A 72,089-nucleotide genomic window follows, 5' to 3' on the forward strand; every position below is an offset into this window, starting at 1 on the left:
CATTAAGCTATTAGGTTGAGTCCTCATTAAGCTACTAGGTTGAGTCCTCCTCATTAAGCTACTAGGTTGAGTCCTCCTCATTAAGCTACTAGGTTGAGTCCTCATTCAGCTACTAGGTTGAGTCCTCATTAAGTTACTAGGTTGAGTCCTCATTCAGCTACTAGGTTGAGTCCTCATTAAGCTACTAGGTTGAGTCCTCCTCATTAAGCTACTAGGTTGAGTCCTCATTAAGCTACTAGGTTGAGTCCTCATTAAGCTAATAGGTTGAATCCTCATTCAGCTACTAGGTTGAGTCCTCATTGAGCTACTAGGTTGAATCCTCATTCAGCTACTAGGTTGAGTCCTCATTAAGCTACTAGGTTGAGTCCTCATTCAGCTACTAGGTTGAGTCCTCATTAAGCTACTAGGTTGAGTCCTCATTCAGCTACTAGGTTGAGTCCTCATTCAGCTACTAGGTTGAGTCCTCATTAACCTACTAGGTTGAATCCTCATTCAGCTACTAGGTTGAGTCCTCATTGAGCTACTAGGTTGAATCCTCATTCAGCTACTAGGTTGAGTCCTCATTAAGCTACTAGGTTGAGTCCTCATTCAGCTACTAGGTTGAGTCCTCATTCAGCTACTAGGTTGAGTCCTCATTAAGTTACTAGGTTGAGTCCTCATTCAGCTACTAGGTTGAGTCCTCATTAAGCTACTAGGTTGAGTCCTCCTCATTAAGCTACTAGGTTGAGTCCTCATTAAGCTACTAGGTTGAGTCCTCATTAAGCTAATAGGTTGAATCCTCATTCAGCTACTAGGTTGAGTCCTCATTGAGCTACTAGGTTGAATCCTCATTCAGCTACTAGGTTGAGTCCTCATTAAGCTACTAGGTTGAGTCCTCATTCAGCTACTAGGTTGAGTCCTCATTCAGCTACTAGGTTGAGTCATCATTAAGCTACTAGGTTGAGTCCTCATTCAGCTACTAGGTTGAGTCCTCATTAAGCTACTAGGTTGAATCATCATTAAGCTACTAGGTTGAGTCCTCATTAAGCTACTAGGTTGAGTCCTCATTAAGCTACTAGGTTGAGTCCTCATTAAGCTATTAGGTTGAGTCCTCATTAAGCTACTACATTGAGTCCTCCTCATTAAGCTACAAGGTTGAGTCCTGATTAAGCTACTAGGTTGAGTCCTCCTCATTAAGCTACTAGGTTGAGTCCTCATTAAGCTACTAGGTTGAGTCCACATTAAGCTATTAGGTTGAGTCCTCATTAAGCTACTAGGTTGAGTCCTCCTCATTAAGCTACTAGGTTGAGTCCTCATTAAGCTACTAGGTTGAGTCCTCCTCATTAAGCTACTAGGTTGAGTCCTCATTAAGCTACTAGGTTGAGTCCTCATTAAGCTACTAGGTTGAGTCCTCATTCAGCTACTAGGTTGAGACAGTACTCATTAAGCTACTAGGTTGAGTCCTCCTCATTAAGCTACTAGGTTGAGTCCTCATTAAGCTACTAGGTTGAGTCCTCATTAAGCTACTAGGTTGAGTCCTCATTCAGCTACTAGGTTGAGACAGTACTCATTAACTACTAGGTTGAGTCCTCATTAAGCTACTAGGTTGAGTCCTCATTCAGCTACTACGTTGATTCCTCATTAAGCTACTACGTTGAGTCCTCCTCATTAAGCTACTAGGTTGAGTCCTGATTAAGCTACTAGGTTGAGTCCTCCTGATTAAGCTACTAGGTTGAGTCCTCATTAAGCTAATAGGTTGAGTCCACATTAAGCTATTAGGTTGAGTCCTCATTAAGCTACTAGGTTGAGTCCTCCTCATTAAGCTACTAGGTTGAGTCCTCCTCATTAAGCTACTAGGTTGAGTCCTCATTCAGCTACTAGGTTGAGTCCTCATTAAGTTACTAGGTTGAGTCCTCATTCAGCTACTAGGTTGAGTCCTCATTAAGCTACTAGGTTGAGTCCTCCTCATTAAGCTACTAGGTTGAGTCCTCATTAAGCTACTAGGTTGAGTCCTCATTAAGCTAATAGGTTGAATCCTCATTCAGCTACTAGGTTGAGTCCTCATTAACCTACTAGGTTGAATCCTCATTCAGCTACTAGGTTGAGTCCTCATTGAGCTACTAGGTTGAATCCTCATTCAGCTACTAGGTTGAGTCCTCATTAAGCTACTAGGTTGAGTCCTCATTCAGCTACTAGGTTGAGTCCTCATTCAGCTACTAGGTTGAGTCCTCATTAAGTTACTAGGTTGAGTCCTCATTCAGCTACTAGGTTGAGTCCTCATTAAGCTACTAGGTTGAGTCCTCCTCATTAAGCTACTAGGTTGAGTCCTCATTAAGCTACTAGGTTGAGTCCTCATTAAGCTACTAGGTTGAATCCTCATTCAGCTACTAGGTTGAGTCCTCATTGAGCTACTAGGTTGAATCCTCATTCAGCTACTAGGTTGAGTCCTCATTAAGCTACTAGGTTGAGTCCTCATTCAGCTACTAGGTTGAATCGTCATTCAGCTACTAGGTTGAGTCCTCATTAAGCTACTAGGTTGAGTCCTCATTCAGCTACTAGGTTGAGTCCTCATTCAGCTATTAGGTTGAGTCCTCATTAAGCTACTAGGTTGAGTCCTCATTCAGCTACTAGGTTGAGTCCTCATTAAGCTACTAGGTTGAATCATCATTCAGCTAATAGGTTGAGTCCTCATTAAGCTACTAGGTTGAGTCCTCATTAATCTACTAGGTTGAGTCCTCCTCATTCAGCTACTAGGTTGAGTCCTCATTAAGCTACTAGGTTGAGTCCTCATTCAGCTACTAGGTTGAGTCCTCATTAAGCTACTAGGTTGAGTCCTCCTCATTAAGCTACTAGGTTGAGTCCTCATTAAGCTACTAGGTTGAGTCCTCATTAAGCTACTAGGTTGAGTCCTCATCAAGCTACTAGGTTGAGTCCTCATTCAGCTACTAGGTTGAGACAGTACTCATTAAGCTACTAGGTTGAGTCCTCATTAAGCTACTAGGTTGAGTCCTCATTCAGCTACTAGGTTGAGTCCTCATTCAGCTACTAGGTTGAGTCCTCATTAACCTACTAGGTTGAATCCTCATTCAGCTACTAGGTTGAGTCCTCATTGAGCTACTAGGTTGAATCCTCATTCAGCTACTAGGTTGAGTCCTCATTAAGCTACTAGGTTGAGTCCTCATTCAGCTACTAGGTTGAGTCCTCATTCAGCTACTAGGTTGAGTCCTCATTAAGTTACTAGGTTGAGTCCTCATTCAGCTACTAGGTTGAGTCCTCATTAAGCTACTAGGTTGAGTCCTCCTCATTAAGCTACTAGGTTGAGTCCTCATTAAGCTACTAGGTTGAGTCCTCATTAAGCTAATAGGTTGAATCCTCATTCAGCTACTAGGTTGAGTCCTCATTGAGCTACTAGGTTGAATCCTCATTCAGCTACTAGGTTGAGTCCTCATTAAGCTACTAGGTTGAGTCCTCATTCAGCTACTAGGTTGAGTCCTCATTCAGCTACTAGGTTGAGTCATCATTAAGCTACTAGGTTGAGTCCTCATTCAGCTACTAGGTTGAGTCCTCATTAAGCTACTAGGTTGAATCATCATTAAGCTACTAGGTTGAGTCCTCATTAAGCTACTAGGTTGAGTCCTCATTAAGCTACTAGGTTGAGTCCTCATTAAGCTATTAGGTTGAGTCCTCATTAAGCTACTACATTGAGTCCTCCTCATTAAGCTACAAGGTTGAGTCCTGATTAAGCTACTAGGTTGAGTCCTCCTCATTAAGCTACTAGGTTGAGTCCTCATTAAGCTACTAGGTTGAGTCCACATTAAGCTATTAGGTTGAGTCCTCATTAAGCTACTAGGTTGAGTCCTCCTCATTAAGCTACTAGGTTGAGTCCTCATTAAGCTACTAGGTTGAGTCCTCCTCATTAAGCTACTAGGTTGAGTCCTCATTAAGCTACTAGGTTGAGTCCTCATTAAGCTACTAGGTTGAGTCCTCATTCAGCTACTAGGTTGAGACAGTACTCATTAAGCTACTAGGTTGAGTCCTCCTCATTAAGCTACTAGGTTGAGTCCTCATTAAGCTACTAGGTTGAGTCCTCATTAAGCTACTAGGTTGAGTCCTCATTCAGCTACTAGGTTGAGACAGTACTCATTAACTACTAGGTTGAGTCCTCATTAAGCTACTAGGTTGAGTCCTCATTCAGCTACTACGTTGATTCCTCATTAAGCTACTACGTTGAGTCCTCCTCATTAAGCTACTAGGTTGAGTCCTGATTAAGCTACTAGGTTGAGTCCTCCTGATTAAGCTACTAGGTTGAGTCCTCATTAAGCTAATAGGTTGAGTCCACATTAAGCTATTAGGTTGAGTCCTCATTAAGCTACTAGGTTGAGTCCTCCTCATTAAGCTACTAGGTTGAGTCCTCCTCATTAAGCTACTAGGTTGAGTCCTCATTCAGCTACTAGGTTGAGTCCTCATTAAGTTACTAGGTTGAGTCCTCATTCAGCTACTAGGTTGAGTCCTCATTAAGCTACTAGGTTGAGTCCTCCTCATTAAGCTACTAGGTTGAGTCCTCATTAAGCTACTAGGTTGAGTCCTCATTAAGCTAATAGGTTGAATCCTCATTCAGCTACTAGGTTGAGTCCTCATTGAGCTACTAGGTTGAATCCTCATTCAGCTACTAGGTTGAGTCCTCATTAAGCTACTAGGTTGAGTCCTCATTCAGCTACTAGGTTGAGTCCTCATTCAGCTACTAGGTTGAGTCATCATTAAGCTACTAGGTTGAGTCCTCATTCAGCTACTAGGTTGAGTCCTCATTAAGCTACTAGGTTGAATCATCATTAAGCTACTAGGTTGAGTCCTCATTAAGCTACTAGGTTGAGTCCTCATTAAGCTACTAGGTTGAGTCCTCATTAAGCTATTAGGTTGAGTCCTCATTAAGCTACTACATTGAGTCCTCCTCATTAAGCTACAAGGTTGAGTCCTGATTAAGCTACTAGGTTGAGTCCTCCTCATTAAGCTACTAGGTTGAGTCCTCATTAAGCTACTAGGTTGAGTCCACATTAAGCTATTAGGTTGAGTCCTCATTAAGCTACTAGGTTGAGTCCTCCTCATTAAGCTACTAGGTTGAGTCCTCATTAAGCTACTAGGTTGAGTCCTCCTCATTAAGCTACTAGGTTGAGTCCTCATTAAGCTACTAGGTTGAGTCCTCATTAAGCTACTAGGTTGAGTCCTCATTCAGCTACTAGGTTGAGACAGTACTCATTAAGCTACTAGGTTGAGTCCTCCTCATTAAGCTACTAGGTTGAGTCCTCATTAAGCTACTAGGTTGAGTCCTCATTAAGCTACTAGGTTGAGTCCTCATTCAGCTACTAGGTTGAGACAGTACTCATTAACTACTAGGTTGAGTCCTCATTAAGCTACTAGGTTGAGTCCTCATTCAGCTACTACGTTGATTCCACATTAAGCTACTACGTTGAGTCCTCCTCATTAAGCTACTAGGTTGAGTCCTGATTAAGCTACTAGGTTGAGTCCTCCTGATTAAGCTACTAGGTTGAGTCCTCATTAAGCTACTAGGTTGAGTCCACATTAAGCTATTAGGTTGAGTCCTCATTAAGCTACTAGGTTGAGTCCTCCTCATTAAGCTACTAGGTTGAGTCCTCCTCATTAAGCTACTAGGTTGAGTCCTGATTAAGCTACTAGGTTGAGTCCTCATTAAGCTACTAGGTTGAGTCCTCCTCATTAAGCTACTAGGTTGAGTCCTCATTAAGCTACTAGGTTGAGTCCTCATTAAGCTACTAGGTTGAGTCCTCATTAAGCTACTAGGTTGAGTCCTCATTCAGCTACTAGGTTGAGTCCTCATTCAGCTATTAGGTTGAGTCCTCATTAAGCTACTAGGTTGAGTCCTCATTCAGCTACTAGGTTGAGTCCTCATTAAGCTACTAGGTTGAATCATCATTCAGCTAATAGGTTGAGTCCTCATTAAGCTACTAGGTTGAGTCCTCATTCATCTACTAGGTTGAGTCCTCCTCATTCAGCTACTAGGTTGAGTCCTCATTAAGCTACTAGGTTGAGTCCTCATTCAGCTACTAGGTTGAGTCCTCATTAAGCTACTAGGTTGAGTCCTCCTCATTAAGCTACTAGGTTGAGTCCTCATTAAGCTACTAGGTTGAGTCCTCATTAAGCTACTAGGTTGAGTCCTCATTAAGCTACTTGGTTGAGTCCTCATTCAGCTACTAGGTTGAGTCCTCATTCAGCTACTAGGTTGAGTCCTCATTAACCTACTAGGTTGAATCCTCATTCAGCTACTAGGTTGAGTCCTCATTGAGCTACTAGGTTGAATCCTCATTCAGCTACTAGGTTGAGTCCTCATTAAGCTACTAGGTTGAGTCCTCATTCAGCTACTAGGTTGAGTCCTCATTCAGCTACTAGGTTGAGTCCTCATTAAGCTACTAGGTTGAGTCCTCATTCAGCTACTAGGTTGAGTCCTCATTAAGCTACTAGGTTGAGTCCTCCTCATTAAGCTACTAGGTTGAGTCCTCATTAAGCTACTAGGTTGAGTCCTCATTAAGCTACTAGGTTGAATCCTCATTCAGCTACAAGGTTGAGTCCTCATTGAGCTACTAGGTTGAATCCTCATTCAGCTACTAGGTTGAGTCCTCATTAAGCTACTAGGTTGAGTCCTCATTCAGCTACTAGGTTGAGTCCTCATTCAGCTACTAGGTTGAGTCCTCATTAAGCTACTAGGTTGAGTCCTCATTCAGCTACTAGGTTGAGTCCTCATTAAGCTACTAGGTTGAATCATCATTAAGCTACTAGGTTGAGTCCTCATTAAGCTACTAGGTTGAGTCCTCATTAAGCTACTAGGTTGAGTCCTCATTCAGCTACTAGGTTGAGTCCTCATTAAGCTACTAGGTTGAGTCCTCCTCATTAAGCTACTAGGTTGAGTCCTCATTAAGCTACTAGGTTGAGTCCTCATTAAGCTACTAGGTTGAATCCTCATTCAGCTACTAGGTTGAGTCCTCATTGAGCTACTAGGTTGAATCCTCATTCAGCTACTAGGTTGAGTCCTCATTAAGCTACTAGGTTGAGTCCTCATTCAGCTACTAGGTTGAGTCCTCATTCAGCTACTAGGTTGAGTCCTCATTAAGCTACTAGGTTGAGTCCTCATTCAGCTACTAGGTTGAGTCCTCATTAAGCTACTAGGTTGAATCATCATTAAGCTACTAGGTTGAGTCCTCATTCAGCTACTAGGTTGAGTCCTCATTCAGCTACTAGGTTGAGTCCTCATTAAGCTACTAGGTTGAGTCCTCATTCAGCTACTAGGTTGAGTCCTCATTAAGCTACTAGGTTGAATCATCATTAAGCTACTAGGTTGAGTCCTCATTCAGCTACTAGGTTGAGTCCTCATTAAGCTACTAGGTTGAATCATCATTAAGCTACTAGGTTGAATCATCATTAAGCTACTAGGTTGAGTCCTCATTAAGCTACAAGGTTGAGTCCTGATTAAGCTACTAGGTTGAGTCCTCCTCATTAAGCTACTAGGTTGAGTCCTCATTAAGCTACTAGGTTGAGTCCACATTAAGCTATTAGGTTGAGTCCTCATTAAGCTACTAGGTTGAGTCCTCCTCATTAAGCTACTAGGTTGAGTCCTCATTAAGCTACTAGGTTGAGTCCTCCTCATTAAGCTACTAGGTTGAGTCCTCATTAAGCTACTAGGTTGAGTCCTCATTAAGCTACTAGGTTGAGTCCTCATTCAGCTACTAGGTTGAGACAGTACTCATTAAGCTACTAGGTTGAGTCCTCCTCATTAAGCTACTAGGTTGAGTCCTCATTAAGCTACTAGGTTGAGTCCTCATTAAGCTACTAGGTTGAGTCCTCATTCAGCTACTAGGTTGAGACAGTACTCATTAACTACTAGGTTGAGTCCTCATTAAGCTACTAGGTTGAGTCCTCATTCAGCTACTACGTTGATTCCTCATTAAGCTACTACGTTGAGTCCTCCTCATTAAGCTACTAGGTTGAGTCCTGATTAAGCTACTAGGTTGAGTCCTCCTGATTAAGCTACTAGGTTGAGTCCTCATTAAGCTACTAGGTTGAGTCCACATTAAGCTATTAGGTTGAGTCCTCATTAAGCTACTAGGTTGAGTCCTCCTCATTAAGCTACTAGGTTGAGTCCTCATTAAGCTACTTGGTTGAGTCCTCATTAAGCTACTAGGTTGAGACAGTACTCATTAAGCTACTAGGTTGAGACAGTACTCATTAAGCTACTAGGTTGAGTCCTCATTCAGCTACTAGGTTGAGTCCTCATTCAGCTACTAGGTTGAGTCCTCATTAAGCTACTAGGTTGAATCCTCATTCAGCTACTAGGTTGAGTCCTCATTGAGCTACTAGGTTGAATCCTCATTCAGCTACTAGGTTGAGTCCTCATTAAGCTACTAGGTTGAGTCCTCATTCAGCTACTAGGTTGAGTCCTCATTAAGCTACTAGGTTGAGTCCTCATTCAGCTACTAGGTTGAGTCCTCATTAAGCTACTAGGTTGAATCATCATTCAGCTAATAGGTTGAGTCCTCATTAAGCTACTAGGTTGAGTCCTCATTAATCTACTAGGTTGAGTCCTCCTCATTCAGCTACTAGGTTGAGTCCTCATTAAGCTACTAGGTTGAGTCCTCATTCAGCTACTAGGTTGAGTCCTCATTAAGCTACTAGGTTGAGTCCTCCTCATTAAGCTACTAGGTTGAGTCCTCATTAAGCTACTAGGTTGAGTCCTCATTAAGCTACTAGGTTGAGTCCTCATTAAGCTACTAGGTTGAGTCCTCATTCAGCTACTAGGTTGAGACAGTACTCATTAAGCTACTAGGTTGAGTCCTCATTAAGCTACTAGGTTGAGTCCTCATTCAGCTACTAGGTTGAGTCCTCATTCAGCTACTAGGTTGAGTCCTCATTAACCTACTAGGTTGAATCCTCATTCAGCTACTAGGTTGAGTCCTCATTGAGCTACTAGGTTGAATCCTCATTCAGCTACTAGGTTGAGTCCTCATTAAGCTACTAGGTTGAGTCCTCATTCAGCTACTAGGTTGAGTCCTCATTCAGCTACTAGGTTGAGTCCTCATTAAGCTACTAGGTTGAGTCCTCATTCAGCTACTAGGTTGAGTCCTCATTAAGCTACTAGGTTGAGTCCTCCTCATTAAGCTACTAGGTTGAGTCCTCATTAAGCTACTAGGTTGAGTCCTCATTAAGCTACTAGGTTGAGTCCTCATTAAGCTACTAGGTTGAGTCCTCATTCAGCTACTAGGTTGAGACAGTACTCATTAAGCTACTAGGTTGAGTCCTCATTAAGCTACTAGGTTGAGTCCTCATTCAGCTACTAGGTTGAGTCCTCATTCAGCTACTAGGTTGAGTCCTCATTAACCTACTAGGTTGAATCCTCATTCAGCTACTAGGTTGAGTCCTCATTGAGCTACTAGGTTGAATCTTCATTCAGCTACTAGGTTGAGTCCTCATTAAGCTACTAGGTTGAGTCCTCATTCAGCTACTAGGTTGAGTCCTCATTCAGCTACTAGGTTGAGTCCTCATTAAGCTACTAGGTTGAGTCCTCATTCAGCTACTTGGTTGAGTCCTCATTAAGCTACTAGGTTGAATCATCATTAAGCTACTAGGTTGAGTCCTCATTAAGCTACTAGGTTGAGTCCTCATTAAGCTACTAGGTTGAGTCCTCATTAAGCTATTAGGTTGAGTCCTCATTAAGCTACTACGTTGAGTCCTCCTCATTAAGCTACAAGGTTGAGTCCTGATTAAGCTACTAGGTTGAGTCCTCCTCATTAAGCTACTAGGTTGAGTCCTCATTAAGCTACTAGGTTGAGTCCACATTAAGCTATTAGGTTGAGTCCTCATTAAGCTACTAGGTTGAGTCCTCCTCATTAAGCTACTAGGTTGAGTCCTCATTAAGCTACTAGGTTGAGTCCTCCTCATTAAGCTACTAGGTTGAGTCCTCATTAAGCTACTAGGTTGAGTCCTCATTAAGCTACTAGGTTGAGTCCTCATTAAGCTACTAGGTTGAGTCCTCATTCAGCTACTAGGTTGAGACAGTACTCATTAAGCTACTAGGTTGAGTCCTCATTAAGCTACTAGGTTGAGTCCTCATTCAGCTACTAGGTTGAGTCCTCATTCAGCTACTAGGTTGAGTCCTCATTAAGCTACTAGGTTGAATCCTCATTCAGCTACTAGGTTGAGTCCTCATTGAGCTACTAGGTTGAATCCTCATTCAGCTACTAGGTTGAGTCCCCATTAAGCTACTAGGTTGAGTCCTCATTCAGCTACTAGGTTGAGTCCTCATTCAGCTACTAGGTTGAGTCCTCATTAAGCTACTAGGTTGAATCATCATTCAGCTACTAGGTTGAGTCCTCATTAAGCTACTATGTTGAGTCCTCATTAAGCTACTAGGTTGAGTCCTCATTAAGCTACTACGTTGAGTCCTCCTCATTAAGCTACTAGGTTGAGTCCTCCTCATTAAGCTAATAGGTTGAGTCCTCATTAAGCTACTAGGTTGAGTCCTCCTCATTAAGCTACTAGGTTGAGTCCACATTAAGCTACTAGGTTGAGTCCTCATTAAGCTACTAGGTTGAGTACTCCTCATTAAGCTACTAGGTTGAGTCCTCATTCAGCTACTAGGTTGAGTCCTCATTCAGCTACTAGGTTGAGTCCTCATTAAGCTACTAGGTTGAGTCCTCATTCAGCTACTAGGTTGAGTCCTCATTAAGCTACTAGGTTGAATCATCATTAAGCTACTAGGTTGAGTCCTCATTAAGCTACTAGGTTGAGTCCTCATTAAGCTACTAGGTTGAGTCCTCATTAAGCTATTAGGTTGAGTCCTCATTAAGCTACTACGTTGAGTCCTCCTCATTAAGCTACAAGGTTGAGTCCTGATTAAGCTACTAGGTTGAGTCATCCTCATTAAGCTACTAGGTTGAGTCCTCATTAAGCTACTAGGTTGAGTCCACATTAAGCTATTAGGTTGAGTCCTCATTAAGCTACTAGGTTGAGTCCTCCTCATTAAGCTACTAGGTTGAGTCCTCATTAAGCTACTAGGTTGAGTCCTCCTCATTAAGCTACTAGGTTGAGTCCTCATTAAGCTACTAGGTTGAGTCCTCATTAAGCTACTAGGTTGAGTCCTCATTCAGCTACTAGGTTGAGACAGTACTCATTAAGCTACTAGGTTGAGTCCTCATTAAGCTACTAGGTTGAGTCCTCATTCAGCTACTAGGTTGAGTCCTCATTCAGCTACTAGGTTGAGTCCTCATTAAGCTACTAGGTTGAATCCTCATTCAGCTACTAGGTTGAGTCCTCATTGAGCTACTAGGTTGAATCCTCATTCAGCTACTAGGTTGAGTCCTCATTAAGCTACTAGGTTGAGTCCTCATTCAGCTACTAGGTTGAGTCCTCATTCAGCTACTAGGTTGAGTCCTCATTAAGCTACTAGGTTGAATCATCATTCAGCTACTAGGTTGAGTCCTCATTAAGCTACTATGTTGAGTCCTCATTAAGCTACTAGGTTGAGTCCTCATTAAGCTACTACGTTGAGTCCTCCTCATTAAGCTACTAGGTTGAGTCCTCCTCATTAAGCTAATAGGTTGAGTCCTCATTAAGCTACTAGGTTGAGTCCTCCTCATTAAGCTACTAGGTTGAGTCCACATTAAGCTACTAGGTTGAGTCCTCATTAAGCTACTAGGTTGAGTACTCCTCATTAAGCTACTAGGTTGAGTCCTCATTAAGCTACTAGGTTGAGTCCTCCTCATTAAGCTACTAGGTTGAGTCCTCATTAAGCTACTTGGTTGAGTCCTCATTAAGCTACTAGGTTGAGACAGTACTCATTAAGCTACTAGGTTGAGACAGTACTCATTAAGCTACTAGGTTGAGTCCTCATTCAGCTACTAGGTTGAGTCCTCATTCAGCTACTAGGTTGAGTCCTCATTAAGCTACTAGGTTGAATCCTCATTCAGCTACTAGGTTGAGTCCTCATTGAGCTACTAGGTTGAATCCTCATTCAGCTACTAGGTTGAGTCCTCATTAAGCTACTAGGTTGAGTCCTCATTCAGCTACTAGGTTGAGTCCTCATTCAGCTATTAGGTTGAGTCCTCATTAAGCTACTAGGTTGAGTCCTCATTCAGCTACTAGGTTGAGTCCTCATTAAGCTACTAGGTTGAATCATCATTCAGCTAATAGGTTGAGTCCTCATTAAGCTACTAGGTTGAGTCCTCATTAATCTACTAGGTTGAGTCCTCCTCATTCAGCTACTAGGTTGAGTCCTCATTAAGCTACTAGGTTGAGTCCTCATTCAGCTACTAGGTTGAGTCCTCATTAAGCTACTAGGTTGAGTCCTCCTCATTAAGCTACTAGGTTGAGTCCTCATTAAGCTACTAGGTTGAGTCCTCATTAAGCTACTAGGTTGAGTCCTCATTAAGCTACTAGGTTGAGTCCTCATTCAGCTACTAGGTTGAGACAGTACTCATTAAGCTACTAGGTTGAGTCCTCATTAAGCTACTAGGTTGAGTCCTCATTCAGCTACTAGGTTGAGTCCTCATTCAGCTACTAGGTTGAGTCCTCATTAACCTACTAGGTTGAATCCTCATTCAGCTACTAGGTTGAGTCCTCATTGAGCTACTAGGTTGAATCCTCATTCAGCTACTAGGTTGAGTCCTCATTAAGCTACTAGGTTGAGTCCTCATTCAGCTACTAGGTTGAGTCCTCATTCAGCTACTAGGTTGAGTCCTCATTAAGCTACTAGGTTGAGTCCTCATTCAGCTACTAGGTTGAGTCCTCATTAAGCTACTAGGTTGAGTCCTCCTCATTAAGCTACTAGGTTGAGTCCTCATTAAGCTACTAGGTTGAGTCCTCATTAAGCTACTAGGTTGAGTCCTCATTAAGCTACTAGGTTGAGTCCTCATTAAGCTATTAGGTTGAGTCCTCATTAAGCTACTACGTTGAGTCCTCCTCATTAAGCTACAAGGTTGAGTCCTGATTAAGCTACTAGGTTGAGTCCTCCTCATTAAGCTACTAGGTTGAGTCCTCATTAAGCTACTAGGTTGAGTCCACATTAAGCTATTAGGTTGAGTCCTCATTAAGCTACTAGGTTGAGTCCTCCTCATTAAGCTACTAGGTTGAGTCCTCATTAAGCTACTAGGTTGAGTCCTCCTCATTAAGCTACTAGGTTGAGTCTTCATTAAGCTACTAGGTTGAGTCCTCATTAAGCTACTAGGTTGAGTCCTCATTCAGCTACTAGGTTGAGACAGTACTCATTAAGCTACTAGGTTGAGTCCTCATTAAGCTACTAGGTTGAGTCCTCATTCAGCTACTAGGTTGAGTCCTCATTCAGCTACTAGGTTGAGTCCTCATTAAGCTACTAGGTTGAATCCTCATTCAGCTACTAGGTTGAGTCCTCATTGAGCTACTAGGTTGAATCCTCATTCAGCTACTAGGTTGAGTCCTCATTAAGCTACTAGGTTGAGTCCTCATTCAGCTACTAGGTTGAGTCCTCATTCAGCTACTAGGTTGAGTCCTCATTAAGCTACTAGGTTGAATCATCATTCAGCTACTAGGTTGAGTCCTCATTAAGCTACTATGTTGAGTCCTCATTAAGCTACTAGGTTGAGTCCTCATTAAGCTACTACGTTGAGTCCTCCTCATTAAGCTACTAGGTTGAGTCCTCCTCATTAAGCTAATAGGTTGAGTCCTCATTAAGCTACTAGGTTGAGTCCTCCTCATTAAGCTACTAGGTTGAGTCCACATTAAGCTACTAGGTTGAGTCCTCATTAAGCTACTAGGTTGAGTACTCCTCATTAAGCTACTAGGTTGAGTCCTCATTAAGCTACTAGGTTGAGTCCTCCTCATTAAGCTACTAGGTTGAGTCCTCATTAAGCTACTTGGTTGAGTCCTCATTAAGCTACTAGGTTGAGACAGTACTCATTAAGCTACTAGGTTGAGACAGTACTCATTAAGCTACTAGGTTGAGTCCTCATTCAGCTACTAGGTTGAGTCCTCATTCAGCTACTAGGTTGAGTCCTCATTAAGCTACTAGGTTGAATCCTCATTCAGCTACTAGGTTGAGTCATCATTGAGCTACTAGGTTGAATCCTCATTCAGCTACTAGGTTGAGTCCTCATTAAGCTACTAGGTTGAGTCCTCATTCAGCTACTAGGTTGAGTCCTCATTCAGCTATTAGGTTGAGTCCTCATTAAGCTACTAGGTTGAGTCCTCATTCAGCTACTAGGTTGAGTCCTCATTAAGCTACTAGGTTGAATCATCATTCAGCTAATAGGTTGAGTCCTCATTAAGCTACTAGGTTGAGTCCTCATTAATCTACTAGGTTGAGTCCTCCTCATTCAGCTACTAGGTTGAGTCCTCATTAAGCTACTAGGTTGAGTCCTCATTCAGCTACTAGGTTGAGTCCTCATTAAGCTACTAGGTTGAGTCCTCCTCATTAAGCTACTAGGTTGAGTCCTCATTAAGCTACTAGGTTGAGTCCTCATTAAGCTACTAGGTTGAGTCCTCATTAAGCTACTAGGTTGAGTCCTCATTCAGCTACTAGGTTGAGACAGTACTCATTAAGCTACTAGGTTGAGTCCTCATTAAGCTACTAGGTTGAGTCCTCATTCAGCTACTAGGTTGAGTCCTCATTCAGCTACTAGGTTGAGTCCTCATTAACCTACTAGGTTGAATCCTCATTCAGCTACTAGGTTGAGTCCTCATTGAGCTACTAGGTTGAATCCTCATTCAGCTACTAGGTTGAGTCCTCATTAAGCTACTAGGTTGAGTCCTCATTCAGCTACTAGGTTGAGTCCTCATTCAGCTACTAGGTTGAGTCCTCATTAAGCTACTAGGTTGAGTCCTCATTCAGCTACTAGGTTGAGTCCTCATTAAGCTACTAGGTTGAGTCCTCCTCATTAAGCTACTAGGTTGAGTCCTCATTAAGCTACTAGGTTGAGTCCTCATTAAGCTACTAGGTTGAGTCCTCATTAAGCTACTAGGTTGAGTCCTCATTCAGCTACTAGGTTGAGACAGTACTCATTAAGCTACTAGGTTGAGTCCTCATTAAGCTACTAGGTTGAGTCCTCATTCAGCTACTAGGTTGAGTCCTCATTCAGCTACTAGGTTGAGTCCTCATTAACCTACTAGGTTGAATCCTCATTCAGCTACTAGGTTGAGTCCTCATTGAGCTACTAGGTTGAATCTTCATTCAGCTACTAGGTTGAGTCCTCATTAAGCTACTAGGTTGAGTCCTCATTCAGCTACTAGGTTGAGTCCTCATTCAGCTACTAGGTTGAGTCCTCATTAAGCTACTAGGTTGAGTCCTCATTCAGCTACTAGGTTGAGTCCTCATTAAGCTACTAGGTTGAATCATCATTAAGCTACTAGGTTGAGTCCTCATTAAGCTACTAGGTTGAGTCCTCATTAAGCTACTAGGTTGAGTCCTCATTAAGCTATTAGGTTGAGTCCTCATTAAGCTACTACGTTGAGTCCTCCTCATTAAGCTACAAGGTTGAGTCCTGATTAAGCTACTAGGTTGAGTCCTCCTCATTAAGCTACTAGGTTGAGTCCTCATTAAGCTACTAGGTTGAGTCCACATTAAGCTATTAGGTTGAGTCCTCATTAAGCTACTAGGTTGAGTCCTCCTCATTAAGCTACTAGGTTGAGTCCTCATTAAGCTACTAGGTTGAGTCCTCCTCATTAAGCTACTAGGTTGAGTCCTCATTAAGCTACTAGGTTGAGTCCTCATTAAGCTACTAGGTTGAGTCCTCATTCAGCTACTAGGTTGAGACAGTACTCATTAAGCTACTAGGTTGAGTCCTCATTAAGCTACTAGGTTGAGTCCTCATTCAGCTACTAGGTTGAGTCCTCATTCAGCTACTAGGTTGAGTCCTCATTAAGCTACTAGGTTGAATCCTCATTCAGTTACTAGGTTGAGTCCTCATTGAGCTACTAGGTTGAATCCTCATTCAGCTACTAGGTTGAGTCCTCATTAAGCTACTAGGTTGAATCCTCATTCAGCTACTAGGTTGAGTCCTCATTCAGCTACTAGGTTGAGTCCTCATTAAGCTACTAGGTTGAATCATCATTCAGCTACTAGGTTGAGTCCTCATTAAGCTACTATGTTGAGTCCTCATTAAGCTACTAGGTTGAGTCCTCATTAAGCTACTAGGTTGAGTCCTCATTAAGCTACTAGGTTGAGTCCTCCTCATTCAGCTACTAGGTTGAGTCCTCATTAATCTACTAGGTTGAGTCCTCATTCAGCTACTAGGTTGAGTCCTCATTAAGCTACTAGGTTGAGTCCTCCTCATTAAGCTACTAGGTTGAGTCCTCATTAAGCTACTAGGTTGAGTCCTCATTAAGCTACTAGGTTGAGTCCACATTAAGCTACTAGGTTGAGTCCTCATTAAGCTACTAGGTTGAGTACTCCTCATTAAGCTACTAGGTTGAGTCCTCATTAAGCTACTAGGTTGAGTCCTCCTCATTCAGCTACTAGGTTGAGTCCTCATTAATCTACTAGGTTGAGTCCTCATTCAGCTACTAGGTTGAGTCCTCATTAAGCTACTAGGTTGAGTCCTCCTCATTAAGCTACTAGGTTGAGTCCTCATTAAGCTACTAGGTTGAGTCCTCATTAAGCTACTAGGTTGAGTCCTCCTCATTAAGCTACTAGGTTGAGTCCTCATTAAGCTACTAGGTTGAGTCCTCATTAAGCTACTAGGTTGAGTCCTCATTAAGCAACTACGTTGAGTCCTCCTCATTAAGCTACTAGGTTGATTCCTGATTAAGCTACTAGGTTAAGTCCTCCTCATTAAGCTACTAGGTTGAGTCCTCATTAAGCTACTAGGTTGAGTCCACATTAAGCTATTAGGTTGAGTCCTCATTAAGCTACTAGGTTGAGTCCTCCTCATTAAGCTACTAGGTTGAGTCCTCCTCATTAAGCTACTAGGTTGAGTCCTCATTAAGCTACTAGGTTGAGTCCTCATTAAGCTACTAGGTTGAGTCCTCATTCAGCTACTAGGTTGAGACAGTACTCATTAAGCTACTAGGTTGAGTCCTCATTGAGCTACTAGGTTGAGTCCTCATTCAGCTACTAGGTTGAGTCCTCATTCAGCTACTAGGTTGAGTCCTCATTAAGCTACTAGGTTGAATCCTCATTCAGCTACTAGGTTGAGTCCTCATTGAGCTACTAGGTTGAATCCTCATTCAGCTACTAGGTTGAGTCCTCATTAAGCTACTAGGTTGAGTCCTCATTCAGCTACTAGGTTGAGTCCTCATTCAGCTACTAGGTTGAGTCCTCATTAAGCTACTAGGTTGAGTCCTCATCCAGCTACTAGGTTGAGTCCTCATTAAGCTACTAGGTTGAATCATCATTCAGCTACTAGGTTGAGTCCTCATTAAGCTACTATGTTGAGTCCTCATTAAGCTACTAGGTTGAGTCCTCATTAAGCTACTACGTTGAGTCCTCCTCATTAAGCTACTAGGTTGAGTCCTCCTCATTAAGCTAATAGGTTGAGTCCTCATTAAGCTACTAGGTTGAGTCCTCCTCATTAAGCTACTAGGTTGAGTCCACATTAAGCTACTAGGTTGAGTCCTCATTAAGCTACTAGGTTGAGTACTCCTCATTAAGCTACTAGGTTGAGTCCTCATTAAGCTACTAGGTTGAGTCCTCCTCATTAAGCTACTAGGTTGAGTCCTCATTAAGCTACTTGGTTGAGTCCTCATTAAGCTACTAGGTTGAGACAGTACTCATTAAGCTACTAGGTTGAGACAGTACTCATTAAGCTACTAGGTTGAGTCCTCATTCAGCTACTAGGTTGAGTCCTCATTCAGCTACTAGGTTGAGTCCTCATTAAGCTACTAGGTTGAATCCTCATTCAGCTACTAGGTTGAGTCATCATTGAGCTACTAGGTTGAATCCTCATTCAGCTACTAGGTTGAGTCCTCATTAAGCTACTAGGTTGAGTCCTCATTCAGCTACTAGGTTGAGTCCTCATTCAGCTATTAGGTTGAGTCCTCATTAAGCTACTAGGTTGAGTCCTCATTCAGCTACTAGGTTGAGTCCTCATCAAGCTACTAGGTTGAATCATCATTCAGCTAATAGGTTGAGTCCTCATTAAGCTACTAGGTTGAGTCCTCATTAATCTACTAGGTTGAGTCCTCCTCATTCAGCTACTAGGTTGAGTCCTCATTAAGCTACTAGGTTGAGTCCTCATTCAGCTACTAGGTTGAGTCCTCATTAAGCTACTAGGTTGAGTCCTCCTCATTAAGCTACTAGGTTGAGTCCTCATTAAGCTACTAGGTTGAGTCCTCATTAAGCTACTAGGTTGAGTCCTCATTAAGCTACTAGGTTGAGTCCTCATTCAGCTACTAGGTTGAGACAGTACTCATTAAGCTACTAGGTTGAGTCCTCATTAAGCTACTAGGTTGAGTCCTCATTCAGCTACTAGGTTGAGTCCTCATTCAGCTACTAGGTTGAGTCCTCATTAACCTACTAGGTTGAATCCTCATTCAGCTACTAGGTTGAGTCCTCATTGAGCTACTAGGTTGAATCCTCATTCAGCTACTAGGTTGAGTCCTCATTAAGCTACTAGGTTGAGTCCTCATTCAGCTACTAGGTTGAGTCCTCATTCAGCTACTAGGTTGAGTCCTCATTAAGCTACTAGGTTGAGTCCTCATTCAGCTACTAGGTTGAGTCCTCATTAAGCTACTAGGTTGAGTCCTCCTCATTAAGCTACTAGGTTGAGTCCTCATTAAGCTACTAGGTTGAGTCCTCATTAAGCTACTAGGTTGAGTCCTCATTAAGCTACTAGGTTGAGTCCTCATTCAGCTACTAGGTTGAGACAGTACTCATTAAGCTACTAGGTTGAGTCCTCATTAAGCTACTAGGTTGAGTCCTCATTCAGCTACTAGGTTGAGTCCTCATTCAGCTACTAGGTTGAGTCCTCATTAACCTACTAGGTTGAATCCTCATTCAGCTACTAGGTTGAGTCCTCATTGAGCTACTAGGTTGAATCTTCATTCAGCTACTAGGTTGAGTCCTCATTAAGCTACTAGGTTGAGTCCTCATTCAGCTACTAGGTTGAGTCCTCATTCAGCTACTAGGTTGAGTCCTCATTAAGCTACTAGGTTGAGTCCTCATTCAGCTACTAGGTTGAGTCCTCATTAAGCTACTAGGTTGAATCATCATTAAGCTACTAGGTTGAGTCCTCATTAAGCTACTAGGTTGAGTCCTCATTAAGCTACTAGGTTGAGTCCTCATTAAGCTATTAGGTTGAGTCCTCATTAAGCTACTACGTTGAGTCCTCCTCATTAAGCTACAAGGTTGAGTCCTGATTAAGCTACTAGGTTGAGTCCTCCTCATTAAGCTACTAGGTTGAGTCCTCATTAAGCTACTAGGTTGAGTCCACATTAAGCTATTAGGTTGAGTCCTCATTAAGCTACTAGGTTGAGTCCTCCTCATTAAGCTACTAGGTTGAGTCCTCATTAAGCTACTAGGTTGAGTCCTCCTCATTAAGCTACTAGGTTGAGTCCTCATTAAGCTACTAGGTTGAGTCCTCATTAAGCTACTAGGTTGAGTCCTCATTCAGCTACTAGGTTGAGACAGTACTCATTAAGCTACTAGGTTGAGTCCTCATTAAGCTACTAGGTTGAGTCCTCATTCAGCTACTAGGTTGAGTCCTCATTCAGCTACTAGGTTGAGTCCTCATTAAGCTACTAGGTTGAATCCTCATTCAGTTACTAGGTTGAGTCCTCATTGAGCTACTAGGTTGAATCCTCATTCAGCTACTAGGTTGAGTCCTCATTAAGCTACTAGGTTGAATCCTCATTCAGCTACTAGGTTGAGTCCTCATTCAGCTACTAGGTTGAGTCCTCATTAAGCTACTAGGTTGAATCATCATTCAGCTACTAGGTTGAGTCCTCATTAAGCTACTATGTTGAGTCCTCATTAAGCTACTAGGTTGAGTCCTCATTAAGCTACTAGGTTGAGTCCTCATTAAGCTACTAGGTTGAGTCCTCCTCATTCAGCTACTAGGTTGAGTCCTCATTAATCTACTAGGTTGAGTCCTCATTCAGCTACTAGGTTGAGTCCTCATTAAGCTACTAGGTTGAGTCCTCCTCATTAAGCTACTAGGTTGAGTCCTCATTAAGCTACTAGGTTGAGTCCTCATTAAGCTACTAGGTTGAGTCCACATTAAGCTACTAGGTTGAGTCCTCATTAAGCTACTAGGTTGAGTACTCCTCATTAAGCTACTAGGTTGAGTCCTCATTAAGCTACTAGGTTGAGTCCTCCTCATTCAGCTACTAGGTTGAGTCCTCATTAATCTACTAGGTTGAGTCCTCATTCAGCTACTAGGTTGAGTCCTCATTAAGCTACTAGGTTGAGTCCTCCTCATTAAGCTACTAGGTTGAGTCCTCATTAAGCTACTAGGTTGAGTCCTCATTAAGCTACTAGGTTGAGTCCTCCTCATTAAGCTACTAGGTTGAGTCCTCATTAAGCTACTAGGTTGAGTCCTCATTAAGCTACTAGGTTGAGTCCTCATTAAGCAACTACGTTGAGTCCTCCTCATTAAGCTACTAGGTTGATTCCTGATTAAGCTACTAGGTTAAGTCCTCCTCATTAAGCTACTAGGTTGAGTCCTCATTAAGCTACTAGGTTGAGTCCACATTAAGCTATTAGGTTGAGTCCTCATTAAGCTACTAGGTTGAGTCCTCCTCATTAAGCTACTAGGTTGAGTCCTCATTAAGCTACTAGGTTGAGTCCTCCTCATTAAGCTACTAGGTTGAGTCCTCATTAAGCTACTAGGTTGAGTCCTCATTAAGCTACTAGGTTGAGTCCTCATTCAGCTACTAGGTTGAGACAGTACTCATTAAGCTACTAGGTTGAGTCCTCATTGAGCTACTAGGTTGAGTCCTCATTCAGCTACTAGGTTGAGTCCTCATTCAGCTACTAGGTTGAGTCCTCATTAAGCTACTAGGTTGAATCCTCATTCAGCTACTAGGTTGAGTCCTCATTGAGCTACTAGGTTGAATCCTCATTCAGCTACTAGGTTGAGTCCTCATTAAGCTACTAGGTTGAGTCCTCATTCAGCTACTAGGTTGAGTCCTCATTCAGCTACTAGGTTGAGTCCTCATTAAGCTACTAGGTTGAGTCCTCATCCAGCTACTAGGTTGAGTCCTCATTAAGCTACTAGGTTGAATCATCATTCAGCTACTAGGTTGAGTCCTCATTAAGCTACTAGGTTGAGTCCTCATTAAGCTACTACGTTGAGTCCTCATTAAGCTACTAGGTTGAGTCCTCATTAAGCTACTAGGTTGAGTCCTCCTCATTAAGCTACTAGGTTGAGTCCTCATTAAGCTACTAGGTTGAGTCCTCCTCATCAAGCTAATAGGTTGAGTCCTCATTAAGCTACTGGGTTGAGTCCTCCTCATTAAGCTACTAGGTTGAGTCCACATTAAGCTACTAGGTTGAGTCCTCATTAAGCTACTAGGTTGAGTCCTCCTCATTAAGCTACTAGGTTGAGTCCTCATTAAGCTACTAGGTTGAGTCCTCATTAAGCTACTAGGTTGAGTCCTCATTAAGTTACTAGGTTGAGTCCTCATTCAGCTACTAGGTTTAGACAGTACTCATTAAGCTACTAGGTTGAGTCCTCATTAAGCTACTAGGTTGAGTCCTCATTCAGCTACTAGGTTGAGTCCTCATTCAGCTACTAGGTTGAGTCCTCATTAACCTACTAGGTTGAATCCTCATTCAGCTACTAGGTTGAGTCCTCATTGAGCTACTAGGTTGAATCCTCATTCAGCTACTAGGTTGAGTCCTCATTAAGCTACTAGGTTGAGTCCTCATTCAGCTACTAGGTTGAGTCCTCATTCAGCTACTAGGTTGAGTCCTCATTAAGCTACTAGGTTGAGTCCTCATTCAGCTACTAGGTTGAGTCCTCATTAAGCTACTAGGTTGAATCATCATTCAGCTACTAGGTTGAGTCCTCATTAAGCTACTAGGTTGAGTCCTCATTAAGCTACTAGGTTGAGTCCTCATTAAGCTAGTAGGTTGAGTCCTCGTTAAGCTACTAGGTTGAGTCCTCATTAAGCTACTAGGTTGAGTCCTCATTCAGCTACTACGTTGAGTACTCATTATGCTACTAGGTTGAATCCTCATTAAGCTACTAGGTTGAGTCCTCCTCATTAAGCTACTACGTTGAGTCCTCATTAAGCTACTAGGTTGAGTCCTCATTAAGCTACTAGATTGAGTCCTCATTAAGCTACTAGGTTGAGTCCTCATTAAGCTACTAGGTTGAGTCCTCATTAAGGTACTAGGTTGAGTCTTCATTAAGCTACTAGATTGAATCCTCATTAAGCTACTAGGTTGAGTCCTCATTAAGCTACTAGGTTGAGTCCTCATTAAGCTACTAGGTTGAGTACTCATTAAGCTACTAGGTTGAGTCCTCATTAAGCTACTAGGTTGAGTCCTCATTAAGCTACTAGGTTGAGTCCTCCTCATTAAGCTACTAGGTTGAGTCCTCATTAAGCTACTAGGTTGAGTCCTCATTAAGCTACTACGTTGAGTCCTCCTCATTAAGCTACTAGGTTGAGTCCTCATTAAGCTACTAGGTTGAGTCCTCCTCATTAAGCTACTAGGTTGAGTCCTCATTAAGCTACTAGGTTGAGTCCTCATTAAGCTACTAGGTTGAGTCCTCCTCATTAAGCTACTAGGTTGAGTCCTCATTAAGCTACTAGGTTGAGTCCTCCTCATTAAGCTACTACGTTGAGTCCTCCTCATTAAGCTACTAGGTTGAGTCCTCATTAAGCTACTAGGTTGAGTCCTCCTCATTAAGCTACTAGGTTGAGTCCTCATTAAGCTACTAGGTTGAGTACTCATTAAGCTACTAGGTTGAGTCCTCATTAAGCTACTAGGTTGAGTCCTCATTAAGCTACTAGGTTGAGTCCTCCTCATTAAGCTACTAGGTTGAGTCCTCATTAAGCTACTAGGTTGAGTCCTCATTAAGCTACTACGTTGAGTCCTCCTCATTAAGCTACTAGGTTGAGTCCTCATTAAGCTACTAGGTTGAGTCCTCCTCATTAAGCTACTAGGTTGAGTCCTCATTAAGCTACTAGGTTGAGTCCTCATTAAGCTACTAGGTTGAGTCCTCCTCATTAAGCTACTAGGTTGAGTCCTCATTAAGCTACTAGGTTGAGTCCTCCTCATTAAGCTACTACGTTGAGTCCTCCTCATTAAGCTACTAGGTTGAGTCCTCATTAAGCTACTAGGTTGAGTCCTCCTCATTAAGCTACTAGGTTGAGTCCTCATTAAGCTACTAGGTTGAGTCCTCATTAAGCTACTAGGTTGAGTCCTCCTCATTAAGCTACTAGGTTGAGTCCTCATTAAGCTACTAGGTTGAGTCCTCCTCATTAAGCTACTAGGTTGAGTCCTCCTCATTAAGCTACTAGGTTGAGTCCTCATTAAGCTACTAGGTTGAGTCCTCATTAAGCTACTAGGTTGAGTCCTCCTCATTAAGCTACTAGGTTGAGTCCTCCTCATTAAGCTACTAGGTTGAGTCCTCATTAAGCTACTAGGTTGAGTCCTCCTCATTAAGCTACTAGGTTGAGTCCTCATTAAGCTACTAGGTTGAGTCCTCATTAACCTACTAGGTTGAGTCCTCCTCATTAAGCTACTAGGTTGAGTCCTCATTAAGCTACTAGGTTGAGTCCACATTAAGCTACTAGGTTGAGTCCTCATTAAGCTACTAGGTTGAGTCCTCCTCATTCAGCTACTAGGTTGAGTCCTCATTAAGCTACTAGGTTGAGTCCTCATTCAGCTACTAGGTTGAGTCCTCATTAAGCTACTAGGTTGAGTCCTCCTCATTAAGCTACTAGGTTGAGTCCTCATTAAGCTACTAGGTTGAGTCCTCATTCAGCTACTAGGTTGAGACAGTACTCATTAAGCTACTAGGTTGAGTCCTCATTAAGCTACTAGGTTGAGTCCTCATTAAGCTACTAGGTTGAGTCCTCCTCATTAAGCTACTAGGTTGAGTCCTCATTAAGCTACTAGGTTGAGTCCTCATTAAGCTACTAGGTTGAGTCCTCATTAAGCTACTACGTTGAGTCCTCATTAAGCTACTAGGTTGAGTCCTCATTAAAGTGGAGATGAAGCATAGCGATAAATACATATTCATAGCATCACATTAGTATATAGGTAAGCCACAGAAAAAATCACGTTATAAAAATAAGCAGTTTCTAAGAAAGAACGATTTGTTATGTGCATTTTTGAAGCATTTATCAATATGGGCGCGGCCATTTTGTTGCTGACGTCATGGGGCTGGTTTGGTGTATACACTGCTGGTTAGCTGCCTATAGTGAATTAGATGGGAGGCCGAGTCAGTCTAAAGTGAACTTGATTGATCCATGTTGGCAGACTACACAATTCTTTGTGTGTAATATCTAGTGATTATGTTGAGTCAAAATACGTTTGTTGGCCAGCCGTCTGTTGGTCATCGGTGTTCGTAATCTTACATTTAAATTAAATGTTTGCTCATGCATATCTTTGGACACCTCTAGCTGATAAACCAATCAGGATACAGAAACAGGATTTCGGGACCCCAAAATTGTCAACAAGAACAACGGAGAATGGATCTCTGACTGGAACGCTAGCTGATTATACACAACATGAGACAGTAAATACTATTGTAATAAAACGTTCAAAACTATGTTCAATTTGTGTATTGTTTTGTTACTATATAAGATTGTATTTCGCACTGTATTAACCATAACGACGTCACAGATGAGCTTTAGATGGTTAACGTGATATTAACGTTAGATCCGACGGTCCGACCTAAATACTATTGTAATAAAACGTTCAAAACTATGTTCAACTTGTGTTTTGTTTCTTACTATAAGATTGTATTTCGCACTGTATTAAGCCATATCGACGTCAGGTGAGCTTTCTAGCCATTAGATTGTTAACGTGATATTAACGTTAGATCTATGACCACAATTTGATTCCAAGTTTTTACATACCTCACTTTGTTGGTCTCTCACGAAAGTCTTTCTCTGGACTGCAAATATACTGTCTCATAAATATACTCTTCCAATATATAAATATACATATAAATATATCGTTTTAGATGCTGTTGTCACTATGAATTACAAATGGGGGACCCTGATGTAAACAAGACAAACGTCTTTCTCTGGGCCCCGTTCCCCGTACCTGGATAACTGAGTTAGCCGGATAACTTTCGGTCAAGTCTGACTTAAGCCGGACTTTCCCATTCCCCTAAGCTGGATTGTCTAAATCACCATGACAACAGATCAAAAAGTTTGAGCCTGGTCGAGAGCAGGGTTAAGTTCAAGTTAGCCGGATGAACCATAGCCACGCCCCCGCAAAGAAGTGACAGCTCGTTTCCTGAAATTATTCCCACAGTCTACGATCTGCATTATACCATTCTGAATTACGTTTTTGTGCTCCATTCTTCCAGAGGGGGCTTTTGAAATGTAAAATAGACCCAAAATGCTGATACTAAATTCACTTTGTCCTAAATAATGCACGTTATATATACCGTGGCGCTCGCTAGGTGCGATGTACACATTATGTGGTTATTTTAACAACGCGCAGCATTGCAAATGTGAATCCCGCGGGGATATCCTTAATGATTGAAACCTATCGCTCGTTTGGCTCTGATTCCTTTCATATTCTCCGCTGTGGATGAGGAGCGAGGAAGGAGAGGAGCGCCTGGATTTTGTTTCATTCAAGCATAAAATTGAAGTGTCTATGCGTGGATTGTGGAATTTGTGTGATATTGTAACTGGGATTAAAATGTCTGATGAGATGCGCTGTTTGACGGATTTGAGAAATTGAATGAGCCGTTGACGTCACATTAATGAATGAGAATAAAGAGATAAAACTTCATTCAAAATAAAGAATATTCTAAACACGGGTCTCTCGTTCATTAATGTATAAACAATGAATTTATCCCATCTGGCACAGTGGCGCAGCGGTAGTGCTTAATCCTGGCAACCGGGTGACCGGTGTTTGAAACCCTGTGTTTCCAATATAATTTTTTGGAATATAATATTAATGATTATACGCAAAGGTAGCCTAGTTTTAAGGTAAAATATTATAAATCTACATGCATTGAGGATGTCATTCTTTATATAGCTCTCAACGTGCACCAAATTGAATTATTCCTACATTGCAAAAAGAAGGAAAAGACTAGGATTCGAACCCCGGTCGTCTGCGTGAAAGTCAAAAGGACAAACCGTCACACCGCAGTACAGATAAATAAAAAATCCACCATACATCAATCAATGGATAAGAGAGCCGTATCCTTATTCTGAAACAGTTGAACTGATTATTTTCGCTAGCAAGATCTCATTTGATTATTCAATGCATAAACCTACTGCCAGCAGGAACATTTAAAGAAATATAATCTGATTGATTGGGGTAATGAGGGATTTAAAATTAGCCTATAGATTATGCATTTAACTTGTCGGCAAGGCTATTGAGCCGCCTGCAATCTGTAAAACAATCAATCAATCAATGCCGTTAGAAGATCAGGATTTCTGCGATCTACACCTGCTGTCTTTTCAACTGAAGCGGCCGCGCTCACTTATCCAGAGTCTCAAGTCTGGCTCGAGTTAACAAGACTGAATCAGCGTTCCAGGAACAGGAAAATCCCGGCTTCAAACATCGGGTTAACTGAATCTGGATAATGGGACTCTTGATCGACTTAGTTGAACCAGGTACGGGGAATAGGGCCCTGGTCTGCATCCCATCTGCAATTGTTTGATACTTTTCTGGACTCTTTGTATCATAAACAGTACTGTATTTGCAAATCTGGTATGTCATAATTAAATGTATAGATGTAGCAGTAGGCCTACTGTATCTGTATGTCATGTATGTCATATATGTTATGATGAATTGAAAATGGGGGAACCTGATGTAAACAAGATGAAAGTCTTTCTCTGGTCTGCATCCCCTTAACAATTGTGTGTATTGAGCCGTACTGTATTGTACCCATTCTGCAATCTGTTAATACAGTTTTCAATTAATGTCAGACGTCCTCTCCATAAAAAAAACGATTGAATTGCTCAGAATTTTAAATTATGTCCCCAATAGGACATAATATTAATATTATTCCCCAGTATGACACAATAAACACAGAATGAATGCCCCCCCCCCCCCCATAAAAACATACTGCCAAATTACCCCCATGGGTGTTGAAGACACTGTACCACCACAAGTCAGGAATTGAGAAAAAGAAAATGCAACTTCAGCCTCACGCTGCTCCAACTTTCTTCCAGCATCGTGATATTGTAATATTCTTACATCCACTTGGACCATGAACAAACAAAAAAGGTGTTGAGAAAGACAGCGAACACTACAGAAAGGAGGAACTTGGGGATTGAATGGAGAAATTAAGTAAGAGATGTAAAGATTGTGCATTACAATTGATGATTAATCAACAATAATGGAAAACCAAACTATTCTTGCTCTTTACCATTTTTTGTTTTTCTTCCCTTCCACCCTCATCTCCAAAACAGTTGGCGTGAACAAATAATACTAGAGACAGAATGAGTTTTGATTCTTTTTTTGGTTTTTCTTTTAATCAGTGAAATATATTCCCATCCATATCCCCAACTTTGTGATTTTTACATACTGATCAGACGGAGGCAGAATAGCCTGCACATACATCAATGCATCTCTTGTAAGATATGAATTGCGGCATACATTTTCCCAGACATGGTGCTGTTGGCATCAAGCACAGGAGGTGAGGGGTGGATTGTCACCACCTGTTTAGCTAGGGCAGAGCGCATGTAGAGGGCATAGAAGAACCAGACGAGGCTGAAGATGCACAGGCCGATGGAGATGTTGAGGGAGATAGAGGGAGATTTCTTCGAGATTGACTGGATGTCACTTCCTCCAGCCCCAGTCGCAATCCTGGAACTTGTATACTGCTCCTGCAAAAAAACACAATGCATGAAGGGGCGATGCACATGCAAATCAAACAACCTACCATGTACAGACATGTGTCTGTGTTTGGACTGTTAGAACACTGTATCCTAAGTTTTCACTGGAGTTTTTTTCTTCTTTTTTTCATATATTCTATTTCATTTTTGGAAGATAGGCACAGGTACAGGCATACAATGCACATTGTTGGTTCCAGCTATCTATTGTTTGATAGTTTGCACCATTTAATCTAGCTGTAGAAAGCTCCATTGTTACAACATCAGCTAATAACTGTTTCCAGTGATTAAAGGGCAGAGAATGTGGAGCTTGCCATCAAAGTGCCAATTTTTTTTCTCAGCAGTACTTCCTGCCAAGCTAAAGAATCATCATCATTAAGGAGCAGTCATTTGGGACAACAGGGAATATGTTTTTGTAATACATGTTACTGTTAAAATAAATAACATGTTATTTTCACACTTGTTATTGTGTTATAAATGTTGATTGATTGAAAACGTTATCAACAGATTGCAGAATGGGTACAGTACAGTACAGCTCAATACACACAATTGTTAAGGGGATGCAGACCAGAGAAAGACGTTTGTCTTGTTTACATCAGGGCCCCCCATTTGTAATTCATAGTGACAACAGCATCTAAAACAATATATTTATATGTATATTTATATATTGGAAGAGTATATTTATGAGACAGTATATTTTGTACATATGTACGTCAAATTTCTAACGTCACAGGCAACAACAAAGACCGCTATTACCATAGTGTAACACACAGCAAGAATGTGAAACAAGTTACTATTATTTGTATTGGGTTAGAGTTGTTTGATTTACACTATCGTAATGTTAGATTGCTATCTGAGAAAGTTAAAATGCTAACGTTAGTAACGTTAGTCTTTGTGAGCTGGCTACAACATTTTCCAATGTGTAATCGGACGTCAAAACGGACTACATATAAACTGCTGATGACTCATAACTTCCTATCACGTTTGAATAATGCTGTAAAGTTAAGTAAAAATGCATTTCAATAGTAATAGTAATGAATTGAGAGCTTACCGAATGCAGAGCTATCCAGTGTTGTGAACAGACGAGTAGCAATATTTACTTCCTGGTTCCAGGGCTTGAAGAATGTCATTGGGAGAAATCAAGTCACCTGACGTTGTAACGCGTTTTGATTGGTTCCGCAGCAACGCCCCTTTTCACAAACGTAGGTAGTTTTTATCTTATCAACACATTAATTTCATAAAGATATGACCCAAAAACCGTTGCCAACAAACGGAAATGTGTTATTATAGTATATTATGTAGTTCATATTACAATGACATATACTCTGTTTAACCAGATCAATCATTTCATTAACGGAAGCCTCTAGAGACCTTCGGCCTCCCATCTAAATGGGTCAGTCAGTAAATAAAATGTTGCCTACAAAACAACGGGACCGCGGTGGTTCTGTTTGTATTGCTCCTGGCTGTTCAAACTAATTTTACCATGTGAGAGAGAGGAAAGTTGGTTAATTTCCACAAACTACCAGTGAAAAAAACAGTGTTGTTGGCACGTTGGCTCAGGCTGGCTGCACTCAGGCGGCGCGACCAGCCTGTTGGACAGGGAAGGAGGATCTGCAGCGAACACTTCATTGCCTCGGATTATGTTGTTGGGGTGGGATGTTTGTCCAGAAGACCACTAATCAGCTGAAGCCGGACGCGGTTCCCTCGGTCTTCGACAGACAGACCGGCCCAGGCAGTTCAGCGTCGCGGAGCATTCAGCCTGCTGGCTACCTAGATCCACTTCAACCAGCGTCGCGGAGCATTCAGCCTGCTGGCTACACAGCTTGTCGGTGTGCTAATAGCCTCGGCAAGCTAACGGTAGCTGGCTACACAGCTTGTCGGTGTGCTAATAGCCTCGGCAAGCTAACGGTAGCTGGCTACACAGCTTGTCGGTGTGCTAATAGCCTCGGCAAGCTAACGGTAGCTAGCTCCAGCAGCTTGTCGGTGTGCTAATAGCCTTGGCAAGCTAACGGTAGCTGGCTCCAGGCTATTAGCACATCGACAAGCAGCTGGAGCTCCCGACGCTCGGCTGGTTGAAGTGGAGCTAGGTAGCCAGCAGGCTGAATGCTCTGCGACGCTGGTTGAAGTGGATCTAGGTAGCCAGCAGGCTGAATGCTCCGCGACGCTGGTTGAAGTGGAGCTAGGTAGCCAGCAGGCTGAATGCTCCGCGACGCTGGTTGAAGTGGATCTAGGTAGCCAGCAGGCTGAATGCTCCGCGACGCTGAACTGCCTGGGCCGGTCTGTCTGTCGAAGACTGAGGGAACCGCGTCCGGCTTCAGCTGATTAGTGGTCTTCTGGACAAACATCCCACCCCAACAACATAATCCGAGGCAATGAAGTGTTCGCTGCAGATCCTCCTTCCCTGTCCAACAGGCTGGTCGCGCCGCCTGAGTGCAGCCAGCCTGAGCCAACGTGCCAACAACACTGTTTTTTTCACTGGTAGTTTGTGGAAATTAACCAACTTTCCTCTCTCTCACATGGTAAAATTAGTTTGAACAGCCAGGAGCAATACAAACAGAACCACCGCGGTCCCGTTGTTTTGTAGGCAACATTTTATTTACTGACTGACCCATTCACTATAGGCAGCTAACCAGCAGTGTATACACCAAACCAGCCCCATGACGTCAGCCATGACGTCAGCAACAAAATGGCGGCGCCCATGTTGAAAACAGGGATATTATATTTGATTTTTCAGACAAATAAGATAGATTTCACATTTGATTATAGAACCCTGTCTTACACAAGGTACACAACAAACAAACTAGGATCACATTGTTCACTGCTTCATCTCCACTTTAAGCTACTAGGTTGAGCACTCATTCAGCTACTAGGTTGAGTCCTCATTGCCAGCCTGTCAGAGGAGGACTGTGTGTACTCAAACCATTTAACGAAAACACACTTATTATTCACAATTGTCTACGCGGCCCTCGGGTGAACCTTTAGAAACGTGACGTCAGTACCCCCCCCCCCCCCAAATAAAAAGGTTCCATGCTCTTATTTCGAAGGCAGAATGGCAATACCGGAAGTCCTTACGCTCTCACTTCCAGGTGCTTTGACAGCAGCTCCGTCATAAGAAGCAGCGTTCCTGCAGCCATTGCTACTTTCTCACCACCTTGCAGAGTGGAGGACAAGTCGCACAACAACCAAGACGACGATGTTATCCGTGCGAGTAGCAGCGGCTGTGGCCAGGGCTCTGCCCAGGAGGGCCGGCTTGGTAAATATTGCAATGAAATAAACGACATTTTGAGGGGTTTCTCACCAAACCGTTAAGGTTGTTGTGTAACGCTGTGGGCGTGAAGGGTAACGGGCCGCGGGTGTCAAAGAGAACTTCTTGTACTTCAAATGTGGTTTTAACGACTTGACGTTTTGGAAACTTCTCCGAAGACGTCTTAGTTAATTATTTTCGCTTTTGGTCGTTCGCTACGTTTTTAGAATAGATTTCCCAAAATAAACCCAGCTAGCGTGGAAGCTAGCTGACGTTAGCATGTTAGCTGGCTAGTTAGCTCCCGTTAGCTGGATGTGTTCATGAAGGTCAGGATCTCTGACTGCATGTCTTGTCTCACAGAGTCGTGCCTCTGTTGAGCTTCTCAATGTTTGGATATCAAGTGTCATTGCGTTTTTGTTTAAGAAGAACGTATAGATTTAGTTTAGTAAATTAAATAATATTTTGAGATTGGTGTTATGATCCCCCAGATGTCAAGCTGTCAGTCACGTCAGTTGTCAATTTATTTTTCCTGTGCTGACTAGAATAGAAATACTTATTATCCCGAGGCAAATTTGACACTGCAAATCACTCAACATTAGACAGAACAGGTCACGTGCAACGTTATCTGCAATAGACCACTACACTTACGTGTTACATTGAAATCGGGGAGGAGATTGCGGGGGAGCATATGAATGAATGTGGATGAGAGCCGTGATGTAAGTGGTTGCAGAAACGGCTGTGGGGGTGCTAGAGACATGATCGAATAGGCGTTTATGCGCCTCAATCTCCTGAACACGGCGTGACCCATTCCCAATCGATCAGAACTAAATCGGCAGAGAAAAAGCCCATTTTAAAGCACCTATTCCGCATGCACATGCGCAGATTGCCCATGGAGTCTGGACGACGCGAGATGACTCACGAATGAATGTGGACTGTTCCATCAGAGGGGGGAGCTTCGGTGGCCAGTGTCCTTTCAGCCGAACAGGATAATGAGAGAAATTATCCCACTAAATGGCCAGACGCGTCTTATGGCGACATCTACAATTACCTCATTGAGTCTCCAGGTAGACTAATGTTTATATTTAAGTCAATGGTCTGTAGCCACTCGCACTGCACCGAAGCTTTGCCCTCTGATGGAACAGTCCACATTCATTCGTGCGTCATCTCGCCTCGTCCAGACTCCATGGGCACTATGCGCATGTGCATGCGGAATAGGTGCTTTAAAATGGGCTTTTTCTCTGCCGATTTAGTTCTGATCGATTAGGAATGGGTCACGCCGTGTTCAGGAGATTGAGGCGCATAAACGTCTATTCGATCATGTCTCTAGCACCCCCACAGCCGTTTCTGCAACCACTTACATCACGGCTTTCATCCACATTCATTCATATGCTCCCCCCGCTATCTCCTCCCCGATTTCAGAATCCCGGAAGTGTTGCGGTGGTCTATGGAAATAATCTAATTGGGTGCCACCCGAAATTGTTGTTCTTGTTCCCACAGGTGTCTAAGACTTTACCCGCCGCTTGCGTAGCAGTGCAACACCTCCACACACACAGACCATGGCTGCAGGCAAGCGGTGAGTTAAATTATTAGATTAAAAATTAAAATGTATTGTCATCATGCAGCACACGTACAGTAAAACGATAATACGTTTAGCATCCAACCAGAGTGCAAATGTAACAGTAAAGTGCAATACAATGTACATGTATAAAATGAGTTGGTACTACTGGGTAATAGTGCTCAGTGTTTACCACAGGATTTTGTGAGACTGTGGTGGGTGAACCCCTGACCCAATTCTTTTTATTATTTTTTTTAAAGTTAAATGCATCAATCTGGTGCACTTTGAGAGCAAAATAAAGAGGCTAGATCTATGATGAACTTTGTGCTCAAAACACAAATCGACTAGAGCAATACTTCCCAATCCTCTCCTCGAAGCACCCCAGCCGTTCAGCCGTTCAATGTATTTCTTAAATTCCACCACCAGCACACCTGAATTCAACTTAACTAGCCCTTTATTAGTTGAATCGGGTGCGCTGGTGGTGGAATTTAACAAATTCATGGAACGGCTGGGGTGCCTCGAGGAGAGGTTTTGGAACCACTGGACTAGAGCATACATTTGAGCAATCAAAGAAATGAAGCAAAAGTCGTTACCTGTGTTGAACTGGTTTATTTTTAGAAAGAAAAAAAAATACTATAACGACTACTGATGCATCCCTATTATTGGCAAACTTTATATTTATAAAAATACCATAAATATATATCAGGGCTGTACAGTGCTACGAGGGCGTAGCATATTGCCCCTAAAAATAGCCTGTGCTAGTTGAGAGTAGGGATGGGAATTGATAGGATTTTATCGATTCGATTCCCTTATCGATACCTGATCAAATTATAATTTAAATAAATTGGAAATGCAACAGAACTACATTTAGTCATTTAGCTGACGCTTTTATCCAAAGCGACTTACAAGTTCTGTACGACAAGCCATCAGGAAGGGCACAACTCTATCAGCTGAGCAACAATGTTCATCAAAGTGTTGAGTGCTACAGTGTAGGTTAGTTTATTAGGACAAGTGCATGACAGTACGGTTAGTTAGGGTTAGATATATATTTTTTTATTCAGATAATGGTTGAAGAAGTGCGTCTTTAGTCGACGGCGAAAGATTGGACGTGATTCGGCTGTCCTAACTGGGGTGGGTAGTTCATTCCACCATTGTGGGGCAAGGACTGAGAATAGGCGACTTCTCTTTGATGACCCTCCCGGAGCTTGGATAGGAGTAGGTCTGAGGTGGCCAGAAGATGCAGAGCGTAGGGGTCTAAGCTGGTTAGAATAACAACATGCAACTTGACATTTCTGATTGTCATTTATTGTTGAGCCCCCATGTCAGAAAAATACAAAAACTGTAAAAAATAAAACATTAACTATAGCCTACACTTAAATAAAATAATGTATTTGAGATTCTCTTAAAATGTATTTATTTTTTTATTCTTAAACTAATTTAATCTATTGAATAACAGGTTGTTATTCCTCTGACTTCTGTCTCTCACTCTCTCACACACACACACACACACACACACATACACACACACACACACACACACACACACACACACACAGTGTGAGAGAGCTCCCTCCCCGGGCCCCTGTCCTTTATGTATTGGCTTGTGTTGCTACACGGACACATTTGTATGTTGCACCACTGTACTTCCTGGCTAACTGGCTTACAGACTTGTAAACAAGCACTCACGTCTCTCATTATATGTGAACTAAAGAGTACAAGGTTTACACAACAGCCCCCACCTGCTGTTTTATTGTATTTGTACCTGTACTATCCGCTGTCAGCTGTTTATCTCTCTTTGTGAGCTTGATTAAATAGCGTTAGCTCACGTTAGCTCCGCGGCTAATTTTAGCTCACCCTGATCTAAATCAATGACTAGGTTCTAAAGCATTCAAGTAGTTTTCACTGCACATAGACGTAGCCAAACAGCGGGAGCATTTCGGGAGCATATTACCAAAACCCAGGCAATTTCGAGCCCTTAAGGAATCAAATAGTCTGCCATGGCTACATGCTAACGTAACGTTATTGCGCAACTGTAGGCAGCGATAAGGGAATCGAAAGTCACAGGAGCCACACGGTTCCAGGCATCGGCCAATTAGGAACCGGTTTTCGATTCCCATCCCTAGTTGAGAGAAATATTTGGGGGCACCCTTGCTAGTACTGATTTCAACCCTTTCATTCGTATTTCACTCCTTTTTTTTTTTTTTTTCAAGGAATTTAAAAGTTGCAAACTAATCTTGTTGGCCGTTTTCTATATCTCTCCCTCGGTCTCTCTCTCCGTCTGCCCGAGGAGCGGGGCTGTTACTTACACACTTGCGCGACTGACACTCACACATGCACATACAGGTACTTGAGAGGTGCTGTCCGTGCTGAAGCAGAGCTCATCATAGCTGAGAGAACGAAACGTTAAAAAAAAGCATGCATAGCGCGACCTGTGTAAGATTAAGTTACACTGCTATCTCCTATCTTAACGTTCGCAAGCTAAGCAAGCATGCATAGCGCGATGTGTGTAACGTTAAGTAACTTTAGTTCCGTGGGGAAAGACCGGTCATCACTGCATACAACTTGGTTTAATCCAAATATCCATTCAGAAACTTTGTATTATGAAATAATTCTGGGATGTCTGACTATTTCCCTATGCCTTGTTTGGTGCGAGTTCAGCTGACACTGTTGACACGCCCACTACGCAAAGCGTGTGCTCTCTCACACACTGCTCCGGTCATGCATCCACTCACCTCATGGAAAATATATCATCAGGCTATTGTTCTAAAAGTATCTCTACTAATAAAATAAGAGTATTGAACTGTTTTTTAACAGCTGGGTATTGGGTGGGACATTCTGATTTAAGAACTTTCTAAATAAAATAGAAAGTCCCAAAATAGTTAATTTATCTGACTGCTTGTATTAATTGATCAAAAAGTAGCCATGTGCAGTAATAGTTATATAAAAGAATAATAAAGCAATGTCTATGTTCTTAATAAAAAAAAAAAGATTTCTTGCAAAATAATAAAGAAGCGATAAGAGTAGTATCGATTAAAGAAGAAATGTTTGCAGTTCTGGTAATACTTCAGTTGGTTCATTATAAAAGATACAAACCTGAAAACAACAAAAGCACTTAAATGTTAAATAAAAGGACTACAGTAATGAGGCAGGAGGAACATATTTTTTTGCACTATAATGGTAAAATTGTTAAAGATTCTGTGCCCCTAAATTTTTCATTTAGGGGCACCTGTGCCCCTAGTGAAAAAGCTTAGCGTACAGCCCTGTATATACACAGCACTATTGGACATGCTATCATAGAGTTGTATGGGTTATATTTAGGTGTATAAGTACTAGGGGTGCACCGAAAATTCGGCCACCGAAAGTTTTCGGCCAAAAGAGTTTTTTCACCGAAAATATATCACCGAAACAGAAGCAACCCAACGTGTGTTGTTGTGGTGATGTCATCAAAACGCGGATTCATTACATGCGCCCTGTGAGCTCTTCAGTCCTGCGTGATACTACTCTTGGGACTCGGGAGCAATGCATCTCCTCGGGAGTCGCGCTGTTTCTACAGTATGTAAACTCCGCACGCAACAAGTCCAATAAATGCGTCTTTAACATACTTTATCCTTATTTACTATATATATCACTGAGTGATCTAATATGCATATTATTCAGAGCGAGAGTGGGAGGGATTGTTTCTCTCACATTGACGCTGTCTGTCCTGCGTGATACTCCTCTTGGGACTCGGGAGCAATGCATCTCCTCGGGAGTCGCGCTGTTTCTACAGTATGTAAACTCCGCTCGCAACAAGTCCAATAAATGCGTCTTTAACACTTTGAGCGCCACGCCTGGTTTTCCGTTTTACCGCTTGAATGCCACCATCGGCACCAATGTTAACGTTAATATCGCCTAATATCGCCTAATCTATGTTTTAAATTATGGCTATGTGTCTAATCTGCCCATCGCATTATCAAAGACTATTTTCCAGTCAGTGCTGTGAAGGCAGATTGTTTTTTTATCACGTCGTTTCCGTTTCAGAACAGTTAGAAAAGCCCCCGTTTTGATATAAAAAACAGCTCATTCTGGAGCATTCTATGAAAATCGTCTTTTAGTGGAATATTCCACAACGTTGATATTCGTCGGCCTTTTTATGAATCGTTTTCAAATAAACGCTAGATGATCAATATTATACGTGCACGCAAGCACATTACGGCCGCGCACTGATAATCCCTCCGTTGATTTCCTCACGGACTTTTACAGTGAAACCGAAAGAAGACATTTCACAAAACAGCTTATAACTTCATCAAACTTACTCTGATTATCCTACCACTGATAACATAGAGTCCTTACCTGACATCAGATGGTATCCAACTGGTATATTCCAATTCCTGATCACCATTCGAAAAAATCGATACGTGTATGGATCCAACGCGATACAGTAGAACTCCATGATCCGCGGGGCTCTGAGGCTCCAGAATGAACTCTGGTAACCCCGGCTGGATCAGTGAACTGGAAAATGTGGAGTACCGGATTTTTTTTCCCCCCACATTTTCATTGAGTCCATTCCAAAATCACTTATGTCATCTGGGAGACGACAGGGGGCGCTTTTTTCCACAGTGATCGCCGGCGCCCCTCGGCTATACTCGGGTAGGCTCGGGTGATGCAATAATTTTTCAGATCGCAAAAAAAAATCCGAGAAATCTCGTGAGTGGCATTCTACGTCACTATTAAAAACCTGAGAAATCTCGTGAGTGGCACTCAAAGTGTTAACATACTTTATCCTTATTTACTATATATATCACTTGAGTGATCTAATATGCATATTATTCAGAGCGAGAGCGGGAGGGATTGTTTCTCTCACATTGACGCCGTCTACTGTGCCAAAGTCATCTGGGGACTAGAAAGGTGTGCTCAGTAGAGCACAGATGTCCGTCTCTCTCTCTCTCTCTCTCTCTTTCTCTCTCTCTCTCTGATTGATTGAAAACTTAACAGATTGCAGATTGGGTACAGTACAGCTCAATACACACAATTGTTAAGGGGATGCAGACCAGAGAGACTTTCGTCTTGTTTACATCAGGGTCCCCCATTTTCAATTCATCAGGACATATATGACATACAGATAGATAGACAGTACTGCTACATCTATACATTTATGACATACCAGATTTGCAAATACAGTACTGTTTGTGATACAAAGACCCATAATAGTGATTATTTATTATTTAAGTTAAGTTTAGCCATAATCATATATTTTTCCATAATCGGGTAGCTGAACAACATTGGTAAAAAGAAAATCTATTCTAGGAATCATTTTCGGCTTTCGACCAACTGTTTCCTATTTTCGGTATCGGTTTCGGCCAAGAATTTCCCATTCGGTGCATCCCTAATAAGTAGGTATATAAAAGGATTATATGCAGGTGAAACAGGTTTGGGTTAGAGTGATATGGGTTATGTGCAGGTTAGCCAGAAAAGCTACATTAAAGTGACATTTAACACTTTCAGCGCCAGATGTTGCTGTGGGCCGTGTGGCAAGAATGCCAGCGCTTTAATGAATGGGGATACATGCCGATGTTTGCAGGGCTAAAACTATTAAATATCATAGCTATGGATATAAAACTATTGCTCATTTGACATCGAGTATAGAGTTGTTCCGATACTAGTATCGGAAATGCCGCCGATACTGCTTAAAATGCTAGTATCGGTATCGGCGAGTACACGTAAATTCTAGCCTCCGATCCCATGATGTAATTTATCTCCTGCCGAGTCCTGCGGAGAGTGAGGATTATAAAATGAACATGTTTTAAAGTGTGATGCTGTGTCATTTTAACAGCAGATACACTTTCTTAAATTCCATTGTCCCCGACAGTGCGGTGTGACGGGGAGCTCGGACGGGAATCGGGATGTGTTTGGCTGGTGTTATGATGGCATTAGCTGGAAAGATAGCTAGTTGGAACAACATCCGCTTTTAACGTTACTCAATCAAATCAGATGATCGCCTGTCCTTTCTCCAGGACCTAACACTGTCCGTGACCGTCTATCAACAATAATGCACCCACGGTGAATTGTATTTAAGTTAAGTAGCTACGGACTAGCGTTAGCTGACTATTACTAACGTTATCTTAATGTCGATGCGGGAAGGCGAGCTAGGTCAGTTAGCTTAGCTTGATAACGTTACCGTGTCTAAAGTTGGTGCTATTCACATAATCCAGCAATAATGGCTGCAGACCTGCAAGCAAAGTACAGCAAGTGCCAAAGGATAAGAGTCTGAGGCGGAGTTTCAAAAGAGAATGTTGAATATTTATTTTGCATCAAAAACCACAACATGAACGTTCTATCTGCCACTAGTTTACAGACTGAATAGGGTATATCTGCAGAGCCACTGAGTAGCGAGTGCAACACCGTTTAATGTCCGTGTGGATCATTGGAGTAGGGTATATCTGCAGTGCTGCAGCCCATACTCATTGATTAATGATACTAATACAAATCTATACAATCACCTGTTGTTGAATAAATACCATACGTTCTAGTTATTACTAAAAAACAGTATAACAGTATCTGAAAAAAAAAAAAGTATAATTTATATAATTTTTTTTGAATTTTTTTTTATGCACTGGTATCGGATAAATATCGGTATCGGCCGATACCCAAAGCTTAGGTATCGGAATCGGATCGGAAAGGGAAAAATGGTATCGGAACATCTCTAATCGAGTATCTATTGTTCAATTTGTAAAAAAAAAAATCCATACATTCCCGTTTTATACCGTGGTGAATATGAGTATAGTTTTAGAGTAATCCCAGGAAACACCGCTATGCAGCGTTTAGTGCATTTCACTAGAAACCGTGGCATTCCTCGCCTGGATCAATCTGAAATCAACGCTATATTATTGGTATTATGTTTCATCATGCATGCATGAAAGTGTGGGGGGAGGGGTTTCTATGCTTCGATCGTCGCCAACGGAATATGTTACACACATACGTTAGGATCGCGGGGAAGGGATTCTTCTATCAACTCAAGATTGATACCATATAGCCCTTTCCTTGACTAGGATGTACTGCAAAAAGAATATTCCAATTATCTGATTGCCATTCCAAGTATTGATGTCGATCGTGTTGCCAACATAATCCACCAAAGAACATGAACGGGGAGTGCTTGATTATCCTCAATCCATGTGTTATAACCGCTCGCCATGCCCCACTAGGAAAACCCGGACCGGACTTTTTAGAGTACAGCCCAAGCTAGACAGTTTCCAAGGATGTGCAATACCGGCGGCAGGCGGCGGTATTGGACGTTTGCGATCTCAGACTCATCCCGAATGATAAACACAGGCTGCCTCGATGGATTATGAATGGGAATATCTAATAAAAGAAATGACGATAGAAAACCCGATTTTTCTCGGGTTTGGCACCCAAGTGATGGCGAGTTAACCCGACTTATCACGGGTCTGGCGTCCAATGTGTTAACACATTCACGGCCAGGGGTCGCTGTTTACCTTCTGTATAGAACGGCAGTGCTGTAAGTCAATGGGGCGCTTTGTTCACTTGCTAGTGCTTAAAATATATCTTATATTATAGCTATGGGTCTAATACATCCGTCGATTTGTCAGTGAGTTGCTTCCAGTCAACATGCAGAAAACGGATAGTTTTTTCCTCCGTACATTTCCGTTTTATACCGTTTTGAATATGAGTATAGTTTTGGTGATTCTTGGTAATCCCAGGAAAAGACGCGATAATGGCGTTTTAGTGGAATCCACTAAACACGTTGTCACTTTTCACCTGATTATCTAATCATCCTGAAATCAATGCAGCCTCGCAGATGTATCGTTGACACTGGTTACCTCGCCGGAGTATTTAAACCCCGCCCGCACGGCTCACCTCGGCCCAGATAACAAACCACAACGTTTCTAATGTAGTGCAGTTGCTGCCACAATGCGTTAGGGGGCGCTATTGACCGTCTGCAATCGCAGACACACTCAGAACAGTATGCACAAGGTGCCACGATGAATTATGAATGGCAATAGCGAATAAAAGAAATAACGAGTTACACAACACGTGGTTGGTCGTCAAGCGTCTGCTCCCAATCACGTGGTTGGCCAGGAATGTGTTAAGAGACTGGACATTAAAGTGACATTAAGAGACTGGGTCAGAACTTTAATGGGTGGTTTCTGGAAATATTCAAAATAGTTCCCCAAATGATTTCCTCAAAATAATAACTACACTGTAGTGTTGACACAGAACCTCAATATTGGCAAAGCTGCATTGACATACTGTGTGTTTACAATCCAGTCCACAATCTGAGTAAACTGTCGGTTGAGCTCAGCAGTGGGCAAAGTCTGGGTTTGGACCGTCCATCTCTATCTGTGTTTGGCCCAAAACCCTCAATTGAATAATGTGGTCATCACTCAGAATCAAAATCGGAAAAGTCTTTATTGCCCAGTAAGCTCACACATGCAAGGAATTTGTCTTGGGTAATTTGGTGCATCAACATTAACACTTTGAGTGCCAGCCACGCGGAGCGCTAAAGGGCTCCGTATGCCAGCGTCCACTTCAATGATGGAGCAGCTCTCATATTTGCAAACTCATAAACTATGTCTTAAATTATGGCTTTGTCTTATCTGGCCGTCGCTTATCAATGACTTGTTTGCAGTCAACATTGTCGAAACGGATTGTTTTTTTTAATCGGTTCATTTCTGTTTTATACCATTTTGAAAAACTCTTTTTGAAAGGGTCAGGAAAATATAAAGATTCTGTGATAAACGCCCTTTACTGGAATATTCTGGAATACACAAAAGACGGTCATTTTTTGGCCTATTTATGAATAGTTTTCAAATAAACGCTAGATTATCGATAGTATATGTGTACTTATGCACGCTATATAAGCGGGCTGAAAAATCGAATCTTATTTCCTGTCACACACACACACGCATGCTGATATCTCTGTGAGAAAAGTTCTGATTATCCTAAGACTGGTAAAATAGATTCCTTACCTCAGATCAGATGTTCTCCAAAAAGATTATTCCAATTCCTGATCGTCATTCCAAATATCGATCGCGTTTATTGATCCAACACTGGATACTGGAAATATGTATTCCATGCTGTTTTGGGGCTCAGAAATGACTTGGATCCTCGTGTGGCTTGCCCCAGAAGTAAAATGAGGAAACTGGATTCCCCCCCCCCCATGTGTTTCATTCAGTCTAATCCAATGGGGTGCAGTACAACAGGGAGAGACTATCGGGGGGCGGTATTTTCCCAATGGAGCTCAGAGAGTTTGCAGCACTAACGTGAGACTAGATTGATGAAATATGAATTAAAATCGCTAATAAATTTTAAAAAAAAGCGCGATTTATCATCGCTGGCACTCAACGGTTGGCATGAACTAACGATAAGTCTTGTCGCTGGCACTCAAAAGTGTTAACGGACAATTAAAATGGAATGTATAAATTAGAATAGAAATACAATAGAATATAGGACAGGGCTGTACAATTGTGCATGATTGTAGAATATACTACACTAAATTTAGAAATACAGTGGAATAGTATGTAACTGGAGCTGTGCAATTGTGCATACAATATGAACGGTGTCATGTTGGCTGATCTCTTAATCGACACATCCCTAACTAGTCAGACCGTTCTTCCGGTAGGCACCGCTGCGGTGTCCTCCCTCCTGGAGGAGAAGATCCTGGGAGCCGACATGTCCGCTGACCTGGAGGAGACTGGCCGTGTGTTGTCCATCGGTGACGGTATCGCCAGAGTGTACGGCCTCAGGAATGTCCAGGCGGAGGAGATGGTCGAGTTCTCCTCTGGACTCAAGGTGAGGCTGAGAAACCATGACGCTGACGGGAGGAGAACAGACGGTGAATTTTTTGTTTGTGTAATGCAGTGTTGCCAAAAATACATTTCGGTATAGTAGCAAGTAAATAGAACGATACAACAGTAGTAGGTCAAGGAAAGCAATTACAATTTGGCAATGGGCAGTTATTGATTAAAAATCTAAAGTGAGACGAGGGTATTCAATTTTAGGTCCGTTTGCAAGAGATTCCACCATAACACTGCATCTCGGCTCTGTCTCTTTCTCTGTCCGTCTCTTACTGTCTGTCTCTCTCCGTCTCTTACACTCACTCTGTCTCCGTCTGTCTCTCTCCGTCTGTCTCTCATCTCAAGTCTTGTAGCTTGGACTCCATGTAAGCAGCAGTTTGCAGGTCAGGCTGTCTTTGTTGTTGGCTTTGTTAAAGATGGCATCTGCAGAGCCTCCCTGACCAGTGTGAATTTAAAAGGAAAATAGCTGGTTTGGATATTTGCTTTGAGGATGAAGGAACCACAAAATATATATCTCTATCTAATAAGATAATGTTTTTAGTCTGTTCACCTCACTCTAATCAGGGCGTGTCTCAATGACCATCCCTCCTAACTACCCCCTCTGCAGGGCATGTCTCAATGACCATCCCTCCTAACTACCCCCTCTGCAGGGCATGTCTCAATGACCATCCCTCCTGACTACCCCCTCTGCAGGGCATGTCTCAATGACCATCCCTCCTAACTACCCCCTCTGCAGGGCATGTCTCTGAACTTGGAGCCTGACAACGTGGGCGTGGTGGTGTTCGGTAACGACAAGCTGATCAAGGAGGGAGACATCGTGAAGAGGACGGGTGCCATCGTGGACGTCCCCGTCGGTCTGGAGCTGCTGGGCAGAGTCGTGGACGCTCTGGGAAACGCCATTGATGGAAAGGTTGGTTCACAAGAGAAAGCTGCTAAAAACCACAGTAGGTTTTGAAGATATGTTCAGGCATTCATGTTATGCTGCCCACAGTATTTCCTATTAATAATAATTTTTTATATTGGGCTTTTAGCAACCATTACAAATGGGTAAAAAATACTTGTGAAATAATGAATTTCAATGAATGCCACTGATGGATCAGATTAGTGATGGGTTGAAGGTGAAATCCTCCCTCAAGCCGTGTATTCAGATGACCTTGGTGCCGATTGGTTATTCAGGTTACCTTTTCTTCCCATCTCTCTATAGGGCTTGGCGATATGGCCTCTAAATGATATCGTGATATTTTTTGGCCATATCGCGATACACGATATATATCGCGATATTTTGACATTTCCTCTAAAGCACTTAAAAATGCTTGATTTAACCCTTTGATGCATACAGTCACGCCAATATGATGATTATAATAAGTCCCTGCAACATATGTTTTCATTATTAAACCATGAAGATGCTTTAAAAAATTATTTAATAAATGTACTAAGAGTAGTCTACTGACACGCTAATAAAAATATTTATTTACATCTAAGACAATTTATATAAACTCTTGGGTGCCTAAGACTTTTACACAGTACTGTGTTTTCTATCCACTTTAGCCAAACACGCATATATATATATATATATATATATACATACACACTACTGTGAGAAAATAATAATCACACACAAAGGTATAATGGCTTATAGCAGACTTAATGATTTTAGAATATTTCAGATAATGAAATTAAATGTTTATCATCAACTATCCAGTTAGTATTTATACTGTCTGTAACGTTTGGCTACTTTAAATCATTGAATGTAGAGAGAGAGAGAGAGGGGGCGAGAATGGAGAGCCAGCCCCCCCCCCCTCGGGGTTTGTTCTAGGTTCGCGTTTTGATCGTCTAAGCTGCCGTAGGTGATGACGTCGCACTCGAATGTAAACAGGAAGAGATGGAGATGGAGACAGACGGAGATGGAAATTGGATGATATACAGAAACGAATAACCAATAAATATGAAGTTATGTTTAAACTTCTGTTGTCAAGCGTTGTCAATATAACCCACCCCCTTTGCTCACGAATGGAACTAGTCTTGTGGAGTCCGCTTTGACCGTTTTCCAGGGTTAGCAGCTATCGCTAGTTAGCTTAGCATAATCCTAATGGATACCTTGGTTAGCAGCTACCGTTGGCTCATTGCATGTTATTAAAGGTCCGCGCTGGTCTGTCTAATGAAATTACAACCGCAACATTATATCTCACTGTACAGCCCTGACTACACTAACGTTAGCCTATAGCTCCGCCGTCCCTGCTACACTCGGGACCAGTACACTAACGTTAGCCTATAGCTCCACCGTCCCTGCTACACTCGGGACCAGTACACTAACGTTAGCCTATAGCTCCGCCGTCCCTTCTCGAGGAAAGCACAGAGTGTCTCTCGGCCGCGGGCGGCGCCTTATAAACTAATACTCTATGTTCGCGATATAGTACAGTACTACATCTCGGGTAGAACAATCCACGATACATCGAGTATACTCGATATATCGCCCACCCCTATCTCTCTATGACACGATGGTCTAAGTCTGAAATTGTCTTAAAGGGGCACATCACACAAAAAAACAATGCTGTTTATTTTGCACATAATCTCAGCAGGCATGTCCAAAAACTCCGTTTTGCACACATTCTTTTAGTTCGACAGTTATTAAATAAAGTGGTAAATTAGTTTTTAATATGGGCACCGTGATGTCATCGGGGCACATTGTATCTTTGTGTTGTGTTAATTACAGCTCCATGAAATGATTAATAAATGGCAACCCCTTGTCTTATAGGGACAGCTACCATCATTTCATTGAGATGTAATCAACACAAGGAGTCAATGTCCCTGATGACATCACCGGCCTGTATATTTTCCCCAACAGAGTTTCAGTTCGGTTTGCGCAATCTGATTGGCCACTGACGTTTCTCTCAGCGCCGATCGCGTTACTCCTAACAAACTGGTTAAGCTTTGCGACTCTTTCGAAGTCGCTCTCTTTCGAAGTTGGTTAGGGTTAGGGTAACAGCCTGCTGGCACGATTGTTAGGAGTAACGCGATTGGCACTGAAAAAAACGTCAGTGGCCAATCGGATCGCGCAAACCGAACGTGGAAGTGAAATTCCGTTGGGGAAATTATACACGCCACCGGTGGCCATATTCATACTTGCATACTCTCCAATAACTGTCAACTATGGCTACGTTGGGCTCAAATCTAAAAGATTTTGCTCATGTGACTCTGATCGGATTCCTTCATGGCGGTGTGAACAGCATAAATCGCATGGAATCTGAACTTTTCTATTCAGATTTTGGGCCACTTTCGTACTCTAGATTGACATTTGTCACAATTTCTTTTACGTCCTTTCTTTTTTGTATTGTTAATTTGCGCAAGCTGGTCAGTTCAGGAGCGTGACCAGTTCACACTGGAATCTGATATTGGCCAATTTTCTTTTTAAAATAAATCTGAATTGAGTGTGAATGTAGCCTAAATTAAAATGTGCAAAACTGAGTTTTTGGATGCGTGTGATTATGTGCTCATTGTTTTTGGTGAAGTGCCCCTTTTAAACATTTCTAGATTGTAGCGCTGGCCTGGTGGTGATGTTATTATAGCACTGGTGATGATGATCTCTGACCCTCAGGGACCCCTGGTGGTGATGTTGTTATAGCACTGGTGATGATGAGTTCTGACCCTCAGGGACCCCTGGTGGTGATGTTGTTATAGCACTGGTGATGATGATCTCTGCCCCTCAGGGACCCCTGGTGGTGATTATCTCTGCCCCTCAGGGACCCCTGGTGGTGATGTTGTTATAGCACTGGTGATGATGATCTCTGCCCCTCAGGGACCCCTGGTGGTGATGTTGTTATAGCACTGGTGATGATGATCTCTGCCCCTCAGGGACCCCTGGTGGTGATGTTGTTATAGCACTGGTGATGATGATCTCTGCCCCTCAGGGACCCCTGGGCGCCACTATCCGTAGGCGCGTGGGCCTGAAGGCCCCTGGCATCATCCCCCGTATCTCTGTGAGGGAGCCCATGCAGACTGGCATCAAGGCCGTGGACAGCCTGGTGCCCATTGGCCGAGGACAGCGTGAGCTCATCATCGGGGACAGGCAGACCGGGTGAGAACCACAGCTAACTTAAGAATGAATGCACAGTATTCCTATAGACGGGCTTCTCGTCCACGTCAGACTCGGTGTGTGCATGCATCAAGGAGGTAAAAAGGAACGTAATCCTGGTCAGAACAACGGGGCAAACTACAATATATTTGCATTTATATTTGCATTTATTAGCCATGTTGGTGATCTAAACAAATAATCCAAGCCAAAGCTAGTTATGTAAAAGGTGAAAGTCTCACACTCTCAGCCGTGCTGATTTGGCTAATGACATCCAAAAACTACTTTTAGTCAGGGGAGTAGGGCTGGGCAATTATCGGGAAAAAAAATCTATCTTGATTCATAGACTTATGCAATCTCATATTTTATTGAAAAAATAAGAATCGTGAGAGAATCGTGATCTCAATTCTTAGAGAGAAATCGTGACACATTTGAGCAAGAATCGCCCAGCCTTACTGGCGAGTGCCATGGTTCCTCCATAGAGCTCCATTATACTTTTTCAGCATAGCAGCTCAACGCAGGTAGGGGGTAGGGCTGTCCCCAAAGCCTGTTTTTGGGCTTCAAACTTTGTCAGGTTTTTTTCGGACGTTCGAACCTTCGTTTTTAATAATTTAAAATAAGTCATCTTAAAAAATTAAAAAATATCCTCAATTTAAATATCCTCAATTTGAATAAAGTAATTAATCTGATTAAATGAGTATTTTTTTATTTTATTAAATCAACTTTCTTTAATGAATATAACTCTGTTTTAATACTAATATTAGTGTAGCCTAATCTTTATCTACAACTGTGAAGAAAACTACATCGGTTTAAACGGAATGAATACACATACAAAATAAATATATATATATATTTTTTTAATTTAAAATAAAAAATTCTAATGTTGGTTTCAGAAGATGCCAACGTAACGAACGAAGGTCCGAACATTTGGGCTCAGCCCTAGTAGTTAAAGTTCAAGTTTCTTTATTAGTTGTCGTACAAAATGCTTCTTTCTGTTCCGCTCCAGAGACTGTGCTAGGCAAAAAAGTATAAAATAAGTATAGCAAGTATAAAATAGAAGTCAAGTACGTAGACAAATGTTCAGTATATACAATGCTCAATGTAGAGTAGAAGTAACCATACAATATACTATACAGTGCAAAGGATGAGGTACAATTTACAGTAAGGTGTAATGAGGTATGGGTTGTAGTGCAAATTATTTACCAATAAGGTAAAGTGGGTGCTGCAGTGAGTTGTATGTTTAAAGTGTGCTGTGAGTGCATTTGATGGCTGTTGCATATTGTTGTTGTTCGTTGAGCATCCTGATGGCCTGGGGATTGAGCATCCTGATGGCCTGGGGATAGAAGCTTCTTCAGAGTCTCTCTGTGCTTGCCATGAGACTCCGGTATTGCTTGCCTGACCGCAGCAGTTCAAAGAGGCAGTTGTTTGGGTGGCTGGAGTCTTTGATTATTCTCTTCGCCTTGCCCATGCACCGCTTGTTGTAAATGCCCTGGAGAGTGGGAAGCCCCCCTCCAATTGTGCGTTCGGCTGAGCGGGCCACTCTCTGTAGTCTGCTGCGGTCTTGTGCAGTGCTATTCCCAAACCAGGAGGTGATATTGCCAGTCAGGATGCTCTCTATTGTGCAGTCCTCTATAGTAGGAGGTGACTCGTGGGTATTGGCCGGAACGCGGTGCATTTATAATCTCTCCGACTCCCTCGCTCGCCCCCCCCCCCCCTCCCTGCAGCAAAACCGCCATCGCCATCGACACCATCATCAACCAGAAGCGTTTCAACGAGGGAACGGACGAGAAGAAGAAGCTGTACTGCATCTACGTGGCCATCGGCCAGAAGAGGTCCACCGTGGCCCAGCTGGTGAAGCGGCTGACGGACGCCGACGCCATGAAGTACACCATCGTGGTCTCGGCCACGGCCTCCGACGCCGCGCCCCTGCAGTACCTGGCACCCTACTCCGGCTGCTCCATGGGCGAGTTCTTCAGAGACAACGGCAAGCACGCCCTGATCATCTACGACGATCTCTCCAAGCAGGTGAGGAGAGGGAGGGGTGGTGGGAGTAATCCAATTACTCGCGTAATCGCCGGTTCAGCTGAACTCTAGTGGGTTTTTGAGGGTGCTCGATTACATTTTTGTTTAAAAAAATATATATATTTCTATAAATATAAATTCGGTTACCACCAAATATGTCCGTAGCAATTAAACGGTAAACTTGCTTTGAAATCCCGCGAGGCGTGAGTTGTTGCAGGAAGCTGTGGAGCATGGATGGTAAACTTAACGTTACCATGAAAGCTTAGTGTTATCTAAAAGATGATAACGGCGGTTCTTGTTTGCATTTCCGAATCGTGCCAACAACATGTTGCCCACTTTGCGTAGAGTTCATAGACTATTGGTAGACATGCTGTTCCTTGAGCGGAGAGACCTGCTGCAGACAAAGTGCAGGTAATTATTACAAATGGTAACTGACTGTTTTTACTTACAATACGCTTTCATATTATATTGCTGTGCATTATGTCTGCCAAGTGAGACATAAAATAAATTGCACAATTTCTTCTTATTGCTGCTGCCATGTGCTTTAACACTTTGGCGACCACAGTCTTGCAGCGATTTATGCCTGAGGACAGGTTTGTTTACAAACCGATGTACTTTCTAAGAGCTATATATAATTTATAGTATTGCTATCTGTCCATTCTCATTGTCACTTGAGTGCATAAACCGTGCCTTCATAATGGCTTCAAGAAAATTAAAATCCATCGGTTGGTTGTCATTTTATAGCGTCGTGAATATAAGGTTTATCGCGCTTTTCGTCTCATCTTTTTTCCAGGAAGCTAGATAATAGTCTAAACGTTGGCGCCGTTATATCAAACGCCATTTCTGCTGTATATATATACGAATGAAATAAAACAAACTGCGTAGCATCCGGACTAGGCTTGGGCGGTATGACTGTATTACGGTATACCAGTTACCGACTATTGAAAACCAATACCGTCAAAATCACAGATCCGCTTCAGTTTATATTACAGTGAAACTGAGTTTTAACAGTGATTGGTTGTAGTGCACTGCACACACGCGCCAGCAGAGGGCGAGACCAGTCCTCACTAGTGGAGCGAGCCGCAGAGCTGGTTGTCTACACACAGGAGGAGGAGGGGAAACCCCGCTTCACTGGAAATTAAATGAGACACGCTTACCCTTGCTGCCTGGTGCTGCGTGCTAACTGGCTGTTCTGAGAGCTAACTGTTGTGCATGTGTATCACAACGGTGGTCACGCTTTACGGTAATGTTGCGACAGTGCTGTGAAAATACCGTAAAGCGTTGTGGTAACGAGAGTGTTGTTGTGGACTGGTGGAGCAAATAAACTGTAAAACCTTACGTCGCAATCCGGTGCGTTTTTGAATACACAATACTAACGTTACTAGTACTAGGGTGCTGCGGGGCTCCTGGCTACCTTCGGTTCGGAGAGTTAACGTTGGTATTACTAGGATGCTGCGGGCTTCTGGCTAGTGGCTACCATTCTGAGAGCTAATGATAGTAGCACTCGGATGCTGCGGTCTAATTGGCCATCTCCACGATTTGTTTACTTGGTAACACGGGTTGCCCCCCCCCCCCCCCCCCCCCCCGCTGACTCATACCGTACACCGGGGTATTAGGTCATCAAGGTATGACTGTGTGAAAAAAATGATACCGCCCAGGCCTAATCCGACTATTACAGAGCATCTATGGATGAAATGGGGGCGGCGGAACGCCGATTAGTATTATTGATTAGCAATACAGTGTGCGTTCAGGTAGCCAATGTCAGTGATCGATCACGTTTTAAACAATGTCCAATCCAGCTGTAATTTGGGGGAATAGTATCCTACCATCAGGCCATGTGATCGCCGGCAGCATTTCGTCATTAGTCATCTGAATCTGGTAGATCGATATGTCCATTGGCTAATCATAAATCCCATTATTCCAGGCTGAAATATGCGATCGGTAACGTGATCAAAGATGGAGGGTGTTCGTTTGGAACCGAGGCTCACATGAAACGCCCACATACAGTGAAAATAATTCTTTTTTCAAATGCCCACAATGATACTGCAGTGGAGCGATGGCGCCCCTAAGCGGATCTGGCCGGTATTGCATGTTTCTAAAATCAAATATGTGGGTAGGTCATGCATCTCGATCGCGGACGTTAATAGCGTTATAAATATGGAATAAAACAATAACAACTCGCCACGAGTTAACTCGTGGACGGTCCACATAGTGTTAAGATGCGTTATAAAAATAGATTCCCTTAAGCCCGAGATTTATTTCACATCACAAATGGATCAATTCAGTCCGTATTAAGTGATGAAAATGTGCCCAAGAGTGAAGACTCTAACCCTATCAAAACAGCAGGCGAAGTGTATGTTAGCGAAATTTGAACTCATAAAATCTCCGCATTGCATCGGAAATCGGATGTTTTAGATGCGAGGACAGGAAGCCACCATTAAATTGTTGTAGTCCTAAGAAAGAGGAGACCCAGGGCTTTCGATGGACGTCTACATTTCATAAAACTACACTACCCAGCTCACACCAGCCGTAGACTAAGGAAGGCCAACCATTTATTTCCTTACAAATATTGACTGGAATGTCGTGTTTTTCTCACAGGTCGAACAAACCTCAACGTTATTGCCATAAAATTCGACTTTCTGTGAACATAAAGGGTAAAAAAAACGTGTTCGCTGATTTCTGACGCAGCTGTCGCCATTAAACAAAAGTAACTGTACTTACAGTAGATTTCATTCACGGTCTTTGCTGCCCTGTAACGGGCGCCTGGTGGTACTAAATCCAGATTTAACGCCGTAATCCGACGGAGGAGATCTTGGCCGTAAAAATTCTGTATCACTTGACAATATAAAGCAATTTATAGGCCTGATATTCTATATTCATATTGCATATGTCTGGATGGCAACATTCAGTACTGTATCTAAAAAAAAAAAAACTAAAAACTCATTTTTTCATTTACTTAGATATTTACTATGCATGTTCTCAAAGTTGCTGATTGAGCTCAGTGGTATTTTTGCTTTAGATAATTGATAGCAGGGTGTTATTCACCGTCAAAGATGGGGGGAGGGGGGGGTGGACACTGAGGATATAATTGAGATTCTCCTTTTGGTTCATTACAATTTACTGAAGCATAGTAACGGACACAATTGAATATATCCAACACTGGGGATATGTAGCTTTTTTTTTTGTGACAAATCAAACGACAACGTTTTCTGACGAGCCCCCCTCCGTCCCCCCCAGGCCGTGGCCTACCGCCAGATGTCCCTGCTGCTGCGCCGCCCCCCCGGCCGCGAGGCCTACCCCGGGGACGTGTTCTACCTGCACTCCCGCCTGCTGGAGCGAGCCGCCAAGATGAACGACAACTTCGGCGGCGGCTCCCTCACGGCCCTGCCCGTCATCGAGACGCAGGCCGGCGACGTGTCCGCCTACATCCCCACCAACGTCATCTCCATCACGGACGGACAGGTGGGTCTGCTGGCTCCGGCTGGCCCACTTCCAGGCATTGTGCCGTGCTAGTGGTCCGTATCTGCTTCTAGTCTTTGTGCTGTGCTAGGATAGTGGTCCGTATCTGCTTCTAGTCTTTGTGCTAAGCTAGGATAGTGCTCCATATCTGCTTCTAGTCTTTGTGCTAGGCTAGGATAGTGGTCCGTATCTGCTTCTAGTCTTTGTGCTAAGCTAGGATAGTGCTCCATATCTGCTTCTAGTCTTTGTGCTAAGCTAGACTAGTGGTCCGTATCTGCTTCTAGTCTTTGTGCTAAGCTAGGATAGTGGTCCATATCTGCTTCTAGTCTTTGTGCTAAGCTAGACTAGTGGTCCGTATCCGCTTCTAGTCTTTGTGCTAAGCTAGGCTAGTGGTCCATATCCACTTTTAGTCATTGTGCTAAGCTAGGATAGTAGTCTATATCCGCTTCTAGTCTTTGTGCTAAGCTAGTGGTCCATATCCGCTTCTAGTCTTTGTGCTAAGCTAGGCTAGTGGTCCATATCCGCTTTTAGTCATTGTGCTAAGCTAGGATAGTGGTGTTTTCCGCTTCTAGTCTTTGTGCTAAGCTAGGATAGTAGTCTATATCCGCTTCTAGTCTTTGTGCTAAGCTAGTGGTCCATATCCGCTTCTAGTCTTTGTGCTGTGCTAGGCTAGTGGTCCATATCCGCTTCTAGTCTTTGTGCTAAGCTAGGCTAGTGGTCCGTATCCGCTTCCAGTCATTGTGCTAAGCTAGGCTAGTGGTCCGTTTAAGCTTCCAGTCTTTGTGCTAAGCTAGGCTAGTGGTCTCTATCCACTTCGTCTTTGTGCTAAGCTAGGCTACTGGTCTGTATCCGCTTCCAGTCATTGTGCTAGGATAGTGGTCCATATCCACTTCCAGTCATTGTGCTAAGCTAGGATAGTGGTCCATATCCGCTTCCAGTCATTGTGCTAAACTAGGATAGTGGTCCATATCTACTTCCAGTCAATGTTTCTAAGCCTTCTCAAAATCCCAGGGCGTAGACCTACAGTAATCCTCTTCATCTCTGAATGCTTTTTCTTTTTAACGTATTTTCCAACTGGCACCGGTCTCCCCCCGCAGATCTTCTTGGAGACTGAGCTGTTCTACAAGGGCATCCGTCCAGCCATCAACGTGGGTCTGTCCGTGTCCAGGGTGGGGTCCGCGGCCCAGACCAAAGCCATGAAGCAGGTGAGATCCTTCCACCACCACACTGTGAACGGAAGGTGCAAAACTGTCACTCGTGCCTTACTTCTCTACCTTATTTATACTTGACCCTTTCACTGCCACACTACTCAAGGTTAACCCTTTACTATCACACTACCGACGGTTACCGTAGTGTGGCAGTGAAAGGGTTAACCTGTGTATTGTCGCAGTGAAAGGGTTAACCGTTTGGTAGTGCGGCAGTGAAAGGGTTAAGATTATTTTATTTTTAGCATTAAGGTTTTTCTTAATATTTGTAATTCTAGTTTTAAGTCTATATTTATGGATTCTGTGTGAAGGGGGTGACCTGTCAGTTTAACATGACAAATTAATATCTTGAATGCTGAACCTCCTGTGTGGTGTGTTTGTCTCTCCGTGTGTGCGCAGGTGGCTGGCACCATGAAGCTGGAGCTGGCTCAGTACCGTGAGGTTGCTGCCTTCGCTCAGTTCGGCTCTGACCTGGACGCTGCCACACAGCAGCTGCTGAACAGAGGAGTCCGGCTCACCGAGCTGCTGAAGCAGGGCCAGTACTGTGAGTAGGCCTGCCACGATAACACATTTTGCTGGGCGATTAATTGCCCCCGAAAATATCGCGATAAGCGATATTATTGCGACCGGTTTAGAGAATTTTTTGGAGAAATTTATTTCCCAAAACTTTTATTTTGAAGCCCACCGCTCCGTCTTTTCCGGTTTAAGACTTTTATTTTGAAGCCCACCGACCGGACCGGAAGTATTGTTGTGATTATCCTAGCCGACAACTTGTCTCGTCCGGTTGTGTTTTTTAGTTTTAACGTTAGCTACTAACGTTAGATGCAGCTACTACAGGCAATCAACGATGAGGAGGAAGCGTCAAAGCAGTATATAATAGAATAGCTGTGGTGCGTAGGCACTGCAGCACGACTCGAAAACGACCCGTTATAATAAATTAATTCATGTTTAACTTGTCCCCGTCTCCAGTGCTTTGACTAGCCCCACCCGTTCATTGTAAACAATGATGCATGTAATTGTATTAACGTTATTCTGTGTTATTCTAACGTTACACTACAAATAACGCTACTTGGTTAAAAGGAGCAACACCATTGAGAAATGTAGTTAAGCTATATGTGGCGTTGCTACTGCCCCACGGAGCTCCCGTGCTGTGCTCTGTAGTAACGCCAGCGGCCAACCCACACGGAGAGAGACTGCAAGGGGCACTGGTTCCGCCTGAATGAATGAATGAAAACTTTATTTAACAGATTGCAGAATGGGTACAATACAGTACGGCTCAATACATACAATTGTTAAGGGGATGCAGACCTGAGAAAGACGTTTGTCTTGTTTCCATCAGGGTCCCCCATTTTCAATTCATATAGACAATCATTAAAACAAACGCGCAAATAGCAATTAATCGCGCCCGTCAAAATCATTGCATTCATTTTAATTATCGCGGCAATTAATCAATTTATTGCTTATCGCGGCAGGCCTAACTGTGAGTGTTGTCTAGTACTGAGTGTTGTCCAGGTTAACGGTTAATCGGTTCCTCGTTAGCGTCACTAGGTTAATCGGTTCCTCGTTAGCATCACTAGGTCTGAGGACAAACGTGACCAGAGAATAAAGTGCAGCACTCATGGACCTGTAGGCCTTGGACTCTGAATCACTGAAGCGTTGGCACTCTGAAAACCTATAATTTCTTTCTAATTCTGTGTCCTCTCTCCCACTGCCAGGCCCCATGGCCATTGAGGAACAGGTGACTGTAATCTACGCCGGAGTCAGAGGTTATCTGGACAAAATGGACCCCAGCAAGATCACGAGGTTTGAGAAGGCCTTCCTGCAGCACGTCCTCAGCCAGCACCAGGAGCTGCTGGCCACCATCAGGTCAGACTCCCTGTCACCTCTTGTGTTTACGTTAGTGTTGGTCTGATGCGTAGGTTGGACTTGAGTAACCATCGCCGTGTCCTCTGCAGCCTTTTCAGGCGTTTGGGCCGTAAAGTTTAGCCCTTAAGGTCTTAAATATGGGTTTGGTGGGTCTTAAATGTATTGTATTAGAAGTTACTTATATGTTGTGATAACTTCTCTGTCTGACTCATCAGTACCTCCAACAATTCATATGGAATTACCTCATTCATAGTAATTTTTTCATACGCTTTTGCCGGTATGGCCGTGGAATAGGTGTTATTCTGTTCAATGTGGTCTTAACTTGTTGAAATCTGCAGGAACCCTGCATTTTGTGTCCCTCATTGTAAGCATTCTGTCTTAATAATAGTGGAGATGCATGAGGACTTTACACGTCAACATTATGGGAAATGTGCTTACCATTTTCCCCAGAGTCGGACAAGAACATGGTCACCAGTTTCCTCTCTGTGTTCACTAGAAAGCTAGCCTATGAATGGAAGCGGATGCGGACCACTAGCATAATGAACCTTAAAAATTCCGGGAGAGCTAGGTTTGTTGGTCCGTATCCACTTTTATTCATTCATTCATTTGTGCTGTGCTAGGCTAGCTCACAGCCGGATAGCCTTCTACTGAACAGAGGGAGGAAACTGGGAAGACTGTAAGCAGCATTTCCCCATAACGTCTGGTGTAGTCGGGGACATGGCGGTGTTAATTCAGGCCACCTGATTTGGACGGTCTCTTGTCTGTTCCAGGACCGAGGGTCAGATCTCGGAGGCGTCGGATACCAAGCTGAAGGCTATCGTGGTGACCTTCCTCTCCAGCTTCGAGTGAAGACTCCCACGGGAGGCGTCTCCCCCCCTGCTCCGTCTCTCCGTCTGTGTCCCCACTCCGCTTCTGTATGTGAAAGAACCACTGACGGCCAAGAGATCCTTCCTGTACAGACTTTCTCCTAAGAAGAATAAAACATTTTACAACTCTGGCGCGCTGTAAAGTTTGTCTGCCGTGGTTGGATGGCGTGTCGGGAGATGTGAGGAGGAAGCGGTGAGCTGCAGCTCCTGTTCAGCGTGTTCATGAATCTGTCATCAATATAGCATTTTTGTTGTTCCAAAATATCTTGTGGGGAAAATATGATGTTGACCGGGCTATTGGTAGCGTGTAGGGGCAGCCATTCAAATTGTTCAATGTACAGCACTTATGTTATAAAGCATTTTATTAACGGGTCAAAGGAAGAGTTTCATGGTGATTTGAGGATGTTCTGGTTCCGGTCCGTCCCGCTACGACCCAACTGTCATCAACTTGGTGGGGATGAAGATATGGCCCTAGTTTTCTGAACTACTGGTTGTGAGTGCTGGTGTTTTGAGATGTTTGATACCATCGATCAAAATAAACATGGCAGCATTTGTTGCAAATGTAATTTGTTTTTTCCTTTGTGTTAACCCTGTCCTGTAACCCTTTTTTATTTATTATTTAACCAGGAAGTCTCATTTGAGATAAGAGATCTCTTTTGCAAGGGAGACCTGGGCCCCATTCCCCGTACCTGGTTCAACTAAATCAATCAAAAGTTTAGCCAGCTTAAATTAACCCGATGATTGAAGTCAGTCTATCTCTGTTTCTCGAAGGCTGATTTGGTCTCGTTAATTCGAACCAGACTTCAGTAATCAGGATAATTGCACGTGGCCATTTTACCTGAAAGGGTGGAGTTGTCGATCACCGAAAACCATGATTTTCTAACAAGAAGATATCGCTGACGAGTTAAATGCATATCTATAGGCACATTTTAAGTCCCTCATTACCCCACTCAATCAGATTATATTTCTTAAAATGTGCCTGCTGGCAGTAGGCTTAATGGAATGAATAATCGAGAGATCTTTCTAGCGAAAATAATTATTTCAAATCTTTCAGAATAAGTAGAAAAAAACAAGCCCAAAGAGTATCTAATTTGACACGAATGAATAGATACTTGTATGTGCTTAGGTATCATTTACTATATAAATACATGGTTCCAAAAAGTTTTCAAGGCGCGAGACCCCTGAAATAACTGTCAGAGGCTTGGAGGCTATTAACACTTGCAGTGCCACGTCTCGTTTTATTAGCCCCCCCACTGAGCGCCGATGACGACAAATATAGTTTTATTAGCGATCTGAAATCATATTTCATCAACTGTCTCGCGTTGGTACAGCAGGAGCTTGGAATGGAAAAAGCGCCCCTATCGTCTATCCCTGTGTAACTGCAGGTCAGTCACTTAGACTGACCTGGGATCTGTAGATATTTAGGGGCGGAGCCAGCTGGTTCCTTGTGCTGGCAATAAGTCTGATCAACATGGAAGTCATCGCGGGATGGGAATCAGCCTGGAATATATATTTACAGCAGCCAATACTCAATCAATAAGCGTGATCGATATTTGGACTGGCGATCAGGAATTGGAATGATCTTTTTGGAGAACATCTGATCTGAGGTAAGGAATCTATTTTACCAGTCTTGGGATAATCAGAGTTGTATTCGCTGAGATCTCAGCGTTTGCCATGTGTGATGTGCGCGATCGCTGATGAGGAAATAAGAGAATCGATTTTTCAGATCGCCTCTATAGCGTGCATACGTACACATATACTATCGATAATCTAGCGTTTATTTGAAAACTTCATAAATAGGCCGAGCATGGGGAGAACATGCAAACTCCACACAGAAAGGCTTGGGAGATACCCTACCTGGCATCATGGAAACCTGGTCCCCAAGCGGGAATCGAAAGGAGGAGAAAAAGTAGATAGAGAAAAAAAATGCCCCCTCTAGATAAATGAAGCACAAAAACATAATTCAGAATGGTATAATGGGATCTCTGAGGAAGGGAGCTGGCATTTCTTTTGCGAGAGTGGCCAGTTTATCCAGTTAACTTGACTAAACTTGCGCTGGAGCAGGTTAAAATGTTTGCCATAGTGATTTAGACAAACCTGCTTCGTGGAACCGAAAAGCCTGACTTATGTCAAGTTATCCTGAAAATTATCAGGCTAACTCAGTTAGCCAGGTACGAGGAACAGGGCCCTGGCCAAGATAACGGCAATAACATTTGTGATGCATCACACAGCAATAAAATGTGCAATACATCACATAAAACAGAATAGTCTACAATACATGATAGTAAAAGTGTATGACAGTATAATACAGGGTAATAGTCATTACCGGGGGGGGGGGGGGGTTCAATAATTGAGACTGCAGTAGTTTGTTTGTTTGTTTATTAACACAGTTAAACAGAAGTAAAAACAATACATAATAAGTTATAACGATTGTGAAGGAGAAGTTAGAAGCCTAGAGGCTTATCAAGAACGTCCCCCGTTTTATAAAATCAAACATACAAAAATACAAGAATATGCATATTATAAAATACCAGAATACATTAAAAGATTCGTGTTAATACAAACATACATACACACAGTACATACATGGATATACTGTGTACATAATAATATATAACAACCCACCCACCTGCCTATAAACCTACCCACCCACATAACCAAATGCATACCTACATGTATGACCTGTTATCTATCTACTACTTTTGGATGAGAATTTCTTTGTAGTTTGCTTTAAAAATAAGCAGAGATGGAGATTTCCTCAGCATAGGATCAGCTGCATTCCAAAGATTGGACCCTCTATACCTCACTGAGAACTGCCTAAGTGAAGTACCACAATAAGGTATATGCAGGTCCCTGGACTGACGTGTAGCATATGAATGGACATCTGAATTAAAAGAAAAAAAACTATTAAAACCATTTGGTAGATTGTGATCATGAATGCATTTGTACACAAATATACATATCTGTAAAGAATTAACCTCAGACACAGTCAGAATGTTTAGTTTCTTGAAAAGAGGAGCAGATGGTTCAAATCGATCTGAGAGGGTTGCCAGTCTAACAAATCTTTTTTGAAGTAAAATAATTTTTTGAAGATGAGATGAATGAGTGCTATCCCAAATTATGTTACAATAAGATATGTAAGGAAAGATAAGACTATAATACAGGATTAAAAAACAACTTCTATTTATCAATGAACACACCTTCCTAATTATACCTACTGACTTCATTGCTTTTTTACAAACATGATCAATGTGTTTTTTCCAATTTAGTTTATCATCAACTAGGATCCCTAAAAACTTTGTTGAAGTTACTTGTTTGATTTCGGTGTTACTGATCAATATCTTTGCCTCCTTTTTCGAATAACTTTTACCTTTATTACAAAATACAATAAAATTTGATTTTTCTACATTTAACGATAGCTTATTAGTCAGGAACCAATCTGAGACACAAGATAAACCATCATTTGCTTCCCTAATTAATACTGCAAAATTCTCATGTGACATTATAATGTTGGTGTCATCAGCAAACAAGATCGAGAATACTCTAGGAGATACCCAAGCAAAATCATTTATATAAATCAAAAATAAAAGGGGGCCAAGTATAGAGCCCTGAGGAACCCCACAGACTAGCTTTGCCCTGTCAGAGTCATCGCCATTTATGGAAACAAACTGTTCCCTATTATAAAGATAGTCACTGAGCCATTTAATCACGTCGCCAGCCAAACCATACCTCTGAAGCTTTGATATAAGTATTTTATGGTCCACAGTATCAAATGCTTTGGATAGATCCAGAAATATGCCAATTGAAAATTGCTTATTGTCTAGTGCATCTGTGATTCTATCTATAAACTGTAAGAGAGCCATGTAGAGTGTTTTTGTCTGAAACCATATTGATGTTCATATAATATATTATTGTCATTAAGATGTTTCAAAATTCTGGTATAAACCAGCTTCTCCAATATTTTAGATATGGACGGTAATAACGAAATCGGACGGTAATTGGAAAATAAGGATGAGTCACCAGATTTAAACAGAGGTATAACTTTTGCCACTTTCAAGTCTCCTGGAACAACACCTGTTTCCAGGGAGAGTGAAAAAACGTGGTCCAATGGCTCAATTATTGAAGGTAATACCTCTTTAAGCAGACTACTTTTAATATTATCATAACCTGCTGCTGAGTTTTTTAAATTTAAAATAATATTTTGCAATTCTTCCGAGGTAGGTGGTTCAAATGTAGACATAGATGGGTACTGACCTTGAATCTTGTCAAGTGGACAATTATTTGTGCTCTTAATATTTCTAGCCAAGGAAATTCCAATGTTTACAAAATAATTATTGAAACCATTTGCAATCTCTGATGAGTTTGTGTATGTTTCATTTCCATCCACAAAAGTAGATGGAAATGAAACAGCATGCTTTTTTTTTATTAAGTAATTGATTTATGACGTTCCATGTGGATTTTATGTTGCTGGCAGCTTCTTTAAATTTATTGGAATAATATGTCTTTTTTGCTGCACGAAGCAAGTATGTAAATTTATTTTTGAATTTTTTGTAAACATCTGAATTTAAAGGGGTCGGGCTAGTCACAAACTTTTTGTATAATTTGTTTTTCTTCTTTGCAGATTTCAGCAAACCAGAAGTAAACCATGGTTTGCATTCCTTTTTGACTGATGTCCCTTTATTATATGTAATGTAAGGAAAGCATTTTTCAAATGAGGAATTAAATATTTGTGAAAATGTTTGATATGCCAATTCTGCATCATTTTTATTATACACAGCATCCCATGGAACATCTTTAATACAACTCTCAAAACGAGCAATGTTACCTCTGCTGAAACTACGGTGACTTCCTCTCACCTCAGACCCCACTCGTTCACTTCTATTAGAAATGGTCAATTGGAAAATTGGAAAGTGATCAGAAATATCAGTTAACAGCAGTCCTGATTTGCTTGTATATTCAAAATTATTAGTAAAAATATTGTCAATAAGAGTGGCAGATTTCTTAGTTACTCTTGTTGGTTTATGAATGAGAGGCAGAAAATAAGTAGAATACAAGATGTTTAGGAAGTCAGCGGTCAAAGAATGACTATTGTTTTCTAACAAGTTGATATTGAAGTCCCCTAACAGAGTACACATTTTACCTTCCAAGTTAATTCCATCTAAAGTAGAAGCAAAAGCATCATTAAAAACTTTTATGTCAGTATTTGGGGGCCTATATATGCATCCAACAATAATATTTTTTCCTCCAAACATGGTACATGAAAGTATTTCTATAAACACTGACTCTGCATCAACTGTCGCCAAAGTTAATGCAAGATCTTTTCTTTCAATAAATTGAAAGTTTTGATGTATATAAATTGACACTCCCCCTCCTGATTTATTCTGTCTGCAGGAATGAATTGAGTTATATTGTGACATATCATAGGATGCAGCGATATCCTCACAGAGCCAGGTTTCAGAGAGGTCAATTACAGAAAACTGATGCTCTAGTGATGATAAGTATTGGTTTAAATGATCGTACTTTTTCTGCAAACTACGTATGTTTAGATGGAAACTTGAGAATATGTTACTATGTACCTTCTGTCCTAGCGCAGTGGGCTAAGCGTTTGTCTACCACCACAGAGACAGTGGGATCTAATCCAGCTGTGGTGCCTCCGGCTTGGCCGACCGTCCATACAATTGTCAGTGTTGGAGGGTGGGAAGCCGGCGTGGGTGGGTCCTGGTCGTTGTAAAAACAGCGATTCCTACAGATCGGTCGGGACGCCTGCACAGCAAGGTCGGGTCCTGGGAGGGGTAGTGTGATCCTTCCACACGTTACACTCCCCCAGTGAGAGTCCGCGCTGCCAGGTGAAAATAATTGGGGATTGGCTACACATGTGTCGGAGGAAGCATGTGATAGTCTCCGACCTCCCAGACCGACGGTAGGGGGCAGAGCACGCAACGACCAGGTAGGGGATTGAGAATTGGCATAACGACTAACATTGGGATGGGAGAAAAAGAAAGGGGGAAAAAGAGAAAGTAAAAAAAAAATAAAAAATTATAATTACAAAATAGGTAATTTTCATTTAATTTAACTATTTAAACCGTTCTTGTCTACTTTGTTTATTGCAAACAGTTGATGATTTAAAATGTTTGCCAAAAAGCCCAATATGCAATGGGAGTTGAATAATTTGAATTGCAACTGTAATAATAAACACTGTTAGGACTATCTGACTCTTAACAATAAACACTGTTGATAATAATACATTCAATTTGTAGTGCACTCTACATTTGGAAACCAAATCTCAGAGTGCTACAGGCTTTAAAAACAGGCAAAACAAGGCATAAAAACATACAAAAAAAAGGGATAAAACACACAAAGGCATGTATAAAAAGGTTAAAACTCTGCCGACACCAGTGGTGCAGTGCTGGGCAACCGCGGTCAAACGGTGTTTGGGCTTCGAAGTGCGCGCATCCTATTATTATGCAAAGTCTAGGTGATAAGTGCCTAGACTTTGCATAATAATAGGATACCGTTTGGCCTCCGCCCATATTACGACTGCACCCCTGGCCGACACACAGGGTATCTAGCAATCGCAATGGTTCCCTGGTTGTCCTCATAAACAACTGTCTTCTTATATACATAGGTATCCATCCCTTCGAGCAGTTGTTCCAGGTAAATACACTCCTGTATGGTCATAGCTAGAGCCATATATTCGGCTTCACAAATTGATAAAGCCACGGTGGGCTGTTTCTTTGTTTTCCACGAAACCAATGAGCTGTCTGCGTTCAAACTCGCACAATATCCGGTGGTACTCCTATCAGTGGTGTCAGCTGCCCAGTCTGCATCACTGTAGGCTTTAAGCCCTAGGCCCTCGCTGCTCTTTCTGAAACACTGTTGTCTGTCTGCTGTACCTTAAGATAACGAAAAACATGTTTTACCGTAATCCAGTGCTCCTCTGTGGGATCAGCAAAATGCTGGGACAACTTACTCACCACAAAACATAGGTCAGGGCGAGTACATGTCGTCAAATAGATGAGGCTACCCACTGCTTCCCTGTACATTTTTACATCTGTCAGTTTCTGAGCATCCTCCTCGTAGTCCAGTTTTTGATAAGATATTCCTTTATTGATCCCCTTGGGGAAATTCAGGAATAATTACATGGTGTATCCCTTGTTCTACATTCCTGCATGTCAAAACGTTTCAGAATCTTTTCCACATATCTCTTCTGGGATACTGTTACACAATTGGCAGACTGCTCAAAATCCATACCTAGAAAGTGTTTTAACCTCCCAAGGTCTTTCATCTTAAATCTATTGGAGAGCATCTCTCAAGATTCAAGATTCAAGATTCAAGAGTTTTAATTGTCACGGCATACAGGTATACAATGAAATGCGGCTGGTCTTGCCCGCGACGATGTGCAATACAGTGGTACAACATATAATAGAATCCAATAAAATACAGTGGTACAACATATTAATAGAATCCAATAAAACAGTGCAATAAACAGGTACATGGTGTGCCATCTCGGTATCTGTACATTAGTATTTACAGAGCATATAGGACATGCTAGTTAGCTTTAGTAGTGCAATACACTGTTCCTGATGTTATACTATTTTAAGTGGCCTTTCCTCTGGCCATAAGTGTGCGTGTGTGCGGCATGAGTGTTAAAGTGGCTGCTAGTGTGTGAGCGTGCTCAGCGTGCGTGTCGTGTATGTACTTGTGTGTGGATAGTTCAGTTTCTGTGTCTCTCGATGTTCATTGTTCAAGGCTCTGATGGCCTGGGGGAAGAAGCTTAGCCTAAGCCTCTCCGTCTTAGTCTCTAGAATTCGCAGGCGTCTGCCTGACCTCAGCAGCTGGAACAGGCTGTTATTGGGGTGGTGGGGGTCTTTCATTATCCTGCAGGCTCTGGATTTGCACCTCTTGTTGTATAGAGCCTGCAGGGGAGGTAGCGCAATACCCGTGGTACGCTCGGCTGAGCGCACCACACTCTGTAGGGCCTTCTTGTCCTGTGCCGTGCTGTTCCCATACCAGGCAGTGATGTTTCCGGTCAAGATGCTCTCTACAGCTCCTGAGTAGAAGGACTGAAGTATCTTCCCCGATACTCTGAACTTCCTTAACTGTCTCAGGTGGTAGAGGCGCTGCTTCGCTTTCTTTACTACTGTGCCTATGTGTGTTGACCATGTCAGGTCCTCTGAGATGTGGACCCCCAGGTACTTGAAGCTGCTCACCCTGTCCACGGTAGCCCCGTTAATCCTCAGTGGTGTGTGTGTCTCCCGCTGTCCTCTCCTATAATCCACGATCAGCTCCTTGGTTTTACCAATGTTCAGGAGCAGGCTGTTGTCCTGGCACCAACGTTCCAGTACCTCAACCTCCTCCCGGTAGGCCTTCTCGTCGTTGTCCGAGATCAGCCCCACCACCACCGTGTCGTCGGCGAACTTCACAATGGAGTTGGAGCTGAACTTGGCCACACAGTCGTGTGTGTAGAGTGAGTACAGCAGGGGGCTTAGAACACAGCCCTGGGGGGACCCGATGCTCAGGGTGATGGTGTTGGAGGTCTGACCCCCCACCCTGACCGCCTGGGGTCTTTCACTCAGAAAGTCCAGTACCCAGGCGCTCAGGGCGGAGCTCAGGCCTAGCTCGATCAGCTTGTCCACCAGTCTGGTGGGGACTATGGTGTTGAACGCTGAGCTGTAGTCAATGAACAACAGTCTCACATAGCCCCCCTTCTGACGGTCAAGGTGGGAGAGAGTGCTGTGCAGTACCTGGGAGACCGCGTCATCAGTGGACCTGTTTGTCCTGTATGCAAATTGCATAGGGTCCATATCGCTGGGGAGAGAGGCACAAATGTGGTCCTTGACCAGCCTCTCGAAACATTTCATGACCACAGAGGTGAGTGCCACCGGTCTGTAATCATTTGGACATGTTGGGGAGGGTTTCTTCGGTACAGGGATGATGGTAGACATCTTGAAGCAGGCAGGGACTACTGACTCCGCCAGGGATTGATTAAATATGGCGGTGAACACCGGGGCAAGCTGGTTTGCACAGGACTTAAGTATGCGTCCTGTTATACCATCTGGGCCTGCAGCCTTCCTGGTGTTCACCTGCATAAATGCTCTTCTCACACTGTGTTCCGACAACGAGAGAGCGCCCCCGCCCCCCCGCGGTTGCCCCCCCCCCTCCACAACAGCCGGTGCGCCAGTGACGTCACTAGCCAGAGGGCTAGCGGCGACACTGTCTACATCTCTTTCACCTGAGCTAGGCTCCTGGGCCCTCATTTATCAAGTTTTCTTAGAAAATGTTCTATTTCCACACGTAAGCACAGAATTTTTGTGCACGCACAAAAAAAACGGGATTTATCACACGTGCATACACAGGTCCTACGCACGTACACCTGTCATGATAAATATCACCTTGCTCCTACGCTGAGGCTCGTGCATACTTTCACGTATTTGCATACCAAAACCGCCCCGATTAACCATATACGGTAATGGAACACCCCCATGAAATGTGGAAAAATGGACTAAGCCGAGGGAAGCGTGTTATGGAGAAATGTGACAGGCTGACAGACGTGTACACGTACGGTGATGTCGGATATGATATCTATGACGTTAAAAACGCGAAATAACATATAACGTTACAGCGTACAGTTTCTAGTTAATCAGTCAGGCGTCAGCCTCCACACTGATGTACAGTGACTGACGTTAAAAACGCGAAATAACATATAACGTTACAATGTACAGTTTCTAGTTACAGTAGTGACGCGTGAATCGAGATAGTCCTAACAGTGTTTATTAGTAAGAGTCAGATAGTCCTAACAGTGTTTATTATTAAGAGTCAGATAGTCCTAACAGTGTTTATTATTAATTAACGTCATAAACGAACTACCAGATTTATTTTGCACCAGGGAACTTGAAGGTTCCTGCCGCGCTCGCGGCAAAAGGGGGCGGGCTAGCGGCGTGGGGTCGTGGCCAATCAGAGAAAAGCTGAACACAAGTTGGTTGCCTTTAATATTCACGCCGTCTGCGTAGCCATTGCGCTAGCTTGTATGCTAGTTTGTAGCTTTTGTTGGCTAGCCAGCGCGCTAGCTTGCATGTTCCTCGTGTTAGCTTGTGCGCTAACTTGTATGCTATCTTGTATAGCTTGGATAGCCTTTGCGTTAGCTTGTACATTAACTTTTAGTTTTTGGTTAGCCTTAGCTTGCTCTTGGTTAGCCTTAGCTTGTAGCTCCTGGCCAGCCCGTATGGTCACTTGTATCCTCGCTAACCAGGCGGGCTCCACGGGGTCTCCTTCCCTGCCTACCTGCGTCATGCTCGCCTGAGCCATTTCTTCCGTCATTTCCTCGAGTCTAGATTTTTCCTCCGGTGTTTGTACGTCTTCTGGGGTCTTTTTTCTCTCACTTTTTCTCGTGGACATCCTTCCTTTTCTCTTATATCTTTGAATTTTCACCTTTTATTCTGTTTTAGACGGTTTTACTTCCCTTTCTCGAAATTATTTGACCGGGAGCTCTTTCAGTGGTCTCCTATCCACCCATCTCAAAACCGGAAGTCCCACGACACATTCTTTATCAGGTCTACGCTTTTCGCCTTCAATGTGCATGCCCTCTGTCACTGTTTGCAGTTTCAGTAAATCCTCGTAATTACAATGACCCATAATCTCATGCCATGTCTGAATATCGTGGCTGATGGTTACTTTACACATATTATTGTCATTACACTCTGTTCTCAGGTAATACATTCTCTGATACACTTCTATGTCAAATTGCATACCGTTGGGCTCTACAAGAACATTTTTACCTTCCATGAAGGACACTCTGGCCCCATTCGCAGCAGCAGCCATTACAGAGAATAGTCCTTGTGGGAACGATGGCACATAGAGAGCGTTCTTTAACGTCACTGTACGCCGGCGCCCCCGCTGTCCGTGAGGTATACCTGTGCGTCCTCCATGCTGTGTCCCTCCGGGCGGAAAGTTCTGTCAAAGTTGTTGAACAGACTCCTGTCGTTGATGACGTGGGACGACGCACCTGTGTCCACGATCAGTCCCTTCCTTTGGGCCTGTTGCAGCTGTGTTGGCCTGATGACATACGCTGTCTGCGCCCTGGGGATGAAGTCCTCTCGCTCCGCTACTCTCCAGTCGTCGCTTCGATCCGTCTCACGCCGACCATCGCCGCCATCTTGTCCATGCGCGTGTCGCGCGCCCTGGTCGCGTTTCATCATGCACGCTCTGCTTGCGTGCCGCGTGGATCTGCAGGGGCCACACCAGACAGTCCTCGTGCAGTTACTTCTCTGATGGCCTTTCTCTCCGCATCGCCAACACGCCTGCTCCGTCATGGTCCTGGTCCTCTCCCTTTAGCGCCCTCTCTCCCACCTCTGCGGCGGCTGGTTGGGTATCTTCTGAGGCCTCGAAGTTCCTTAACTTAGCCTTGAACTGGGCGGCTACGTGGCGTAGTGGGCTAGGCGCTCGCCACGAAATGCTGGAGACGCTGGGCTCGTCAGTTCGAGCCCAGCGCTCCACATTTGCTTTCAGTTTAGCTGGTCGTCCGTACTAATACACATTGGCCGTATTAGGGGGTGGTAAACTGATGGGTGGGGATCGGGCGTTGTGGACAGCGACTCCTACAGGTCGGTTGGTGCGCCTGCGCAGTAGAATCAGGAAGTGTCGGGGACAGCGTGAGCCTCCCACTCGTTACTCCTCGCCACTGAGAGATCGAGCTGCGCAGGTGAAAAGATGCGACTGCTGTTACCTCAAGTACCGGAGGGGACTTGTGCTATGTATGACTTAGTCCACATTGCAGCCGGCTTGTGGGAGGCAAGAAACAGCGTCCGTGACAGGGGAGGGTTGAATTGGATGATACGAAATTGGGATGGGAGAAAAAATATAGAAAAATGGTAGAAAAAGTGGATAAAAAAAAAAAAACTTAGCCTTGAACTGTCCCAACGTCATGTCCGTTGAACCGTGTGTTACCAGGAGTGTGAACGGTTTGTACAGCTCCGGTAGTCCTCTCATTATCATCGCTATCATTAGCCCATCGCTTGGTGCTTCTCCGGCACCCCTCAATGGTGTCGTGATCCGCTCCGCTCTGTTGACGTATTCGGTCACAGTCTCGGTTGGTCCCTTCCTCAGGCCCGTTAGTGCTATGTAGAGGGCCATGACTCGGGGTCTCCCTCGCCCGATGAAATGCTCTCTCAATACCGCCAGGCTTTCTCGGCCTCTGTCTTTAGTGTCGCGGAATATCAGCCCCAAGCTGGTGCCGTCGAGCATCGGCGCTAACTCACAGTACGCGCTTGCGTTACGCTGGTCGTCTAGGGCTTGCTCTTCCGCCATCAATTCTCCCGTGGGGGCCGCCAGGATCGTCTCCTTCAGCCCCGTACCGTGCATGTAGCATAGCATGCGCTCTTCCCAGAGTTCATAGTTCTCTGCTTTTCCATTGAATGGTGGCCCTTTGTTCCTCCCTCTGGTCGCCACGCGTTCTAAGGTGTGGTTCTCCCCCTCGCCTTCGTTGTGTTCAGCGGGCGCCACGCATTCTGAGGTGGGGTTCTCCCCCTCGCCTCCGTTGTGCTCAGCATGCTCCGTCTCCCCCGGTGCCGCCTCCTCGGGGCTCTTGGTTGCTGCCTTCCAGCGACTCCCGGCTGCTGCCTTCTTGACTCTCCTGTGAGTCTTCTTGGCTTTCATGTTCACCGTTGGTGGTAGGCGTAGCTTTAGCTCTCATTGGCCTAGCATCTAGCCACGCGGTGCTCCCGGCTCTAACCTAGCCTATACTTCAGCTAATCTTGCTACCCTTATTATTTCGCCCCGGTGTTATCTGGGCCCATAACCTGTTAACAGAATTCGGCTATAGGGCGACAATAATGTGGTCAAGATGCATGGTTTCTATCTTGAGCCCAAACTGGTGTGGTTTATTTATTCACATGTTCAGCAGCAGTTACTATAGGTCCTCTCTTACTGAGAGACATGGGGGAGAGAAGGAAGTGGGAGGATACATTCAATTTTATACTTGCCCCAAGGTGGTGTACCTGGGTGCTTCCGCCTAGAGCGCCCTCTAGTGGGAACAGATATATATGCAACTAGACAGTCACTGGTGGAGACAGTTATATATGCAGGTAAACAGTTACTAGTGTAAACAGCCATATGTACAGTTAGACAGTTACTAACAATCCTACACAGAACCTCTGATCTCAACATGGTGGGTTCCAAAATTATGCACCTGATACACCGGTGCTCTGGTGTGACATCTAGTAGCTTTAGTATTAGTTTAGTAGTTTAGTAGTTATCTATATAGCACCACACCAAGGACAACCCCTCCCACCCACTATACACAGACTTGGCTGACAGGAGGAGCATGTTCAGTGCTAGACTAACACTCCCAAAATGTAGCACTGAACGGCACAGTAAGTCCTTCATTCCGACAGCCATCAGACTTTACAATGCACCACTGTGCCTCACTGCATCACTGAGCACAGAGTGACAGTTACCATCTTCCTGGACTTTTACTTTTAAAACAACATTGTCAATATTACACTTACAGTACACGTAATGTAGATCTCTGTATTTTTTTACTGTATATTTATATTAGAATGTATATACATAATATAGAAGTCAAGTTAGACCGCGCTCACAATAGTTGACACTGGGTGCTGCAATCCCAAAGATAAATGTATAATAAAGCAGGAAGCCGGACCAGCACTCTCAGGTTTCAAAATTGTATTGCAGCCGGATACATACATGTTTCAGAACCAATGTGTTCCTTCTTCAGTGTTGAAGGCTAGCCATAACATAGGAAATGTGAATCCCGGACCGTATTTTATTTTATTATTATTCTTTTATTCTTAGGCAATTTTTTGTTATTCTTATTTGTGATTTGTTTTGTCTACCTAAATGTTTACTGCGAGTGATTTGTAGTGCCAAATTTCCCTCGGGATGATTAAGGTATTTCTATTCTATTCTATTCTATTCTGGAATGCCACCCATTACAACGAGTGGGCTTCCCCTTTGAATGTAACAAAGACGTTTCCAAGCAGTAAACAGGACATTGTACAAAACCTACATTTATTGATCAATACTCTAATAATTAAGTAGAATTTTGACTATCTGGAATTTGTGTACTATTTCCACCACCACTCTTAGCTGATGGAGTACTAGCCATACCCAGTAGGTGGTGCCAGTCAGATAGATTTAGAGGTGAATACACCGTGCAACTGAAGTTTTGGTGTTTTTAATCTTTTAACTTCAATACATTTTTTTTCCGTTTTTATAGAGGTAGAGGCTGCTAGAATGAGAAGAGGACAGAAACAGATGGGTATAGAGGCTGCTAGAATGAGAACACGACTGAAACAGAGGTATATAGGCTGCTAGAATGAGAAGAGGACAGAAACAGAGGGGTATAGAGGCTGCTAGAATGAGAACAGGACAGAAACAGAGGTATAGAGGATGCTAGAATGAGAACAGGACTGAAACAGAGGTATAGAGGCTGCTAGAATGAGAACACGACTGAAACAGAGGTATATAGGCTGCTAGAATGAGAAGAGGACAGAAACAGAGGGGTATAGAGGCTGCTAGAATGAGAACAGGACAGAAACAGAGGTATAGAGGATGCTAGAATGAGAACAGGACTGAAACAGAGAGGTACAGAGGCTGCTAGAATGAGAACAGGACTGAAACAGAGGTATAGAGGCTGCTAGAATGAGAACAGGACTGAAACAGAGAGGTACAAAGGCTGCTAGAATGAGAACAGGACTGAAACAGAGGGGTATAGAGGCTGCTAGAATGGGAACAGGGCTGAAACAGAGGTATAGAGGCTGCTAGAATGAGAACAGGGCTGAAACAGAGGTATATAGGCTGCTAGAATGAGAACAGGACTGAAACAGAGAGGTACAAAGGATGCTAGAATGAGAACAGGACTGAAACAGAGATATAGAAGGCTGCTAGAATGAGAACAGGACTGAAACAGAGATATAGAAGGCTGCTAGAATGAGAACAGGACTGAAACAGAGAGGTATAGAGGCTGCTAGACTGAGAACAGGACTGAAACAGATATATAGAAGGCTGCTAGAATGAGAACAGGACTGAAACAGAGAGGTACAAAGGCTGCTAGAATGAGAACAGGACTGAAACAGATGGGTATAGAGGCTGCTAGAATGAGAACAGGGCTGAAACAGAGGTATAGATGCTGTTAGAATGAGAACAGGACTGAAACAGAGGTATAGAGGCTGCTAGAATGAGAACAGGACTGAAACAGATATATAGAAGGCTGCTAGAATGAGAACAGGACTGAAACAGATATATAGAAGGCTGCTAGAATGAGAACAGGACTGAAACAGAGAGGTACAAAGGCTGCTAGAATGAGAACAGGACTGAAACAGATATATAGAAGGCTGCTAGAATGAGAACAGGACTGAAACAGATATATAGAAGGCTGCTAGAATGAGAACAGGACTGAAACAGAGAGGTACAAAGGCTGCTAGAATGAGAACAGGACTGAAACAGATGGGTATAGAGGCTGCTAGAATGAGAACAGGGCTGAAACAGAGGTATAGAGGCTGTTAGAATGAGAACAGGACTGAAACAGAGAGGTACAAAGGCTGCTAGAATGAGAACAGGACTGAAACAGAGGTATAGAGGCTGCTAGAATGAGAACAGGGCTGAAACAGAGGTATAGAGGCTGTTAGAATGAGAACAGGACTGAAACAGATATATAGAAGGCTGCTAGAATGAGAACAGGACTGAAACAGATATATAGAAGGCTGCTAGAATGAGAACAGGACTGAAACAGAGAGGTACAAAGGCTGCTAGAATGAGAACAGGACTGAAACAGAGATATAGAAGGCTGCTAGAATGAGAACAGGACTGAAACAGATATATAGAAGGCTGCTAGAATGAGAACAGGACTGAAACAGATATATAGAAGGCTGCTAGAATGAGAACAGGACTGAAACAGAGAGGTACAAAGGCTGCTAGAATGAGAACAGGACTGAAACAGATGGGTATAGAGGCTGCTAGAATGAGAACAGGGCTGAAACAGAGGTATAGAGGCTGTTAGAATGAGAACAGGACTGAAACAGAGAGGTACAGAGGCTGCTAGACTG

At 43.0% G+C, this 72,089-nt stretch overlaps 1 protein-coding gene across 1 annotated transcript; it reads left to right on the top strand.

Annotated features, from left to right (window-relative positions):
- The first annotated feature begins 31,042 nt into the window (after positions 1-31,042).
- On the top strand, positions 31,043-56,594 carry LOC311235903 (ATP synthase subunit alpha, mitochondrial). Its single transcript, XM_084323427.1, has 11 exons — positions 31,043-31,201; positions 32,690-32,765; positions 42,367-42,536; positions 43,278-43,451; positions 46,450-46,616; positions 48,335-48,635; positions 51,870-52,094; positions 53,189-53,296; positions 53,696-53,840; positions 55,012-55,162; positions 55,933-56,594. Exons 1-11 carry the CDS (start codon positions 31,142-31,144, stop codon positions 56,009-56,011), a joined length of 1,656 nt encoding a protein of 551 aa, XP_084179553.1. The 5' UTR covers positions 31,043-31,141; the 3' UTR covers positions 56,012-56,594.
- Positions 56,595-72,089: the final 15,495 nt, after the last annotated feature.

This window comes from Notolepis coatsorum (assembly GCF_963971535.1).
Source record: "Notolepis coatsorum genome assembly, chromosome: 10".
Taxonomy (NCBI): domain Eukaryota; kingdom Metazoa; phylum Chordata; class Actinopteri; order Aulopiformes; family Paralepididae; genus Notolepis; species Notolepis coatsorum.

Excerpts from the sequence above, each read along its gene's own strand:
- LOC311235903 (XM_084323427.1), top strand. The coding sequence starts at position 31,142 with ATGTTATCCGTGCGAGTAGCAGCGGCTGTGGCCAGGGCTCTGCCCAGG. Across the intron at positions 46,617-48,334 it reads ATCGGGGACAGGCAGACCGG|CAAAACCGCCATCGCCATCG; the intron begins GTGAGAACCACA and ends CCCTCCCTGCAG. Across the intron at positions 53,841-55,011 it reads GCTGAAGCAGGGCCAGTACT|GCCCCATGGCCATTGAGGAA; the intron begins GTGAGTAGGCCT and ends TCCCACTGCCAG.